Raw genomic sequence first — 72,089 nt, 5'->3', positions numbered from 1 at the left:
TTCATCTCGTTGTAATTAGAAAATTATAAAATTGAGCTTCTTGCGATAAACATTGCACACTTGCAAAAGTGTAGATCTTGTTTGAGTTTAGTGTTAATGTCTTGTGTGATGATGTTACCGTGAACCATGCATGATAACACCTAGCATTTTCCCCGTTACTCCGATTGACTAAGTGATAGGAACTCATGAGATGATCTTAGGCACCGTTGAAAGAGTGTGAACCAATTTGACATATACCTTTTTTGTGACTTACCTTGTGAGTGTGTGAATTTATTTTGAACACCCTTTAGCCTTAACTTTCTTTGAGTGAAACTTGATGAAAACATGACCTCTCTTAATCCTCTACATATAATCTTCTTGATTTGTGGTTGATCGAATAACGGTGTGGGGAAAAGAGAAGGAAAGTCAAAGAGTGAAAGAAAAGTCACCCTTAACCCATGGTGTTGACATAAATGGAAAACCTCCATACAAAAAAAAATATAAAGAGAAAAATAGAAGAAAATAATGTAAAAGATTAAGTCATGGAATAAAGTTATGAAACTACAAAAAGAAATAGTCTTTCGAACAATCCATGGAAAGTGAATAAAGGGATGAATTATGAGCACTAGAGAAAATAATGAAGGAAGGAAAAAGGAAGTGTTATGAGAACCACATCTCATGTAGATAAAAATTCACTGAGTCTAAATGACCATAGCTATACACTCTACCCCATTATAAGCCTAGAAAAGACCCTTTTTTTTTTATCATGAGTGAGCTGAAACGAAGATTGATTGGAAAACTATGGGCAAGCCCATGGGTTAATTCATGCATTGTGTTCATATTTGTGAGTATGAGCGTTGAAATTGATTTCGGAACTTTAAATTGTGTATCAATGTGTGTCAATATGGAGTCATTCTTTATATGAGGGCATTTGATCACTTTTGTGGAGTTTGAACTTGCATTTGAAGAAAGTATTGTGATCTTGAAAATCTTTGATGATGATTTATCACAAATTGAGTGTTTGAGTGCACATTTAATCCTTTCATGAGTGAGTTGAGTTTTGTTGTGTGCATTCATGATTGTGTCTTGTGTATATGTGTTTGAGACATCCTTTTTGAACTATTGAACTTGATTTTTACTTGAGGACAAGAAAAAGTTTAAGTTGAAGGTGTTAATGAATCCACAATTTGGTGTCATTTAGGGCTATATTTTGATAGTTTAGTATCTTCAAATGCCTATTTTGTCTCTAAAGTTGATTAAATCCTTAAGTTTTAGGTATTTTGAAATTAGAGACAACGCATTGATCTATGGAGCAAAAGAGAACAAAAGAAGCTAAAAGAACGAAGAAATTAAGATTTGAGGATTGCCAAAACTGTTCGGTGTGTCGCCAAAAGGTCTCATCCATGTCTTTTGTTCCAGTGAGCTGAGCCCTAAAGGAAAGGATCAAATTGAGGGTGAAAAGGAGAAGTCGGCGTATCACCGAGCATTTTCGTGAAGCAATACTATGTTGCCTAATAATCAAAAGAACGAAGATATTGAAGGCTAACACAAGACAGTGATAAACATACCAAAGGGCGAATCACCGAGTTGATCGGAGATCCCGACAAACTACTCCGAGTAGTCCTTCGTAGCACAACTATTTGATAACTATAAATAATCTTCAGTATGTTTAATTTAGTATTGTTTTTACTTAGAATTTTATCAATTTTTTACACTTAGCTTCTATTTTGAGTTTCTGAGAGCTTTTGGGAAACTTTGCTCTTGTACCTTGGAGATTCGAAGATTCTCATCTTGAAGAAATTCGAAGTGGGTGTTGAAAATTATTCATCCTAGACTTGATTAAAGAAAAAATAAATCATACCAGTTGATGTTACTTTGATTTGGTATCATTTTCTTCCTTTTCTTTATGTCTAGCTAAAGTCCCAATTCTTGGGGTGTGATTTTGAGAATATTAGGTAAATCTATTGTTCGGCGTTGCTTATTGTTGGTATATTTGTTGTTTAAATTTGATTTCATTTAGTAGTTGTGTTTGAATTAAATGAGGTTGTAGTTGCTAATACGATTTCACCTTAGTGTTTTTGGCTTGCTCGAGAGAGAGGTTTAAAACTAAGACTACTAAGTTGATAGTCGGTGGTTATTGGGTTGTCATGAGTTCGGCTCGAGAGACTGAATCTTAGTCCCTCTCCCCCATATTCAGATCGAGAGAATGATTGGGATAAGGCGGAGGCTGTTCTTAAAGGCTGCAACTCGGTGTTTGAGAGAAACCGAGTTGATTCAAGTTAAGTTGCTCGAGAGATAATTTACCCTGCTAAGTATAACCTAGTTACATATATTCAGCGATATACTATCAATAGACCTTCAATGTCTTTCATCTCATATTCCGGTCACATTCCAAGAATCTTGTTTCTTTATTAGTCTCTTTTATTGTTTTACGATTTTTTTTAATCGTCTATTTCCATACAAAACCCCCATTGTCAATTGACACTTTGTGTCAACCCTTTAATTTGTTATGTTTTTATTCGATAATTTGTTGTAGCTATGACTGGAATTACCTGATTTATGCTTGGCTGAAAAATTCTTAGTACCACTTGTTGTGGGAACCATCCCAAACCTTGGTTGGTTATATACTTGTTGACGACTGTCAATACTTAATATTGGATGAAGTATCTTCGATGACGTCATCGATAAATATGTCCACTTATAGTCAGAAGCTACAAAAGGCCAGAGAATATCTAGATATTGTGCAGAAACAGATGGTCTTCCAGCCTCTTGACCAGGTGCTAGTAGATGAGGAACAACGTCAACTAGCAGAAATCAGGAAGTGGAGTAAAGTTGAGGAACAAGCTAAGTTTTGAAACAGAAGTCTAGAGTCAACTGGATAATATGCATGTGGTGATGCAAATACGAAATATTTTCTTCCGTAGATGAACCTGAGAAGTAGCAGAAATGCCATTACTTCAATCCAGGATGCACAAGGAAATAAAATCCAAAACGCTACATTAGTATAAAAGGAGTTTATCTCTTTCTTTACTAAAATTATAGGTACAACAACAGAACAGACGCCATGCCTAAAAATAGAGCTTATTAGAAAAGGCCCTTGTTTAACATATGACCAGAAATGCAGCCTAATTGCTCCAATAACTGAGCAAGAAATAAGGGATGTACTAAGGGGAATGGCAAAAAATAAAATGCTTGGAATAGATGGGTTTCCAATCGAGCTTTTTGTGAAGTATTAGGAGATTGTCAAAGAGGATGTACCGGTTGTTATGACGGAGTTCTTTAATACTGGCTAATTGTTTAAAGAACATAGTTGTACAACCATTACTTTAATCCCTAAAGTGAATACACCTAATCAGGTAAATGATTATAAACCTATATTGCCTGTAGTTACACCATATATAAAATTATTACAAAGGTGCTCACTAACATAATTAAATCATTGATTTGTACACTAGTAAGTCATTCTCAGACTGCCTTTATAGAAGGAAGGAGTATTGTTGATAATATTTTATTTATTCATGAACTTTTGAAGTGGTACACTAGAAAAGGTTTATCTTCTAGGTGTAACATGAAATTTGAATTAAGAAAGTCTTGTGATTAATATTGAGTTGGAATTTTCATTAAAGCTACTTTCTACACTAGGTTTCCCTTTCAATTTTATGAATTGGGTAATGGAGTGCATATCTACAGTTTCATACTCCCTAGTCGTCAATGGAGGGTTAACATCATTATTACATGGAAGAATACAGATCAGGCAAGGAGATACAATGTCATCCTACTTATTTGTTGTAGCAATGGAGTACCTTCAAAAAGAGATGAATGTGCTAAAGGAGATTCTTCAGTTCATGTTTCATCCTAGGTGTAAGCAGCTCGGAGTAATGCATATTTGTTTTGCATATGATCTCTGTTATTTTGCAAGAGAAATACTGATTCTATACAATTAATGCTTTTCAAAGATCTATGGTTTTTTGAATTATATGCAAATACATAGAAAAGTTCCATATATGTCCCTGGATGAAACCTGATCCGAAGCAAAAATATTTAGCTACTTTGGGCTATGTTGAAGGTGAGATACCTTTCAAATATCTAGGGGTACCTACATCCTCTAAGAGACTCATTAACTTACAGAATAAGATGTTGGACAACTAGATTACTCTCTTAGGAAGAGGAAGGTCCAGTTATTGAAATCCATAGTGTTTGGGCTGCAAACTTATTGGGCACAAATTTTTGTATTGCCAAAAAGATTACTGAAATTACTTGAAGGGTTCTGTAAAACCTATCTATGGACATGTTCAAATCTATGTTCTAGGAAAGTGTTAGTGAAAAACTTACAAGACAACAAAAATTCAAGATTACAATTGAAAATGAAAAGAAGAAAATAAATCTCTTCAGGCTAAGGCGCGGATATCTTGTTCTCTTTAATAAGATTCAAGTCCACTGCAGCAAATGTTTTCACCAATCCAGCAGTAGTCCTCTGACTTGTCCCCTCCAGGAAAAAACATCTTTCACAAAATATAACTCAATAACTCTGGACAAGGATTGAGTTCAGAGCTCCACAAAAAAGAACAGCTCCCTTCAACTAATAAGAACTCTCTTTTTGACTAAATATTTTACTCTATATTTCTATTGTGTGTTGTGTATTTTAAACCAAACGAAGATCACCACTATTTATACTACAAGGACTCTTCCTAGTAATGAATATAAAGATAAGTGGTGTAGTAAATAGAGAAGATAATGGCCTTAGGAGTTACATATGTTACAATAGGAGTTACATAGGTTACAAATAATAATGAAGGAATAATTTGGAGAAGTAACCTCAACCTGCATATTAACATACTGCCTAAATCCAAAGCTGACTACAATGTTTCTGCTACAATTATGAGTTAAGACACCAAAATAATGTCTGTTTAGGCAGAGTACTAATGACATATAGAAAACTATAATAATATTAAAAGAATAATAATATTAAAATTCTACAACAATCCCCCACTCATTTTAAGTATTAGACAAGAGAGTATATCAGCTGAAGGAAAACTATCATGCATAATGAAGGTGTCTTCGGCATTGAACCTCAACTTAGTGAAACAGTAACTTTTACTCCAGAGTCCTCGTGGTCTTAGACTAAAACTATGACTGCTTAAGGGAAATAAAATATTATTGTTCACATAAAATAATCAAGGTGTTGACATGAGCTTTAAAGCCAGCACGTTATGGCCATGTGTTATCCCGATTTCATGAGTGCATTTGAGAATAAGTCAATTCTCACAGGAAGCGACCTATTTCCACACATCACATACGTTAAATCTATCGAGAGTGCTTTTGTACGCTTAACACTCCACCCATACGGGCTACAGATATTCATTGAGAGTTTTACCAATTCAACCTTCACAAACTACAGGAAATAATGCACTCACATCATTGGGAGGGAACAAAAAAATAGTGCATTTTTCACAACATGTCATCATATGATTAGGTTTTTCCTTTGAACCTGGTTAAAGGATCTCTAGTCCTCAGGTTGGGTTTCCTCATATATGACTCAAGGATTTATAGGCTTCAATCCCATCCCCTCTATGTGCTCCAGATCTTTTCTCTCGTTAAGGCCTTAGTAAAAGGATCTGCATTATTATCACAAGATTTGACATAATCAAAATTAATGATACAATCTGTCAAATACAATCTTACATTACTGCGTTTCCTCCTTATAGGTCTTGATTTACCGTTGTAGTAACGGTTTTGAACTCTATCAATTGCAGAGGTGCTATCACAATGTATGAAAATAGGAGGAATTGGTTTTTCAATATAAGGTATTTTTGAAATATTAAATCTCTTAACCAATTCGCTTCCTCACTAGCTGAATCTAAAGCAATTAATTCAGCCTACATGGTAGAGTTAGCAATTATAGTTTGCTTTTTTGATCACCAACAAACAGCACCACCACTGTCACATCCGGGGAGCACCCCCTAGAAGTAATATGGCATACTTGACCTCTCAAAAGTCTTCTACAAGCCCATAGTTATCATTTATCGCATTGACACAATAAATTTAGCGGAAAATTTAAAACTTTTCATAGCACATCATATATATATATATATATATATACATATATATATATATATATATCTGCGGCCGTCAAAAGCCTACTCTCTCTCGGATATTGAGTGGGTTGACCGGGGAAGAGATCCGGATGAACCTTCCAACAAGCAGAATAGAAGTTAACCACAAGGCCGTCTCTGTGGGAGGCTGCTACCCATAAGGCCATCTCGGGCATGGGAAAGAAAGGCGGCGGACAACCGACTTAACTGGAGAGCCTAAATGGTATTGGGGATGAGTCCACCGGTCGACACACAGCTTCTACTTACAGGTGCTTTCACTATGGATCGGTCGACTTGTCACGATTGATTGCTCACACACAATTAGGTTAGGCAGGCTTGGGGAGATATATATATATATATATATGTGTGTGTGTGTGTGTGTGTGTGTGTGTGTGTGTATATATATATATATATGTGTGTGTATGTATGTATGTATGTATATATATATATATATAATATCATATTACATACTTAGACTCTAAGTCTCTTTGCCATCTTACACTCAAAAACATTAGATACATTAGGGATACGGCCCTTAAAACATAAGACATAACTACAAAAAATATAATAAACTTTACATTAAGACATGAGTAAGGAATCCTTGGAACTTCAGGACCCCTTTCCTTGAGCTTGGGAATCACATAAAAAGCTCCTAAACTATAGACATCCTTTAAGCATTCATAACGTACAATTTGTGTAAAGTGTAGAGAGAAATTATATTAGTACAAGAATGCACTAAGTATGACAACCATGTGAAAACATGCATTTAAAAGGGACATTTTCTTGAAATCATACTTCATGTCTTTTTGAGTAAATCTTCATAAAAGCTTTATACAATATCATTTATATTATTCACGTACTTCATATAAAAGTATTCAAAGGCCAAAAATTAAATAATATCACATATAGAATTTAATATATTTTAAGACACATTACAGTAAGCTCGTTCACGTTTACAGTGAGAATTATTTCCTTCTATTCGTTAACTTTCCAAGTAACCCTCTAGTAATACTTGGTGTAATGTATCACCTTAAGGTCACAAGAAAGCATACATATAACCTACATAGGTCATCACATATCACCATACAAGTACAACCTATCAAAGACACATTTAGGTTAAGGCCTTAGGAACATTACAGTAAGCTACATCAACTAACACATATATTGACTTCACTTTACATAAATCATTATAAGACCTTGTTAATGACCCCTATCTTAGTCTACTAGTGCAATGCACATGTGAATCCCCATAACCCCATACATGCTTAGTAAACTTTCATGAGACCACAAACTTTAACATTCAATTCATACATCAACAAGTAAGTGGAGGCAAATTCATTCATGTCAAAACAAGACCTTCATCATAATTTTATTTAGACAAACATAGTGCATATAAGGATAAGATCACATCTTATAGATTCACACCATGCACATTTTCATAACAAGTAGTCCAATACTACAAATTCATGCATATGGACACAAACATATTCATACACATTAGGTCACCTTCCTAGGACTTTCTAAGGAGATACTTTTGCAATGTCTAGATGGGTTCTTTACTCCCACTTATCCTAAGTAACCTCCCTTAAGTTCTCCTAGTTAGGATCCTATTCATTTACTTCCATTGTCCATTTTACTTTAGGGAAACTATAGCCTTAACCAACACTAAGACCATGGGTGCTAAACATGGAATTTGGTGTTGTAGAGCCTTACACCAATGGAAGGTGTTCTTACCTAGCCAAGGTAGAACATTAAAACATGCTAGCATACTAAGTGATATCACATTGCTAGATCCTATGTGGCAAGCATAGTTACAGGACTCAGGGGTACATGTGAAAACCCTTTTTATGCTAAGATGGGGCGTTATGATTATTCACTTATGGAAACACCGCTCTAATACCCTTTTGGTTCATGAGGCTATCCACCCCATGAGGTTCATGGTGACATACCTTCCTATCATAGGAAGGGACACACACTCATATTCAAGTTCACTCGGTGCTAAGCTAAGTTCCCTTTATTGAAAAGCCATTATTACATTACTTTTATAAAATATAGGCTTGGGAGAGTCATCCCTTCTTATGCTTAGCTCATAGGTCATGGATGAAAGTTCATCAACCTAAATCATGTGAGAAGATCCTTTCACATGGACATAGCATATGTATTAGCACTATCTAGTTTAGGATACATTTGAACACACCTTTCAAGGCCCCTTTATTGACTAGATCATAATTCATGTGTGTGCATACATATATGTGATCTAACCTTTCACATAACACATTAATGTCACACATGTTCATACATCATATTCATGTATATAAAAACCAAAACTAGAACTATCCTATCAAGGTACAGATGTGCAATACATAGGCAAAGTCCCATACTCTTGCCTATAGTAGTACACCTATCAAGTCATAATAGCTAAGGAAAAACATATCATACTTTCATAAACGTCACTTTAACATGCATAGTAGTAGACACTAGTGAATATGAGAACTAACTTTCATTTAGACACCATGACCTATACTACTTGTAACATGCATGTAAAGTGAGTGTCTACGTACATTGGTCAAGATGATCACATAATTTATATCAACAACACATTGAGGCAGCCACCCTCTTAGACCATAATTCACTTTCAAGCATAAACCACACAACACACAATAGCATAGGAGAAAAGCCAACTTCATATTGATCTTAAGACTCCTAAGTTGTGCTATTCATGCATTCACATAAGGGAGATAAGTAAGGGATTACGAACCATTTTTAACTCATTAATGGAGGCCCCTATACTTTATCCGAACATGGATAAACACATGCTTATACAATAGCCATACAACCTAGATCATAACTAGAATAGGAAAGTAGGCATAAACTTCTCATAGTATAATCATCGACACATCTTCATATGTTCATCAATTTGCCTTCAAGTACATGATCAACACATAAATAATTATAATAAAGTAAACACCGCAACCATTAGTTGACCATACCACACAATTACAAGGCTTTATCAACTACATCAATATAGAATAGTAGAGGAGATAAGCATGAGGAGATAAGCATTCTTACCAATTTATCCCCCTTTGATCATGATCGACCAATAAATCTTGTTAATAAAAAATTCATATATAGGGCAGTATCTAAATGTACCTTAAGCATAGAAGAAACCAAGTACAAGTCGCTACAAGATCATGATACAACTAGTGCAAAACATTACCATTGTTCTACAGAATGGATAGGCATAGATCATCAATCAATTTCCCTAGTCTTGTTTATCAATCAAGATTCATAAATAATGTACATGTAGAGCAGTAGCCAACGAAATCATAACCTAAATGAGACACTACCACAATTGCCAATAAAGTCAAATTCACTGTAAGTATGCTTTATATTAGGAATTCATTGAAGATAAGTTTACATAGGTTAATCCTATTCAATCTATCATGAATTGATCCACATTAGACCCATTACATAAAATTCATAATCACATTGCATTATAGGCAATGGCTGAGGACATTCAACCATGATCAATCACATAGCAACCATCCCAACATCAAGATCACAAGTTACAACTTGATAGCCTAGAAGAAACTAGTTCAATTCATGTAAGCCTTCTTTATTTTGATTATACAAGATTTATAATTACAATCCATTCATAATATCAACTTAAAACAGTACCTATAATCATCATCGTTTATTCGAATTCAAATTAAATCATAAGAAGGCAATGTTACAGTGAATTATGGAAAAACTAAGCTAAACATGTTTAAATCTTCATAAATTAATCCACATGGATTCTTCATCACAAATTCATGTAAACAACACTATACATAACAACTTCAACTTAATAGAATCATAATTCAATCGATAACAAGTCAAGATCACAAAGCCCATGCAAGGACTAAATCGATTTAGGGAGGGAACATGGGTTCATCATGCAATTGGATTAAAATCACATTAAAACCAATACATTTACATCAATTAATAGTGATTAACCATTTAAAACATTTTTAGAAAGAACCCATGGATAGTTTGAAGAAGAAGAACTTGATCATGTTTTTCTCTTTGAAAACTTTGAGATTAACTCTCTAGATGGAAGGATAACTAGATATGAAGAATCACCATAACTTTATCTACATGAAAATCTCAAAAACTTGGTGAAGAAATCATGACAATACAAGCTCCAAGCTGTTCTTGAGCTTCAACAACAATGGAGGTTTCTAGAGAGAAAATTTTTGGAGGGAAGGTTCAATTTGAGCGAATGAGATTGGGAATGGGTTGGTCACATTTCTAATTACTTATATACACCCAAAAATAGGTAATAAGGGCCCGTTTGGATGGGCTTAATAAAAGCAGCTTTAAAAAAGTACTTTTGAAAGTGCTGAAACTTATTTTTAAAATAAGCAGTTATGCGTTTGGATAAAAGTGCTGAAGTTGTTATGTCAAACGTGAAAAAGGAAAAATTGAAGAAAGAGATGTTAGGGTTATATGGGTAATTTGGAGATTGTATAAAAATATTAAGGGCAAAAAGATAAAAATGTGGTCAACTTAAAATAGCTTATAAGCTAAAAAAAAAGCATCCCTACCCCAACTTTTAACTTTTGGCTTAAAATAAGTTCTTTTTAACTTAAAATAAGTTATTTTGAGTAATGCCAAACAGTTAAATAAGTCAAAAACCAGCTTTTAAGTCAGTTTGACCAGCTTTTAAGCTGAGCCAAACAGGCTCTAAGTCAATTAGAGTCAGGTAAGGACGTGGGGTGAATTTCCCATTCATGCGTTAATGAAACAGTGTGCAAGGCACCAGTTGCAAGCAATCATCGACGGACCATAGGTCAATCATCGGGCCGTCTTTGGCTTCCATCAATTGGTCCTTGGCCTTGTCTTTGGTTGACACTTTCCCATTCTAAGTTTCCATCGAAGATACCCTACCAACAGGACATTGGTCAACCAACCGGCCGTCGTTCGTTCCGTCGATTGACACTGCCAAGGCAGTGTCTCGACCAGCCTTGGGTCCTTCTTGCGGGCCCTTCTGCAGGACCCTTTATAGGTTGTACCCGGAGGTTTACAATATAAATAAAACCCTTAACAAATTTTAGACCTCCTATATGATCTTTACTCACAACAAATACTCGCAACTCGTCCTAACAGGCTAGGCTCCATAAAGACACACTTGAGCGTGTTAAAGGCTATCTTTCAAACTTCTTGGACGTTCTTGGATGTTTTACCTCCAAACTTCTCGAAACTCAATGTAATACCATTAAAAATCATTATAACTCATTTAAAGTCTTCATAAGCTCACGACACACAAATATAAGCATGCATAGATACATGAGGCACAAAGGTGACTAATCGTCGAACGTCTTGGTCGTCTCTTAACGTTTGACTTCCAAATCACCTCAAACCTTACAAACTGCATCTACACCATATTATAATTAATTTTAGGACCTTACAACCTGAAGACTAACATGTTAGTCTCTAGACACCCTAACTCATTTTGGGGTCTTACAATATCCCACAGTTGGGAAAATTTGTCCTTGAATGACACTTGCAATACTTTAATCACAACAAGGACTTTAATGAATCACACAGCATTTCATCACATTTATAAAATTATCAAATAACTTCAGCACTCAATGCACACAAGCAAGCAAAACTTCAATTCACTCACTCTTTAATGCATTAAACACAAAGGCTCTTATCATCATGTTCATAGGAGGAACATAGTTCTTCTAATCATAACATGGTCATTATACTTCAATTCATTAAGATCTCATTTTGCAACTGCTCTTTAAGTCACACTTAGGAAGATTTCAACACACTCAAGAAGCAATTAGGAACTCATACTTCAATGCACATAGACCTGAGTTAATTGAATCAACAAAGATCTTTATTACTTATACCTAGTGCCATGAAGGTCATACTCAGCCATACCATGTTTAGTGGTGTCCATAGAGGAATTTCCTTCTCCTCAACACACTTACATGTATCATGAGTTCACACCTAAGCAAAAATACAAGGTCAATTTCTTCTTAACATGGGAAATTCTTAACTTTTAAACCAAGGTATGCTCATGTCTCCTTCCTAGTGATGTCTAAATGGTAAGTCACATTAATTACATCACAACAAATAGGAATTCATCTCACAAAATATCAATTTCTAACATAGCAATAACCTTCACATTAAGAATCATTTTGAAAAGGCAATACAAATCATAGGCACACACATGTATACTTAGTTAAACACTCTTTCACTTGTCAAGAGTGAACCTACAACTATGTATTCATAATCATAAAAGTCACATAATTTTCAAGAGACTCAATATATTTAATTTTAAAAAGACTCAACTTTCCATTATAAGGATAATCATCACACCTCACAAGTGACTATTACCATGTTTCTTATCTTATATCATGAAGTCAAATGCACAATTAACATATGAAGATACAAATCAACATGAGAAAACAAGGATTTTATCAAAAAAAATCCTTCATGCACCTTGGAATATTCATAATATCTTTAAGGTAAAGTCAATTAATACATAACAAACATATAAAGGTCATGCAATTCATACTTTATGCGAAAATCTATTCATAAACAAGTTTACTAAACATTTCATTAGATTCAAGCTCAATTAGAAATAGAAGTACAAGGTAGAAAATATATACAACTTTACTATTCCATCACCACCCCTACTCGGGTAAACCCAATTAAGAGAAACTTAATCCAACCTCAAGAGAATCTTAAGTAAACAACATTCAATTTCAACACTTAAAAGTGATTACAACTTTAAAATGGATTCACAGTAAGTTAACATAGGAACACTAAGGTATTCTAAACTTTAGTACCTAGGAAATTTATCCTCCAATTATCAAGTTAGGTCATACTATTTAACCACCTAACGTTTTCATCGTGATTTAACCATTTAAAATGTTTTTAGAAAGATTCATGAATATATTGAAGAAGAAGAACTTGATCATGTTTTTCTCTTTGTAAACTTTGAGATTACCTCTCTAGATGGAAGGAAAACTAGAGATAAAGAATCATCATATCTTTATAAACATGAAAATCTCTAAAAGTTGGTAAAAAAATCTTGACAATCCAAACTCCCAGCTGTTCTTGAGCTTCAGCAACAATGGAGGTTTTTAGAGAGAATTTTTTTGGAGGAAAGGTTCAATTAGAGTGAATGCGATTAGGAATGGGTTGGTCACATTTTTGATCACTTATATATACCCAAAAATAGGTTAATAAGTCAATTAGAGTCGGGTTAGGACAATGAAAGAGTGCACAACGCAGCAGTTGCAGGCCACCATCGACGACACCATTGACGGACCGTAGGTCAATCAACGGGCCGTCTGTGGCTTCCATCGATTGGTCCTTGGCCTGGTCTTTGGTTGACACTTTCCCATTCTAAGTGTTCATCGATGAGAACCCACCAAAATTCTTTGTAACTGGTCGTCGTTTGGTCCATCGATTCACACTGTCAAGGCAGTGTCTCGACCAGCCTTGGGTCCTTCTTGTGGGCCCTTTTGCGGGGCTCTCTAGAGGTCGCACCGGGACATTTCCAACGTAAATGCAACCCTTATCAAGTTTTAGACCTCCCACATAAGATTCAACCAAAAAAATATACTCGAAGATTGTCCAAAAAGGCTAGGCCCCATCAAGACACACTTGAGCATCTTAAGGGCTATCTTTCGAACGTCTTGGATGTTCTTTGACATCTGACCTCCAAAATTCTCCAAACTCCATATACTAACATTAAACATAATTATAACTCATTTAAAGTCTTCATAAGCTCATTATATACAAATATAATCATGCGTACACACATGAGGCACATAGGTCACTAGTCGTCAAACGTTTTAATCGTCCCTTAATGTTTAACTTACAAATCAACTCAAACTTTACACACTGCATCTAAATAATATTATAATACATGTTAGGCTCTATACACCCTAACTCTTTTGGGGTCTTACAACCACCTAAATTAAAGACATAACCAGTGGTAGAACACGAATCATCTGATAAAGTGTTCCAATCTGCATTACAAAATCCTTCAAGTACATCAGGATATTTTTATAGAACAAACCAAAATTTTTTTTCCAATTAAATATCTCATAACTCTTGTTATAGTGATATAACGTGGTTTCATGCTATTTTTAATTTTTTATCCTTAAATTTAGTGTGTGTCCAAAAGCCTTTTTGTATTGATTTTTATGTAAGTTTATCTTTATTTGCAGGAAATCTGTCTAAAGATGAACGCGGAAAGTTTTGAGCAAGAAATGCAGAAGAGACCACCTACGGAGCTTGTGACGGTCCGTAGGTGGCATCATAGTGAAGCAATTGAAGGAAGATGGGGAAGTCTGACCTAAGTATTGGATTATGGAATTCCATGACGGACCGTCATAGCCACGTTGGTCTGTCTTGCTAGTTCTTCGCAATGATCAGAGAGTAGTCTAGTACCCAAATTCCAAGAAGTTAAAGTATTAAGGAACGGAGACCCTAGATGGACTGTCGTGCTAGGAACACTCCGTCAAACTTGTTCGTCGAGAATAATGAAGAGAGCAGAAGAAGAATTTATGAAGTATGGGACGACGGAGGCCATGACGGCCCATCTTGACCACGACGGTCCATCACGAGGTCCGTCAACCCAACCGCGTTTTAACAGATTTTCGGTAATTAGAATCTTTCTTTTATTAGGTTTTATTTTTATTATAAATAGTTGGAAAAACCTCAATTTTGGAGTTAGAATCTTTGTTAGTTAGACTCTTTGTTAGGAGACTCTTTGTTAGTAGACTCTTTGATTGTTAGAATTTTTGGAGAATCTTTAGTTCTCTTGTTCAAGTATTGAAGGATTAATTTCAGCAATTGTTACACTTTTTTGGAATTGATTATTGGTGATTTTGTTGATTAATGAAGTGAATTTCTGGATTTTATTCTTTCTCATCAAAGTAAGTGCATGAATTCTCATATTAAATATATGAATATTGTGATTATGACAATGGGTAACTAAACTCCATAACTAGGGTTGTGGGAACCATGACTGAATAATGAGGTAAAACCTAACTAAAATAACAATTCCAGAATAGTGTCTTACATGCATTGATAATTCTTTTGTTTAGAAGTCTTTTTAAAGGATGCCCAACGTTAGAACTTGCCATAATTCTACTTGTCGGACCAAGAAGGTAGATAATAGGAAAAAAATTATCACCATAGATTTAGTGTATATTATCTAATAGGCTAGTGTCGACTGGTACGAGGTAACAACTTAGTCAAATATCGAATACGATGCTTAATATGAGGTAAAGGTACGGGTTAGTATAGCAACACACGTAACCGGACCAAGGTGCGGAGTGAAATTTTTTAGATGCCGGACCAAGGATTTAGAAATACATAACTTATCACTTTGCATGCAAGATACTAGGAAAGAATGGTTATAGTTAGAATTATCAAGTTAGGAACCTGTAGGGAACACTTAAATCCTAGTTACTTTTATTAATTGATTAAACTCCAACATTTGAATGTGTTAGTTCATTAATTTAGAAATAAAAAACCCCCCTTTTATTATCTTTGTTTTCTAAGGAAATAATTGACTAAATAATAGTAATAATAGATTAAAGTTAAGTCTGAAATATTTTGCTCGTTGGATCGATCCCAACCTCATTAGTTGAGTTCTTTACTCGATACGGCCGCTTTACTTCTTATTTGAGAAGTAAGTTTGAGTGTATCAAATTTTGGCGCCGCTGCCAGGGAAACTAGCTTTCAGATTAACTTAAACATATTACTAAAGTTTAGTCAATTTTTTTTTAATTTTATTTTTTTATTGTTTTTTATTCTTGCATAACTATCTTCCTTCTATGCCAAATACACAGAGAGGAAGAGAACCTTTGTTTCCCTACCATCACGAATTAGAGCGTACGCTATGCAATATGAATCGAAACTTGGGTATTAACGATGATGATCCAAACCATAACATCCCAGCTCCAGTTGATGTTCATGGTCAGTTATTACTCGATTTTCCTGGTGAAAATCAACAAAGGGGACAAAATCCCGCACCACGTCCTTAAGAATAATACAGAGGCTATGATAATATTGCAGACTCTGATGGGCCACTTGTCTTGACCCCTCTACCACAAGGCCACACCTTTGTTGTAACTAGTAGTCTGTTGCAAATGATCACTGCTAACAGTTTGTTTTTAGGGCTACCTTCTGAGGATCCACATGCCCATATAGCTAAGGTAAGGGCTGTGTGTAAAAGTTGTGTAGGGAGGCCTGATTTGGATTTAGATGTAATAGGGCTAAGAGTATTTCCTCTCTCACTGACGGGAGAGGCTGCTATTTGGTTCACTAGGCTCCCTTATAACTCAATTTTCACTTGGAATCAACTAAGGGACGTTTTCTTAGCACGTTACTACCCGATCTCCAAGAAACTAAACCACAAAGACAGAGTGAACAACTTTGTGGCACTAACAGGAGAGTCAGTTAGTAGTTCTTAGGATAGATTCACTTCATTTTTGAGAACTGTCCCCAATCACCGCATAGATGATGAGTCACTGAAGGAATACTTCTATCGGGGATAGGATGATAATAATAAAGCAGTATTGGATACTATAGCGGGTGGTTCTTATGAGGAGTGTCCTTATGCCAAGATTGCCGAAAAGTTAGAGAAAATCTCCCGGAATAATAAATCTGGGAGTACTAGGAAGTCAGATACTGGGAGAAGTACCTTTGCAGTGCAATCCACTCATAACCCAGCCACAGATGAGATTCGTGAAGAGATGGCTCAGATGAGAACTAAGCTTGGGTTGGTATTAAAACATATCACTGGGGTGCAGAAAAGATAAATGCAGTTAACTACTTTTCTAAACCACCACCACCAAATGATGAATGATATTATGTGGAGAAATTTTATGTGGTAAATGAGCAGACGGGGGGTTTCCGACCGAGTGTCCAAGGATCAAATCAGGAGAATTAGCGCCAAGTTCAAGGAAACCAAGGTCGAATCTATGGTAACTATAATCGTGAGGGTCATTATGTTTGAGATGGAAACTACAACCGCGACAACAACTTCAACAGTGGTAACTATGGTAACAGAAATGATAGGAATGAACCCTATGTCCCTCCTCAAAATCATGAAGTTACTCCTAGGGATGGTGGAGATAGTATGGCGTGAGTTGAGGATATGTTGCACAAAATGATAAGGAGGTTCGATGCTAGTGATGAGCACACTAAAGAGTTAAGGAGTGATTTAGCAAGTACTGGGCAGAAAGTAGATACACATGCAATATCGATTAAGCAGCTTGAGTTGAAAATGGCCCAATTATCTGTGACTATGAACGCACGGCAACCGGGCACTCTTCCTAGCAACACTGTCAAAAATCCAAAAAATGATGGACACTATATGGCAATCACTACTCGTGGTGGTAAGCAAATCATTGACCCACTATGCCTAGACCAACACCACCCTTTCCTCAAAGATTAGTGAAAAAGACCGAGGATAGTAAACATTGGTGTTTTATAACAATGTTGAAGAATCTTTCTATCAATGTCCCTTTGGTAGAAGTTTTAGAACAAATGCCCGATTATGCCAATTTTATGAAAGATCTGGTTAAAAATAAAAGATAGGTCACTTTTGAGGATGATGATAGAATGCAGCATTGTAGTGCTATTGCTACAAGATCTTTAGTACAAAAGAAAGAAGATTCGAGTGCTTTCACTATTCCTTGTACAGTCGGGTCATTACATTTTGCAAAAGCATTATGTGATCTAGGGGCAAGCATAATTATCATGCCCCTCTCGATTTACAAGAAGTTAGGTTTTGGTGATCCAAATTCCACTGCGATGCGGCTATTGATGACCGATCGAACAGTAAAAAGGCCTATAGGGATACTCCACGATGTGTTAGTAAAAGTGGAGTCATTCATATTTCTGGCAGATTTTATTATTCTTGATTGTGAAGTCGATTTTAAAGTGCCTATTATTCTTGGGAGGCCATTCCTTGATACGGGTAGAGCCTTAGTTGATATGGAAAAGGGACAGATTAACTTTCTGTTGAACAATGAAGAAACGACCTTCAACATTTGTAGGTTCATGAGGCAGGGTAGTGAGCTCCAATCGGTATCTACTATATCCTACAAAGAAAAGATGAAAAAGTACCATGACCTAAAAATTGAAAAATAAGAGTTTATGGTTTGGGATTTGGTGCTTTTATTCAATTCTAGGTTGCGCTTATTTGCGGGCAAGCTCAAGTCCAAATGGATAGGCCCTTACTTGGTTACCTAACTATTCCCTCATGGAGCAATTGAGTTGGAAACCAAGGAGGGTGTGCGATTTAAGGTGAATGGACAATGAATAAAAATCTATTTCGGGCATGCTGAATCAGCGAATAAAGTGTTTGAGGCATACCATCTTGATGAAGTCTGAATAATCAAGTGTCCTCAGTCGTGCCGCGATGTTAAATCAGGCGTTAGTTGGGAAGCAACCCAATACTTATAGTTTTCTTTCTAGTAATGGTAGCACTTTCTACTAATGGATTTTAAATTTGCAGGCACATCACCAGGAAATTCTGCAGAAAATCATTCTGTAACATTCACTGACAGATATATCAACGGACCGTCACGCATGCGATGGACCGTCGCATGAATCCATCGTGTCAGGTGTCTCTTTCATTTATTTCCAAAATTAGGGCACACGCGACGGAACGCATGACAAATCGTCGCATCTGCGATGGTCCGTCGTCGGGGACTCATTGTGTCATTAATCAGCATACCCGACCCAACTCGGATGGGGTATTTTAAAAATTGTCAATATTTAAAAAAACCCACCCCTTCATTTCAACAATTTCCTTCCCTGTTTCTCCAATTTCCCTCCCTTTCAAACTTCCAACTTCCTACCTCTCTTCTCTATCAACTGATCACTTCCCCAAATCCCCATATCCAAAAATCTCCTTTCTACTGGTCGGAGTCTGCTGTTGTGGTTTTGCTCTCGATAACCAAGTGCTTCATTTGCTTATTTTTCTCCTCTTCTCAGGTATGTGTCTTTGATCTCTACCCATTTACATTGCATTTTTGTTTTTTTAATTAGTATTAGCCTATTTCTTTTTGGTGGGTCTTCATTATTTGATCCAATTTTGTCTGACCTAGGTTGAGAATCCGCGAATTGCCTTGTTAAAACTCGATAAATTGGTGCTTTAGCATTGCTAGTTTGCTAGGTATTTGGGTTAGAAACATGTAGGTTAACACTAAGTACTCCGTTTGAGTCATAAGGGATGATTGTGACATCCTCAGTTCTGTCACTGAATGACAAAACGAGACCCCGATGACGGACCGTCGTAATGGTAAATACCGGGATTTCATAACAATGTTGAAGCAGCTTTCTATCAATGTCCCTTTGGTAGAAGCTCTAGAACAAATGCCTGGTTATGCCAAATTTATGAAAGATCTGGTCACCAAGAAAAGATCAGTCACTTTCGAGGATGATGATAGACTGCAGCATTGTAGTGCTATTGCTACAAGATCCCTCGTATAAAAGAAAGGAGATCCTGGTGCATTCACTATTCCTTGTACAGTTGGGTCATTACATTTTGCGAAAGCATTATGTGATTTGGGAGCAAGCATAAATCTCATGCCCCTCTCGATTTACAAGAATTTGGGTTTGGGGGATCCAAAACCCATTGCGATGCGGCTACTGATGGCTGATCGGACAGTGAAACGGACCATAGGGATACTCCATGATGTGCTAGTAAAAGTGGAGTCATTCATCTTTTCGGTGGATTTGGTTATTCTTGATTGTGAGGTTGATTTTGAAGTACCTATTATTCTTGGGAGGCCATTCCTTGCCACATGTAGAGCATTAGTTGATATGAAGAAGGGACAGATGACATTTCGGTTGAATAATGAAGAAGCGACCTTCAACATTTGTAGGACCATGAGGCAGAGTGGTGAGCTCCAATCGGTATCTGCTATATCCCACAAAAAAAAGATGAAGAAGGAGGGTGAAAAGAAAAATGCAAGACAAGAGTTTATGGTTGGGGATTTGGTGCTTGTAGACAGTTCTGGGATGCCTTGTCTTCCGGGCAAGCTCAAGTCCAAATGGACTGGCCCTTACTTGATTACCCAAGTATTCCCTCATGGAGCAGTTGAGTTAGAAGACAAGGAGGGAGTGCGGTTTAAGAGGAATAGAGATAGAATAAAACTCTATTTTAAGCATAGAGCATCGGGGAATGAAGTGATAGAGGCATACCATCTTGATGAAGTCTGAGTAATCAAGGGTCCCCAGCCGTGCCGCGACATTAGATCAGGCGCTTGTTGGGAGGAAACCCAATACTTATAGTCTTTTTAGGAATGGTAGCATATTTCTACTAATGGGTTTTTAAATTTGCAGGCACATTACCAGGAAATTCTGTAGAAAATTACTCTGCAGTAGTCACTGACGGACATATCGACGGACCGTTGCGCCTGCGACGGACCGTCGTATGCATCCGTCGTACCAGGTACATTTTTCTATTATTTTAAAACTAGGGCACACACGACAGAACTAATGATGGGTCATCACAACTGCGATGGACCGTCGTCGAGGAACCGTGATTAATGAGTTATACCCGACCCGGCTGGACCTTTTTTCAAAATTAGACCGCTTAAACCCCCCAACCCCTCATTTCACCCCATTCCTTCATTATTCCTCTCATCTCCCCTCTCTTTTCAACTTCCACATTCCCTCCCACCGATCATTGCCCCCTAAAATTCTCCAACGCCCTAAAGTTATCATCTACTAGTCGGAGCTGCTGCTGTGGGTGTCTACTTTGCCAACTGAGTAATTGTTCATTTTCTTTTTCTCCATTTCTAAGGTATGTGTCTCTAAACTCATACTCATTTATCTTGCCTTTTTGTTTACTAGTTAGTATTAAGCTTAGTTCCTCGTCATATGGTGTTTACTTTAGATGATTCTGTCTAACCTAGGTTACAAATGTTCGAAATTGCCATGTTTACCACCCTAGACATAGGTGCTTTTGCATTGCTAGTTTCCTAAGTAGTTGGGTTAGACACATGTAGGTCCAAAACACTATAAGGTTGATGTGGGTTCATCGGGGATGCTTAGGGTACCCTCAGTTCTGTCACTGTAATTCAGAACGAGACCCTAATGACGGATCGTCGTACCCACGACAGACCATCGTAGGGTCCATTGCAAAAGCCCTAGCACCCTGTCCCAACGGACACATGTGACGGATCGTCGTACTCACGACGGTCCGTCCTGCACAACCGTTTTGGTTGTCAGAGACCCTGTTTCTAAGGGTCTCTCATTTTTTCCCAAGAGTTCCCCAATGGACACATATGACGGACCATCGTCTTCACGATGGTACGTCCTGCACAACCGTTCTGGTTGTCAGAGACCCCTTTTCTAAGGGTCTCTCATTTTTTTTCTAAGTGTCCTTCAACGGACACATGTGACGGACCGTCGTACCCACGACAGGCCGTCCTGCATGACCGTCATGACGGTCAGAGACCCCTTTCCTAAGGGTCTCCATATTTTTTCTCAAGTGTCCTACGACGGACCGTCGTACCTGTGACGGTCCGTCCTGCACATACCGTCATGCTAGTCAGAGACTCTCCTTCAGTGTTCTCTATATATACATAGTCCAAGTAAAACACGAAGGTCCTCACGATGGTCCGTCGTAGTCACGAAGAGCCGTCACCAGGCCCGTCATGTATCACTGTTTCTACAGCAATGACATACTATTTTCACTGTTTTATGGTTTCGCTTGTCTTGTTTGTCACTACTCGTACTAATATTGATCCTTTGCAGGTACTATCTACTATGGCACCCAAGCAAGACCGAATCTTTGCACGCGGGCAATCAAAGTCTGTCGCCCCGTCTGCCCGCATGGTCATCGGCTCTGATGATGAGCGTGACCCTGAATATGTGCCCCCATGCACTTCTACCCCTTCCCGTGCTGCATGTGCTCCCAGAGCCACACCCAAAAAGGTGGCGTTCGGCGTAGTCACTGCCTCCCAGTCTGATGAGGAGCGCACACTGAACGGCACACCCTCTGGGTCAGCCACAAATGAGGAAGGAGCATCTGGCTCCTTAGGAGTATCATGGTCCAAGGAAGCCTCTGGCTCTACTGAGGTTCCCATACCCGTCACCGCTGCAGCGTCGACCTCGTCTGATGAGGCTGACAGTTCACACTCTACATCCGGCTCACCAGCTCAGGTCCTCACCCCAGCCACTGACCAGCTCAACTGGTGGTCTATCGACGGGCAGTTTCAAGTCTACTACGACGCCAAGTTCCTGATTGATAAAGAAGTAATGACTCGAACACTCACTTTAGAGCGGCGGGTACTTACAGGGAGTCTCCCGACGATGCTTGAGATCCACAACCTCTTCACCAGGCATCGCTTGGAGTGGACAACACATCCGTTGGGACGTTACAGCGAAAAAATGGTCCGAGAGTTCTACACATCCTACGTAGCGACTCTCCAATCACAGATCGATAGGCGGGCTGCCCGTGCTAAACAGGCCCCACTGGATCAGGTCCGAGTCCGGGGCGTACAGGTTGAAATTTCCCTGCCAGCCATCCGTCCGTTTCTATACGGCGAGAGTGTTAATGCTACTCGGACCCCCTCACTGCCGAGTTTGACTACTGCTGGCAGATAGTTAAGGATGGTCACTTCTTGCGCGAGCCATCACTGAGAGAGACCACCAAGAGGTGGATGGCCCTGCACCTGTCAGTAGATGGAGAGGGTGTCGATTGGGTGACTGAGTCGAAGGGGGCCATCAAGAAGGCCAACCTCACGTTCACAGCAAAGTTCTTGTGGTTGCTTGTCCGTCACTGCCTTTCCCCCACAGCTGCTGATAATATTATTACCTGGGATCGAGCAGTGTTGATGGTGGTGATGATAGCCAAATTCGAGGTGGACTTCGCATGGCTTCTACAAGCAGTCATGCACGAGAGGGCATTCAAGGTCACTACTACCTACCCTTTTCCCGTGCATGATCTTTGCCCTTTGCAGGTCCGCAGGTGTACCCATATGGCACGTAGATCAGCTTAAGACCCAGCAGGGCACTGTTGAATTCGGCCTCATCAGAGACAAGGCCAATGAGTTGGCTCCACGCAGAGGGCCCCATCTAGAGATGCCTCCACTTGCTGATGATCTTGCTGATGCAGTAGCCTAGGCCCGCACAGCTACACAGGCGTCCACTGACACTACCTCGGTCGAGTCTATCCCGGGTAGTAGCACAGCCCGGAGCTCCTCTCGCACAGCCCCTCTACCAGCACTGATCCCGCTTGCAAGGGTCCAAAAACTAGAGGCACAAATGGCCACTCTTCTGCATCATATCCAGCCGTGGATGCGGAAGTCGATTACTGAGTCCGAAGAGCGCCTAGAGAGGAAAATGGTGCAGTTTACAGAGCGGAAGATCATTGATGTTAACCAGCTCCTGAACGCCTTTGAGTTGAGAATGCTAGCCCGACCAGTCCCTCCAGTGGATGTGTCGACTCTTCAGGCTGCAGTCGACAGTCTTCGTGCAGACATCGACATGATCTTAGAGGCTAGGGTGCCGGAGTCTGAGGCCCCTTCTGTCGAGCATGCTGAGGACACCGTGTTGGCGGCCCTTTTTGCTACTTCAGAAATTCCACCACCTCCCCCTCGAAAGAATACCAAGAGGCGTAGGGTTCGAACAGAGGACGAGGTGCGAGCAAGGAAGAAGGAGCGCCAAGAGATGGAGGCTGCGTGGAGAGCCTCACTTGCTGAGGAGGCAGCGCACCAGATGAGAGCATCAGAGTTAGCGGATGGGGCGTCTAGATCCCGCACTGTAGGATTAGCAGGAGGCACTACTGATGGTGCGGTTGTTACTGAGGACACCACTGAGGGTGTCCAGATTGCAGAAGACGTGGGTTCCGGGGAATCGGACCCACCAGCTTGCTGATCGACGGCGCTTTTCGCCACAGGTTTACTTCACCAACCACTCTAGTATTTACATTTTTATGCATTGGGGACAATTGCATGCTTTTTTGTTGGGGGTGGGGTAAATGGATAGTGAGTGTTAGGGTGAAGTCAGAGTAGCCTAATTCACTATCCTCTTTTGGGGTTTTCTTGCCTATGTTCTTTTTCCCCAAAACACTGATTACTTTTTCTGCTGAACCGGCATGTTTATATCTTTTGTATATAGTTTAATTCTCGATCATGATGGATAAAATAATATCCTGATAAACTAAAAAATGATGCATGACTAGGCATAGTAACTGATAATTGTGTGGCTCTAAGCATGACATAGAGTTACACCATTGCATTACCCTAAGTCTTAAATTGGAACTAAGTGTCTGATAATCTGGTATAGTGATGAGATGTCAAGTGAGTGTGAGGAAAATTCGAATAAGTCCACTATTGGTACTGAGCTAGAACTTGCCTGGTTAGTCTTGCTAAAAGTAAGTTGTAATAGAGAATTAGGAAAGGATCATAGGCCCTTATTCAATATAGCCCATTTCTAGCCTAAATAAAAGAAACCAAATGAAATTTATCCTTCTTTGATCCAAATAATCTGAGCTTAAAATTAGACCTTTCTTTTTCACCCCAACTGATCTTTTCTGGGAACAATGTGTTGGCCCTGGTCCCTCCTTGGACATGTGCACCTCAGCTTATGTCAAAAGCATAAGTTGAGGGTGGCTAGTGCAGTAAACAACCTTCATTATGGCCCTGACCCAATTTTGGGTATTGTGTACCTTGACTCATGGCAAAGCCATGAGTTCAGGGTGGCTATTATGAGGAATGCTCTGGAAAGTGGGGTTGAAAGAACAAAGAGAGAGAAAGAACAAAAGTAAAGTGACTCAAGAATTAGTTGAAAATAAGAGTAAAAAAAAGAAAAATACACAAGAAATACAAGCAAGAAAAGAAGAGAGTCACTTACACAAATGAAGAAAGAAGAGAAAATAGCAAGGTGAAAGAATATGAGAAACTGGGCGAGATAAAATGATAGAAAGTGGAAGGTTTAGCTGATATGTCAAGGAGGGCAAAAAGTCACTAAAGTATACCTAAATATACCTTACATGACCCCGAGCCTATGTTATTAGCTAAAAAGGTCCTATCGTGATCCTAAGGGTTGTATAGCGAACTTAAGGCAGTGAAAATAAGGGCAAGCTTATGGCAATAGGTATAAATGAGTGTGACTTTGTTCTGAGAGCGAGTGTTGAAAAGTAATCCTTATACTCAAACTGAAATCGTTGTGTGAAAAAGAAGGATTTTGTTTTAAAGTGAGGACACTAGTTGCAATACCGGAATTGTTAGCACCTCTATGAGAAATTGAAGAGGATAAGTGTTAGTGCATGGTGAGTCTGTGTCATGTTCTGATCCCACATAATTCAAGCCTAATAGTGATAGCATGCATAGATTTGATGAGATTAATCGGGATTGATAGCCAAATGATTGCAAAGGATAAAACATGGATACTATTGTACAAAAATTGTGTAGTGAGTCATAGTGCATCGCTTGAGGACAAACAACGACTTTAAGTTGAGGGTGTTGATATACCGTGGTTTCACGGTATTATTAATACTTTTTCCTTAAGTTTAGTGTGTCCAAAAGCCTTTTTGTGCTAATTTTTATATAAGTTTCTCTTTGTTTTGCAGGAAATATGTCCAAAGTTGAATGCGGAGATTTTGAGCAAAGAAATGCAGAAGAGACCACCTACGAAGCTTATGACGGTCTGTCGTGCTTGTGACGGTCCGTAGGTGGCAGCGTAGTGCAGCTGCTGAAGGAAGCTGGGGAAGTCTGACCAAGTGTGGGATTACGAAGCTTGTGACGGTCCGTCGTGTCTATGACGGTCCGTCCTGCAGGTTCATTGTGAAGTTCAGAGAAATGATCCCAGTACCCAGATTCCAAGAGTTGAAGTGTTTTGGAACAAAGAACCTCGACGGACCGTTGTGCCTATGAAGGTCCGTCATACTTGTCGTCGAGGGGAATGAAGAGAGCAGCAGAAAAAATTGCACAAGTATGGTACGATAGAGTCCATGACGGTCCGTCGCATGGTCCGTCGACCAAGCCGCGTTTTGGCAGATTTCCAGCAAACAGAGTCCTTGTTTAATTAGGTTTTTTATTTTTTATAAATAGTTCGAAAAACCTCATTTTTGAGGTTGGACTCTGTTAAGTTAGACTCTGTATTGTTAGACAGCAGATAGTTAGACTCCATATTGTTAGACTCTTAGATTGTTAAACTCTGTATTGGTAAACATTGTATTGTGAGATTCTTGATAATCATTAGACTTTTTGTGAGATTATTGATTACTTTGAGATTCTTGCAAGTAATTTTTGGAGATTAATCAAGCAAACCTTTGGATTTTACTCTTTCTCATTGAAGTAAGTACATGAATTCTTATCTACTTTATTTGAATATTGTGTTTATGGCTATGAGTAACTAAACTCCGTAACAAGGGTTGTGGGAACCATAGGCAAATAATGAGATAAACCCTAACTAAAATAACAATTATAGAATAGTGTCTTGCATGTATTAATAATTCTTTCACTTAGAAATCTTTTTAACGGATGGCCAACATTAGAACTCGCCTTAATGCTACTTGTCGGACCAAGGAGGTAGATAATAGGAAAAGAATTATTAATATAGATTTAGTGTATACTATCTAATAGGCTAGTATTGATTTGTACGAGGAAATAACTTAGTCAAATATCGAATACGATTCTTAATATGAGGTAAGGATAAGAGTTAGGATAGCAACACACGTAGCCGGACCAAGGTGCGGAGTGAGATTTTCTAGATGCCGGACCAAGGATTTAGAAATACATAACTTATCACTTTGCATGCAAGATACTAGGAAAGAATTGTTATAGTTTGAATAATCAAGTTATGAACCTGTGGGGAACACGTAAACCCTAGTTACTTTGATTAATCGATTAAAATCCAACTGTCAAAGCTGTTAAGTGTTTCTTTCAAGTTCGTTATTTATTTTCACTCATTTAGAAATAGAAACCCCCTTTTATTGTTTTTACTTTCCAAGGAAGTCATTGACCAAACAATACTAATAACAGGTTGAAGTTAAGTCTAGACTATTTTCCTCGTGGGAACGATCCCAACCTCACTAGTTGGGTTATTTACTTGACACGACCGCTTTACTTCTTATTTGAGAAGTAAGTTTGAGTGTATCAATCACTAGGCATAGTAATTAATAAATGTGTGGCTCTAAGCATGACATAGAGATACACCACTGCATGACCCTAAGTCTAAAATTTGAACTAGGTGTCTGATAATCTGGTAGAGCAATGAGATGTCAAGTGAGTGTGAGGAAAATTTGAATAGTCCACTATTTGTACTGAGCTAGAACTTGCCTGGTTAGTCCTGCTAAAAGTAAGTTGTAATATACAATTAGGAAAGGATCATAGGCCCTAGTTCAATATAGCCAAATTTTAGCCTAAAAATGAATGAAATTAATCCCTCTTTGATCCAAATGATTTGAGCTTAAAATATACCTTTCTTTTTCACCCCAATTGATCTTTTCTGGGAAAAATGTGTTGTCCCTGGTCCATCCTTGGACATGTGCACCTCAGATTATGCCAAGAGCATAAGTTAAGGGTGGATAATGCAGTAAACAACCTTTTCGTGGCTCTTACCCAAATTTGGGTATTGTGTACTTTGACTCATGACAAAGCTGGCTATTATGAGGAATGCTCTGGAAAGTGGGGTTGAAAGAACAGAGAGAGACAAAGAACAAAAGTAAAGTGACTCACGAACCAGTTGAAAGAAAAGTGAAATTAAAAAAATTTTTAAAAAAATAATATATATATATATGTGTGTGTGTGTGTGTGTGTGTGTGTGTGTGTGTGTGTGTGTGTGTGTGTGTGTGTGTGTGTATAAAAATACAAGCAATCAAAGAGGGCAAAAATTCACTAAAGTATACCTAAATATACCCTACCTGACCCTGAGCCTATGTTGCAAGCTAAGAAAGTCCTATCGTGTTCCTAAGAGTTGTATGGCGAACTTAAAGCAGTGAAAATAAGGGCAACCTTATGTCAATATGTATGAATGAGTTTTGAATTTGTTCTGAGAGTGAGTGTTGAAAAGTATTCCTTATACTCATAATGAAATCATTGTATGAAAAATGAGGATGTTATTTTGAAGTGATGACACTAGTTGCAATACCGAAAATATTAGCACCTCGGTGAGAAATTGAAGAGGTTAGGTGTCAGCACATGGTGAGTCTGTGTCATGGTCTTATTCCACATTATTCAAGCCTAACAGTGATAACATGCATAAACATGATGAGATTTATCGAGATTGATAGCCAAATAATCGCGAAATCTAAAATATGGATACTATTGTACAAAGATTTTGTAGTGTGTCATAGTGTGTCGCTTAAGGACAAACAACGAATTTAAGTTGAGGGTGCTGATATACCGTGGTTTCACAGTATTTTTAATGTTTTTTCCTTATATTTAGTATGTTTCCAAAAGCCTTTTTGTATTGATTTTTATGTAAGTTTCTCTTTATTTGCAGGAAATTTGTCCAAAGATGAATGCGGAAAGTTTTGCGCGAGAAATGCAGAAGAGACCACCTACGGAGCTTGTGACGGTCCGTCGATCTTGTGACGGTCCGTAGGTGGCATCTAATGAAGCTGCTAAAGGAAGATGAGGAATCTGACCTAAGTGTGAGATTACAGAAGTCCATAACGGAACGTCATATCCATGACGGTCCATCCTGCTGGTTCATCGCAAAGATCAGAGAGTAGTCCCAGTACCCAAATTCCAAAAAGTTAAAGTATTATGGAACGGAGACCCTCGACGAACCATCGTGCTTGAAATGGTCTGTCATACTTGTTCATCGAGGGTAATGAAGAGAGCAGCAGAAGAATCTATGAAGTATAGGATGACGGAGACCATGACGGCCCGTTGTGACCACTACGGTCCGTCACGAGGTCCGTCGACCCAGCCGCGTTTTGACAGATTTTCAGTAATTAGAATCCTTCTTTTATTAGGTTTTATTTTTATTATAAATAGTTCGAAAAATCTCATTTTGGGGGTTAGACTCTTTGTTAGTAAGACTCTTTGTTAGTAAGACTCTTTGTTAGGAGACTCTTTGTTAGTAGACTCTTTGTTAGTAGACTCTTTGTTCGTAAGACTCTTTGTTAGTAAGACTCTTTGTTAGGAGACTCTTTGATTGTTAGAGTTTTGGGAAAATCTTTAGTTCTCTTGTTCAAGTATTGAAGGATTAATTTCAGCAATTGTTACACTTTTTTTGGAATTGATTGTTAGTGATTTTGTTGATTAATGAAGTGAATTTCTGGATTTTATTCTTTCTCATCAAAGTAAGTGGATGAATTCTTATATTAAATATATGAATATTGTGATTATGACTATGGGTAACTAAACTCCATAACTAGGGTTGTGGGAACCGTGGGTTAATAATGAGGTAAACCCTAAGTAAAATAACAATTCAAGAATAGTGTCTTGCATGTATTGATAATTCTTTCGTTTAGAAGTATTTTTAACGGATGGCCAACGTTAGAACTCGCCATAATGCTATTTGCCGGACCAAGAAGGTAGATAATAGGAAAAGAATTATCAACATAGATTTAGTGTATACTATCTAATATGCTAGTATCGATTGGTACGAGGTAATAACTTAGTCAAATACCAAATACAATGCTTAATATGAGGTAAAGGTATGGGTTAGTATAGCAACACACGTAACTGGACCAAGGTGCGGAGTAAAATTTTCTAGATGCCGGACCAAGGATTTAGAAATACATAACTTATCACTTTGCATGCAAGATACTAGGAAAGAATTGTTATAGTTAGAATTATCAAGTAAGGAACTTGTGGGGAACACTTAAACCCTAGTTACTTTTATTAATTGATTAAACTCCAACATTTGAATCTGTTAGTTGTTTACTTTAATTTAGTTATTTATTTTTATTAATTTAGAAATTACCCCCCCCCCTTTTATTGTCTTTGTTTTCTAAGGAAATAATTGACTAAATAATAGTAATAATAGATTAAAGTTAAGTCTGAACTATTTTCCTCGTGGGAACGATCACAGCCTCATTGGTTGGGTTCTTTACTTGATACGACCGCTTTACTTCTTATTTGAGAAGTAAGTTTGAGCGTATCATATAGCATGTCAATGTTCATTACCGGCTTGCTTGTAAACCTGTCAAGTATTCCTACAGCATATGCAATATCAGTCTTAGTGCAATCAGTCACATATCTCAAACTTTCGATTATACTAATATATTTCTTTTGATTTATTACATCATTTTCACTTTCAACGGGAAATAAGTGAACACTTGAATCAATAGGAGTAGCAACATGCTTGTAATCATTAAAGTTATTTTTTTCAAAATTTTCTCAACATAATGTGACTGGTAAAGGAAAATTCCCTCACATGTTCTTGTTATTTTTATTCCAAGAATAGAATTTGTCTCACCAATATCTTTCATATCAAAATGGCTTCTAAGAATATTCCTAGCTTCATCAATAACACTCATCTTAGATCCAAAGATCAACAAATCATCAACATATAGGAAAATAATCACATGCGAATTATTCTAAGACTTATGATATATGCACTTATCAAACTCATTTGTTTTAAAACCATTTTCAATCATGCAGGTTCATGTCATTGCTTTGGTGTCTGTTTCGAGCCATATAAGGATTTAGTAAGTTTACGTACTTTATTTTCTTGGTTGCTTCAATATAACACTCGGCTTGATCCATGTAAATTTCTTCATTTATGTCTCCATTTAGAAAAGCAGTTTTTACATCCATTAGATGAATTTGCAAATAAAAAATTGCAGTCATAGCAATTTAAAATCTTATCGATGTAATTCTTATTATCGGAGAAAAAGTATAAAAAAATTCTAGTCCTTCTAGTTGTTTAAAACCTTTTTCAACTAGCCTACCCTTATGTTTATCAATAGATCCATCTGGTATCAACTTTTTTCGTAAGACTCATTTACAACCAATAGTTTTACAATCCGATGGTAAATCAACTAGTTTCCAAGTTTTATTATAATTTAGTGATTACATTTCATCATTGACAACCTCTTTCCAAAAAATAGAATCATGTGAAGATAATATTTCTCTCAAAGTTAGAGGGTCATCTTCAACATTAAACACATAGAAATCAAGACCAAAATCTTTTCCTATTCTAGATCTTTTACTTCTTAACTCAAAATCATCAACCTCTTTATTTTTCAAAGTAGAGGTAGAAGAAATAGGCAGTGACAAAATATTTTGTCCAATTCTTTGACCCCACTATTTTTAGAATCAAAAGGAAATATATTCACATGAAAAATAACATCACCCGATTCTATTACAATATTATCTTCAAGATTAAAAAATCTATTGGTTGTACTATTTCAAGCATAACCAAAAAAAAAAGCACAAGTAGTAACTTTCTTACCCAACTTTGTAATCTTGGGATCAATTAGCCTCACAAAGGCTAGACAACCTCAAACTCTTAGATATCTCAAAATTGCTTGTAATCTTTCCACAATTCAAAAGGTGTCAACTTAGATTTTTTATGAGGCACACGATTCAACACATAACAAGCATATAAAATAACTTCACCCCAAAAATTTAAAGGTGCATGTGACTCAATAAGCATGACATTAGTCAATTCAATCAAAGTTTTTTTTTCCTTTTCACTACTCTATTAGATGAAGGAGAGTAAGGAGGAGGAGTTTCATGAATTATTCCCAATGATCTTACAAAAGAATTAAACCATTTGACTCATATTCACTGCCTCTACCACTTCTATTTTATTTTCTATCATACTTATTTTCAACCTCATGGAGATAAGTTTTAAAATTCTCAAAAGCATCACTTTTATTTTCATCAAGTAAACATATGTAAATTTAGAAAAATCATCAATGCAAGTAATAAAATATCTATTACCTCTACGAGTTACAATTTTACCAAGTTCATAAATATCAGTATGAACTAATTCTAACAAATCAATTTTTGTTTCAACTTGAAAATGAGGTCTTTAGTGATTTCGGCTTTACTACAAGCCTCACATTTTTTAAAATTCTTTTTAATCGTTGGGATTAATCATAAACTACTCATGATTCAAATATAACAATCATTAATATGACACAAAAAAAAGCATGTCAAACGTTGGTAGAAGAAAACATATAAACAGAAGTATAGTAGAAACTTTATTCATTTCAACATTCGATTTGAACATCCCATCACATGCATATCCCTTCTCCACAAAAATACTCTTCTTCACAATTACATATTGATCAGATTCAATAATCTGTTTAAGCCTGCTTTATTAAGAAGAAAACTAGACATCAATTTTTTTCTCATGGAAGAAGTATAAAGTACATGAGCATCACCAAGTATGATGGTTTTGGACTCCTCAAAATGAGTATATTCTTGAAACAGTCTTTGTCATAACAGACATGACAACTTGCACCAGAATCATCCCTCCATCCATCAACATTCTCAATCATGTTTATGTCGGTAATCACCGCCATAAAAGGTTCTTCAGTAACGTTTGCCTGAGGTTAGGACCACATTTTTGGAATTTGCAAAATCAAGCAATATGCCCACTCTTGGAACAAACAAAACATGGTCCCTTTTCTTGAACTTGGTGATTTTGTGTTTGATTATTTTCACCATTATTTTTCTTGGGAGGTCTACCATTATTTTTCTTGAACTTTTTTCTTCTTAGGCTTCAAAGAAGTATTTTTGTGAGTTTCAAGAGTAGCATATTCAAAGTAATTAAATTTACCTTAGATGTGATGTTGTTCTCTTCTGTTTGTAAAAATGCATCTTGGCCCCTTGCTTCTTGTTCCATGCGGATTTTCATTATCAAGGTTTCAAGAGAGGTTTCCTTTTGTTTGTGGCACATAGTTTTTTGAAATTCCTTCCAAGAAGGTAGAAGTTTATCCACTATGCCACAGACAATAAGGTTATCTCCAACTTTAACCTCTTCAGACCTAAACTCTCCAACAATCATTGTGAAGTGTTGAACTTGATCTACCACTGATTTGTTGTCCACCATTTGGAAAAAATCTACTAGCTGCATTTTTTTTGCTCCAGACTCATTGGTATCATACTTACTCTGCAATGCTTTTTAGATTTTCTTTGCACTAGAGAAAGTTCTATCATAACAATCATAAGATTATCAAATAGATAATTAAGAAGGTAATACCGACACTTATAGGAATCACCATCGTATTTTTCCACGTTCTCTAGATGAGAAATAGTTTCCTAATCATTCATAGAGGTTATGTCTTCTTCATTAGGATTATTCTCAGTTAACACATAAGAAACATTGTATTGAGAAGATTTAAGTAGAAAAGTACTTTACCCTTCCATCTCTTGAAATAATTATCATTGAACTGAAATGACTTGTTAAGGTCTCCCATCATGACATCTGCGGTTTTTTCAATTGTAGCCATGATGAATATCCTTAAAATTGTTAATGACAAACTTACAAGATAACAAAAATACAAGATTACAACTAAAAATGAAATGAAGAAATGTTTTAACCGGTCCAACAGTAGTCCTCTTTGACTTGTCCCCTCCACGATACAACAACCTTCACAAAATATAACTCAACAACTCTGGATAAGGGTTGAGTCCAAAACTCCGCAATAAAGAACACCTCTCTTCAACTAATAAGAACTCTCTTTTGACTAACTCTTTCACTCTATATTTCTCTTGTGTGTTGTCTATTTTTTAAACAAAATGAAAAGCATCACTATTTATACTACAAGGAGTCTTAACAATGAATTGGAAGATAAGTGGTGTAGTAAATAGTGAAGATAATGGCCTTAGAAGATACATAGGTTACATAGTTACAATAGAAGTTACATGAGTTTATAGAGAATAATGAAGGAATAATTTAGAGAAGTAATGATGAGGGCAACAAATGCACCTCAACGTGCATTTAACATGCTGCCTAATTCCAAAGTTCACTACAATGTTTCTGCTACAATTATGAGTGAAGACACTAAAATAATGTTAAGTTAGGCAGAGTACTAATGACATATATAGCAAATTATAATAATATTAAAAGAATAATAATATTAAAATGCTACAACAGAAAGCACCGGTTTCATGCGAGAACTTTGTCTACCAAAATCAGTTGGGGGTCAAAATCTAATCAACTTAGAAGTTTGGAATATTGTTGCCATCCTGAAGTTGTTATGGCAATGCATGAGAAAAAGAATTGTCTTTGGATCAAATTGCTACATAAATACCATTAAAAAGAGGTGGAACACTGCCCTATTCCAACAAGTGACACATGAGTGATACGGAAGATCATGGAGACCAAGAAGACACTCAGGCCTATATTAAATCCTAGTGATTTAGGATCAAAGTTTAAGGGAGAGGTGAAGGCTAATAAATTATCCAACCATCAAATGTACATCAAACTAACACCATAACATCCTAATGTAAGTTGGAAGAGCATTGTTCTGCAGCCAGCAGTCCATCCTAGACATCGATTTATAATTTGGTTAGTAGCATGGAGGAGACTAGCTACAATAGAAAGATTATTGAAGTTCGGCATAATTGTGCCCCTAGAATGCAGATATCATGAAGATTCCATAGAAACCTTTGATTATCTCTATTTCGAGTGTCCTATAACCAAGGACTTATGGTCTAGATTACTAAAATGGATGGGCATAAATAGGCAAATAGGAAGTTGGCAGCAGGGGCTTACATGGGCAAATGGATGGGAAACAAAGCGTAATGAATATGGAGCTATCATCACTTGTGTTTTTGTAATGGTGGTCTATGTAATATGGAGAGAAAGAATTACTACCAGTTTTCAGGACACATCATACCAAAGCGACAGAGTGTGCAAAGAAATTGACTTATGCATTCATATCAGAGGAAAATACTTGAAGAAGTGGCATTGAAGAAGATAGATCATATTTCATGAGTTTTTTGTTTTTAGATTCTTTCCGTGTTATTGTTTTAAGTGAATAATTAGTTATAATAATAGTCTTTAATTCAGGCTAGGAAGTTTTTTTTGTGGTGAGAATTTTGAGAAATAGATGTAAATATCTACTTGGTTTTGTAATTACACTTTTTAGTATCAATACAAGTTGATTGTTTGACCAAAAAAAAAAGTTGTCAGAGTGACCTACGTCCATAGGATTTCATATGACCCGTATAGGTCAACTGTAGAATTAACTTCATAAACCCAATAATTAATCTAACTTTCCACAAGACCATCCCACAATTTATTATTTGCTCTACGGTTCGTAGACCCATCTCGTAGAGCCAAATTCAAGTACAAAATTTTACTGGATCTCGTCTAGTTCAATCCTTACAACTCATGGGCCTTTCTACAATACATCAATTCCTTTTGTAGTCCTGAGGGATTAAATAAAATCTCTGAATCAACTTTACATGCAATATGTACGACCCTATGTGAGCACTTTCTAATTTCTGAGGTGTTAAAAATTTGTATTAGAGGATTCTTATGACTTTAATTTATCTTTAAAACGCTTCCAACACTTGGAGCCTTTTGACATGACTATTAGAAGACCAAAAATACTTATTTTGAGAAGAAAAAATCTCTTTGAAAAATTAAGACGTTGGCAAATCAATAAATTTTCTTTTCAAAGGAAGCTGAAGTAGTTTTACTGCCGTTGAGAAAAATAAAATTGTTTTGCTTCTTAAGAAAAGCGGATATGTTTTTTTCAAGATCAAAATCCCTTCGATATATATATATTTACTAATATATCCCTTATTAATTAATTAATTAATTAATTAACTTGCATGCTTCATAAGTTTGATTAAGTTTCATTAAAGAATTTCATCTTCTACTTATATATAGTGTATTATTTTGCATGATTAGAAGAAAAAAAAGGTAACAAGAAATTCTTATTGGACTAGAAAAAAAGGTAACAACAATATTCTTTTTTCAGGATATCAATATTATGTTTACTTTTAATTTTATGTAAAATGCTGATTAAAATTTGATGTTTTACATTTTAATTTAATAAAAATAAAAATTTAATTATATTTTTTATAATAGTATTTAATATAACTTATCTCTATTAAATAAATTCAATATTAAAAATATATTGATACTTGTCCTTTTTGTAATTTAACTCTTCAAAGTATTTTTTACAAAAAAGATTACATAAATACAATCTTGTTTATCAAAAAGATTATTCAAGCGAATTAGCCAAACATAAAGTAATTTTATTAAAAACTCCATTCTGCAAACCTATTTTTGTACTTCTAAAAATAAGAAAACTTTAGCAGAACCATCAAACAACTTTATCGTAATAATAATTACAATCCTTGTTTGCATTTTTTACCCCTCATTTGCTTAAGTTTATTATTACTGACAATAGTTGGTTTTCCCTTTCATTTTACTCCTAGTAGTTGATAGCTAATATATGCAATAACTTCATCAAGTCTCTGTAAAACTCTTACACCAATATCAGTGATCACTTTACTTGCAATCCTAGATTACACAAATAAATCACAAAAAATATATAACTTAGTACATCAATCCAATCCACTTTTCACTTTTTTCAAAAACCCAAAAGCCTTGTTTTTACTTTTAAATTTTGATTTTCATAAAATAAATTCCTTTATATTATATGCCATGTTTAAATAATATTATATTTATAAAATTTAAAAATACATCTAAATTCTAAATACTGACAGTAAAAACTGTAGCCAAACACAATTTCAATTTTAAAATTTCAAATATTTTTTTTAAAAAAAATTCATTACCAAAATGCTAAAGAAAAAAAGGAAAAGAAAAAAAGAGGAGCTACAAATGTAAAGTAAAGTTGGGCCTAATTAGTCCATTGGAATAGGTCAACTTAATCGAAGTTCAACCCAAGCCCAAATAATTGAACCCAAATTCACTCATCATCTCACTCAAATCCCTATCACTACAAAAAACAATTGGAGAGAAAGAAGAAGAATTATCTTGACAGAAAAAATGGGGAGGAAGAATGGAGTACAGTTCGATGAAGGAGCACCCGATGATTTCGACCAGAATAACCCGTACAAGGATCCGGTAGCTTTCTTAGAGATGCGGGAGCATTTGGTGAGGGAGAAGTGGATCGACATTGAAAAAGCCAAGATCCTCCGTGAAAAGCTCCGTTGGTGCTACCGTATCGAAGGTGTTAACCATCTTCAGAAGTGCCGCCACCTTGTTCAGCAGTATCTTGATGCAACCCGTGGTATTGGGTGGGGCAAGGACCTTCGTCCTCCCTTTATGCATGGTCTCGCCCTTTGCTCATTTATTACTTCTTTGAGATTCAAAGGTTTTTTTTTTGGTTTCTGAATCTTATGTATTCTTTTGATTGCAGGGCCTAAGGTGGTTGAAGCTGTTGAGTCCGAATGATTCTGCTATCTTAGGTATTTCTGATCTTGCTCTTTTATTAGATTGGAATTATCATCAATTTCAGCTTATATGAGTCTATTTGAGACAATTTCATTAATTATAGTCTAACCTAGAAATAGGAACTTCAATGGAGGAATCTGGGGCTCTCCAGAGAGTTTGGTCAAAATCTAGAATCGTGAAATGTGAGGTGGGAGTCCACTTAATAATATGGCCAATCTATAACTAGTCAGACTAGAAGATTCAAAAATATGATTTGCGCTATCTTCAAATCCATGGCCAGTATGAATCTGTAAACTGGAAATATCTTAACTGACTTAAAACACGTGACATGCTATTATTGATACTTTTGGGTTATGTATCATAATAGTTATAATTCACTATGCATACCTCATGAGTCATGGGTGACTCTATTTTACAATCTCTTGTGAACATTGAAGCACAATAGATTAAGGATTACATTTACTATAGTCTGGCACTACCCGCATTGTAGATGCTAACACAACAGTCTGATCCTAACTTGATGATTGAGGTATCTTTTTCCTGTTTGTCCATTCCGAGAGTCTGAAGCCATCTCGATCAGCTAAGAGGGATGCTAGCACGTAATGAATCTAAAGCTACACAAGAACAAGCCATATCTGCTTCTTCTTGTGATATGGTCAACTCTTTTACGGTAGCATATCTCATCTGAGATCTTGCAACCTTCTTCCCAAAAACTCTTCTAGGCTTAGGCATGCAGCTTAATATATAGCATGTGATGTACTTCATAATCTTGTATAAGAATCATACATCAACTGTATTTTACTCAAAGCTAGTCAGTCTTGCTTCAATTTTAAACAGGCTCATCAAAGTACATGTGCACTGTCATAAACACTATAAACTATTAGCATAACTCATGATAGCTGCTCAAGATAAAGTACGCATTTACATAATCTTCACATCTTGCGCTTATATGTGAAGAGCATACATATACCACAACTCTGGAAATATAGAACAATAATTCATTCTAAAACATGCATAACTCAATTTTATATCATGCATTTTGATATAAAATCAGTTACGAGACAGATTATAGCTTAACTTCAATCCCCGTTGGGCTTGACTCTGATTGATTCAACTAGGGGAAATCATCTTTAATGAATGATCTAGGAACCAAAGAATCGAAACTTCAATCAGAGTTGACTCGCCTCCAATTGACTCAACAAGGGAAAATATTTATTGATCTATGATCAAACAAACTGTCAAATTGGTCACCTGTTATAATCCATGCTTTAGCATTTCAATCTATATCTCAAGATTCCTGTATTTACAGTTATGCCAGCTCTAACATTCTTTCAATGGCGAGTAGATGAAATCTACCTCAAAACTCTAAGAATAGCAGTTGACTTACCATAGGGCACATGAAGTCCTTAATTCTTGCCTTTGGGCTTAGGAAATCACCATTAAGTAATGGGTTTCTTAAATCTTCCATTTATAGTGATTGTTCCTTGCCAGTGACACATTGCAATGGCTTAGAATGAATCAGGACATAGCTTTCCACGATATAAAGTATTTAAAAAGATATCAAAATTCCCTTAAAGATTCCATGAATCTGGTGCATCTACCAGTATGCTGTGGATCCTTCAGGCTTTTGACGTTTTCATAGGTTAATTGAGAAAGGATAAACTTAACAGAGTAAAACTTTTTCAAATGCACTAGATTTCTCTTGCTCTCCTTAATCTTTTGGCTCCATCACATTTGTTTTTTCAACTCTTTTGTCATAACTTAAACTCAATATAACAAGTTTAATCCATGCATAAAATCCAAGTCACAACATGTTAAGGAGTCGGGGTATTTTTGTTGATTCTGTTTTTTTCTGTGTTTTTTTTATATACAGCTATTGGAACTCAAAGTTGTTCAAATTTTCATCCGGATTTTTGCAAATAAATCTAAAGAAACTAGCTGGAATACAAGTTTGACCTTGGTCACTTTGATTGTTTACTTATCTGTCCCATGATAGCCCACCTACAATAATTCCCTTGAAATAAAACAAAAATGAGGGGTAAGCAACAACCACAAAAAAGCACAAGAAATACATTTGACAATGTAGGTTAAAATTCCAAAATGCAGTTGAATAGAGGTGAAACTTTCGAGATGAACTCTTTCCCTCCTGAATCTTCCTCTTCTTTTATCTAGGAAAGTTATATTAGTGTACAACTCCACTGTCAGTTGAAATCCTTTTTACCTTCTTGACACCTTTCACACCCCTGGCCAGAAAACATCAAGTTTGGCCTGACGAATTGGAACAGTTGTTTAACTGGCTACACTTCTGATAATTGAGTGATTTTTCACAAAAGCTTTGGGTATTCTCTAGAAAATTGCTGTCATCTCCACAGACTGACTTATACAGATGGTTAGGAGCAAAACTAGAAGGGAGGTAGCACTTCTAAATTTTGATAACAGTTTTTTTCTTTTAATTCACCATATTTTCAGGTTAGTTTGGTCCTTGTATTGTAGTGCATAAAACATTGAACCTTCCGCTTAAGGTGAATTTCATCCATTTAGTGAAGGCAATCAGCCAAATTACATGAGAAGTTCCACATTTGGCTTCCACCTCCATCCTCTTCCTTTGATATGGTCTATGCCATCATATCCCTCTTATACACTCTGATCTTTCCTAAAACACCTAAGAGCAACTGCCTTTCTGGATAGTTCACAGAGAGTTGAGTAGGGATTCATAAAGAAGCGAAGTGACGTATTTGAATGAGATGTAGGTGTTTGAGGATATATGCATGAAAGAGGGACAAAGGACCTTAAAAGATTGAGCTTTCAAGTATCCCATCGAAATTTGTTGATTATACTAGATGAAGGACTAAAATAGCTCCTCTTACAAATTGCAGATCTGATATAGTACATGTAATAACACAGGAATTGAGATTCTGTCAAAGAGGACTTGAGGTGTCACTAAACTTAGAAATATGAATAGAGCCATAAAAGAATTACAATATCTTTCTGATTCCATCAATAGGTTCCTTAAGACTTCATATCACCATTCTGAGTCATTTTAAGAAATAATGTTATACAATTGCAATTGTGATGGCTTCTTTTTGCAACAACAATGCAATAGTAATGGCAAAGCATGATTCACTAGTTATGTACTGCTATTAGGGAGAAAAAGGATGAGCTTTTATTAAATAAAAAAAAAGTAGCAGGGATGAAAGAGGCTTGCTGGAGAGGAAGTAACATTAGAACATACATGGATATTTCATTTGTATAATTACGGAATAAAAAATTAAATAATGTAGTATGTTATGTTTCATGTCCACGTGAATTTTTAAACCTTACTTAAAGTCTGAAACTAGATTTAGAGTGTGTTTGGTATGAACCAATTTTCTCATGTTTGATTGGGACAAAAGTCATGGAAAATATTTTCCATATCAACTCATTTTCCTCAAAATTAAGGAAAATGACTTCCCTTCAAAAATTAAGCAAAACATTTTTCAAAACTCTTCTCCAACTTCAAATTACATTTTTTTTGGCAAAAACATCAATTTTAAAAATATTTTCAATTTCAAAATATATTTTTTTCACCCGATCCCTGACCCCCCATCCCACCCTCCCACCACTGGCCAGCCCCCCACCCCACCCCCACCCCTCCCAGAAAAATTTGAGTTTGTTTTTTAAATATTTTTATTTTAAAACTCCTCCCTCCCCCCGCCAGCCCCCCTACCCACCCCCATACCAGCCCCCCCCCCAAAAAAAAATTTATTTTTAAAAAATATTTTCAACTTTAAAATTTTATTTTTTAACCTAACCCCTTCCCCCCCCCCCCCCCCCCCGCCGCCAGCCCCCCACCACACCCCAAAAAAATTGTTTCTAAAAAATATTTTCAATTTCATAAATTATTTTCTACTCTAGTAAAAATAAAAGATGTTTCTCAAAAAACATTTTCCATTCATAAATCAAACACAAAATCATTTCTAGAAAATATTTTCTACTCACCAACCAAACATGAGAAAATAAGTCCAAAATCTACTTGTTTTCCAGGAAAACATTTTCCTTCATTCCAAATACACCCTTAAAGGAGAAAGTAAATGACAGCAACATGACCATAGGCTTGCATCATTAAGAAACCTGAGGCTTTATGAAGGTTTGATTGAGAGTTCACCAAATTTGACCATGGGTTTTACCAACATTGATTATAAGTTGATTGCCATTAGAGTTTCTAGGATGATTCAAGCATGGTTCCACACACTCTGCCAGCTTCATGACTCATTTGGTCATGTTAGGAATTTTATTATTTTTTAGTAATTTGACTTGGGCTGGAACCCATCATTTAGCTAGTTTTACGTTGAGGTGATGTAAGATTTGCGGAGTTTTTGATGAATCATTGATGGAGAACTCTCTTGAGAGAGAATGCCTTTTCGGGAATATCTTTATCCTCTTCAGTTGAACCTTTTTTGGATTCATCTAGTAAGTGTTCATGTATGAGTTCAATTTTTCTTCTTATTTGGATTGATTTTGTGTAACTGGATTACTAATTAGTAGGTTTAAGTATATATTACTTGGCTTGACTAATTAGCGAATTGCTTCTTTTATTCTATTTTGTCCAATATTTCTTATTCTATATCTATCTTCTCATCTTTTTCTAGTTTTTAATTTCCTTGTGTCAATGTCGTTTGGTAAATATCTTTCTTTCATACTGTATGCTGGTGAGGTGGAGTAAATAGTCTTGTGGAACAAAATCAAGAAGTTGGGCTTCTTCTTTCCTTATTTTATTGAACCAAACATGTTCTCGGATAGAATGGTTTCTCCACAATCTGCTAGTTAATGACTAAAAGTCAGTTGGCAAGTTGATGTGGGCTCTACAAAAAAGAATAAGTCTATTTGTTTGTCCAGTGAAACTATATTTCAAAATTAATCTATGCAAGTTGAATAGTGATAACAAATTGCTTTGAGCTCTCAAAAATGTATAGTTCGGGCAAAGAATTGCAACTAAAAGTTCATATTGTAGGTCTGTTTTTATGTTGTATATTTGAGTGATCCATGTTTTGGTACACAATTCTTATGCAAGTTCTTGACTTTGCAATATATCCTGGGTTTTGTCGTACATATATAATTGTGTTCCCCTAAAGTGCGTCATTTCTCCTTTTTGCAGATTTGTATTTCCAGCTGAAAGTATAAACTTCAGAGGTTGTTGGGCTTAACAACTAGTGAATTTCAATGTATCACTGCTTCTGTTATTCACTGCTTAAGACCTGATTTTTAGTTTCCTGTCGTGTGAAAAACGAAATCGGTTTGCAATGGCTTTAACTTCAGCCTCGTACTTTTTTTTTTCTGAGGGAAACTGTATTTCATAGTGGAAATAAAGAAAAAACTCAGTGTCTTCCTTATTGGTGTCCTAGTCTTTGTTTTATGCTTTCTCTATCTTGCGTGTAGTGTTGGTCATTAGTCATGATTAGAGGCTGGTATTTTTGTATTCTGTGTTGTAATATTGGAAGCTCTTGAGAAAATTAGCACACTTTTTCTGTGTTAATTTTGATCTAACTTGTTTTTTATCGACTGATATTCGCTCGATCAGTTTTCCACTCCTTGGCAGAATTTTCTGAAAAGTTTGCCACTCAGGTGCAATACTAATTTATGGAACGATAGTATGTTTAGGTGTAAGCGCAGCAGCACAATTGTCCAAGTTATACGCTTAGTGCATCATTACAGAAGTTTTAAGTTTATCTATCTAGATTTGTTTGGATCAATTATAAGAATACGGGTGTACATGACTGGATTGGTTCAGGGTTTTCAAATGAGTTTAAATTCTATCCACTGTCAGTGTATAGAAGGGTCAAAAATATTCTCTAACTTTGATTTATTGTTTAAATTTATCCTCGCCATCGAAAGGAAGTTCATTTTATCCCTCGTTACTAATTTCATTAAATTTATCTCTCGTTACTAATTTCATTAAATTTATCCCTTATTAGATGGATTGATTCAAAATGACCTGTTTTTTTTTTAAAAAAAAAAATCTTATTCTTTATTTTAACCCAATAAGCCATCCCATTTAAAGTAATCCTGTAGACAATAAAATTCGTGTTGAGAAAACAATAATCAAGAACGAAAGATTATAGCAACAATCGATTTATTATTTCAAGTGCGAGTGTTACAATCTCTATGATTCCTCTGAATTCGTCTTTTCAAATATAATTCAAGGGCTTTGAAGCTTGATCTTGAACTTGGATTTATCTTTATCTTGATCGTGATTTCTATCTTGCTCTTGGACTTGAACTTGACTTGGACTTGAACTTTATTCTTGATTTTGACTTTCTAGTTGAATTCAAGGGCTTGGAGCTTGGTGTTGAATCTGGTGGTCTTGATCTTGATCGTTCTTAAATTTGATCTTGACTTCTTCAAATGTTGAACTTGAATACTTGAATCTTTTAATTCTTAAACTTGTAGAGAAATTTATGGCTTTTGATCCACGAGTTTTCTCTAAATTCTTGTTTAGAATTCTTGGTCCTCTTTTTCTGAATTATGAGATCCATATTTATAATTTTAGAATAGAGAAGTTGCGATTGGAACAAGACTCCCTTCGGTCAATCAGATTTAAATGAAATATCATAAGGATTTTATGTAGCGGGCTTTAATTAAGTTTATATCTATTAAATTAAATAATTAAATCAATTATATTAATCCATAATATTTATTTGGACTAATATATTCATTAATTTAATAAAATTCAAACAGCTTTATAAATTTATCTTTAATAAATTTTAAGTGACTACAAACCCAACCCCGTTCTCCCAAATACCCCTTAACCCATTTACCCATTCTCCCAAATTTTCTTCATTCTCTCCCGCAGAAGCATAGACTGAAAACTCACAAATCGTCTAGAGGAAGATTGGCTAAGACATCAATTGTTCCTGTAAATTGGTTGTTCCGTAAATACCTTCATACTTCAACATGTAAACTTCACCACTAAAAGACTCAACCAATTGTCTACAAAGATGAAGTAGAAAATTTTATTATCTCACATTTTGTTCATACTAGTCAGTGCCTTGAAGCTTTGAGGAAGATCACCCTTCTGAAGCGTACATATTAATGAATCAAAAACTATGAGACAAAGAATGATTAACTAGTCATTTAGAGGTTTCTAAGACTTGACTAAAGAATATCTCGAAATATATACAACTTAGTTAACTTAACTGGGATAGCCAGATAAGTTTACAAATTACAACAAGGATCAGATACATGATATTGACTTTGTTTTCCCAAAACAACAACTCAGATGGGAGAAGGAAAGGTAATACTAATGAAGTAAGAATGACATGTTTTACTAATAACACCTCACATATGAGTTATGACCACAACATTTATTATTATTAAAACACTCAAGAAATGGCATGAGTGGAAGATAGGGGCTTACAATGTATCAAGAGAAGATAGAGAGTCGAATGCGACAGTCATTTGTTCTTGAATTTGATTATGATTGACATTTCTACAGCCACATAAAAATATTAAAGTCATTGAAAAGCTTAACCTTAAACCAAAAGCTTATTGCTGGAAAGCAAATTGCAGTCAAATTCAAACATTTTACATACAAGTATCGGAGAAAAGTCATCTGCGAAATGGAATATGGAAGGGTACAATTAAAAAGCAACAAGGTTTCTGCATTGCAAGGGAAGGTTTAAGAAAGATAGGTGGAAAATCGCATTGAGGGAGAGAATGAAGGAAATTTGGGAGAATGGGTAAATGAGTTAAGGTTATTTGGGAGAATGGGGTCAGGTTATTTTAAATAGGACGAATTGTTGAGTTAAAATAAGGAATAGGTTTTTTTTTTTTTTAAAAAAAATCGAATCAATTTGGGTCAATTCGTCTAATGAGGGGTAAATTTGGTGAAATTAGTAACGGAATGGGTAAAAGTAACTTCATTTTAACGGCGAGGATAATTTTAACAATAAATCAAAGTTAGAGGGTATTTTTGACCCTTTTCCCTACTTTTTTTTTACACTAACACATACTTTTAAGGCAAGTCCTTTTTTTATGAGTTTAAATTTTATGCTCTGTCGGTGTATACTTTTTTTACACTAACACATACTTTTAAGACAAGTTTCTTTTTTTTATTAATATTTTTCTTTTATAAAATAAAAGTATCAAATATAGTAATATAAGGTAATTAGGATTCTACCTTTATTTTACCCATTTGTTTAAGATTCTCTTTCTTTGCTAAATAAGATTATCAACTTTTATAGAAGTAAATGCGCATAAAGCTTGATATACAGAGCTTCAAGACTCTGGAGAGGAAAGTATCTAGAGTTTGGTTGTTAGTTTTCCTTTCCCTAGAAAATAATTTTAGCTTCTAAAGTACAATTTTTGTTCAAAAGCTTATTTTTAAGTTTACTCCCGGCATAATTATCATTTTAACTCAAGTTTAGAGCTTTAAATTGATTTGTGTTTATTTACTCATATGACTATTGCAATTGTGATCCTCTGTTTCTATTTATCAAATAGATGGCATTATGATTTTTCATCTACATTTGCTAACATAAAATTTTCAAAAGTAAATTTTTTTCCACTTTAATATTTATTAAAAAAAATTCCACTTTAATATTTAATGTAAAAAAAAATTTACTTGTGAAAATTTTATGATAGAAAATGTAGATGAAAAATCATAATATCATCTATTTGATAAAGAAAAACAGAGGATCACAATTGCAAAAATCATATGAGTAAATAAACACGCAAATCAATAATTTAAAGCTCAAAACTTGAGTTGAAATGATAATTGTGTCGGGAGTAAACTTAAAAATAAACTTTTGAACAAAAATTATACTTTAAAGTTAAAATGATTTTCTAGGGAAAAGAAAAGTAACAACCAAACTCTAGATACTTGCCTCTCTATGAGTCTTGAAGCTCTATATGTCAAGCTTAATACTCATTAAATTCTGTAAAAGTTGATAATTTTATTTAGTAAAGAAAGAGAATCTTAAACAAATGGGTAAAATAAAAGTAGAATCCTAATTACCTTATATTACTGTATTTGATACTTTTATTTTATAAAAGAAAATTATTAATAATAAAAAGAAACTTGCCTTAAAAGTATGTATTAGTGTAAAAAAAAATATACACTGACAGAGCATAAAAGTTAAACTCGTTTCAAATATCAAATAAAATTATTTGAGTCAAAATTTTAAATTTATAAATCAAATCAAACTAAATTGAATTACAAACACATAATTTTTTTTCTGAACAGAGATAAACACATAATTAACTTGTCTTCCAAATACTTTTTAGTCCAATCAGAATACAACTATATAAGGTGTTTCTTTAAAAAATAACAAAAAATATGAGATAAGTGATAGACACTAAAATATTCAATAAAGAACAACAGTGAAATCGTATATATAAATCAAATTGATAGGTCATAATGAAAATGATTATAAATTTAAAGTACTAAATAATGCTAAAATAAGTTTATTAAGTACTAATTACATCATTAAGCATTAAAGAAAAATTAAAATTATGCTTAATATTTGAATGTCTGGATTGAAGAGTCAAAAGCTCCACAAAAGAACACCTTCCTTCAATATATAAATATTTTTTTTTGTATATAGTAAATATAGTTGAAGTTCTTTGTCTCAACTCTCTCTTTCACTACAACACTATATTCAATATAAACACTATAAAATACTACTCATCTTTTTCACTTTATATTTTCTTGTACTTCTCGATCTTGTTTTTTCTTCTATCACAATGCAAAGGAAGACCACCCCATTTATAGGTAATGAATTTTTCCTTGCAATGAATAAGAAAATAGTGGATAATAAATTTACCAATCGAATGGCTCAAACGTTACATAAGTCACATGACATAAAGATTGAATAATGGATGAAGTAAAGAGTTGGTGGTTACATAAGTTACTGAAAACTACTGATCACCTTCTTCCACAATTGAAGAGAGCAAAGAGGCACAAATGTAATGCACATCAATAGACATAACATAATTTGTTTAATGTGACATATAATATATTTTTATTAGTTATGTCATCCATATATAGTGGAGTACAAGGATACTTGGACCAGCAAGGTCAGACTGGGTTGCTGCTTCTTCTCACCTAAAATTATAAGTTATTATGTTCTCCCATGTGACCCTCTCTCAAAGTTTTACCTTTGAAAATGTTGTTGAAGATTAAGATTTCGTCCTATCATTTACCAAATATCTCGGATCCAAGATATAGAATCAAAGAAACTTTTGGTAAGAAGTGTTTTGCTCTTGCCGGTAGCCATCATGCAAGTAGAACATTACACAACATGAATTGTGTATAATATCATTAGAGAATGTATATGATTTGAGTAGTTATGACGCTTTTCGAAAAACACTAAGTTACTGTAAAATTACCTGTGTCGGTCCTATTTTTTCAGTTAAGACGTGCCTGAAAAAACAACAAATTCCTCTGGAATGTAAGTTTCATGCATTTTTATTTTAAGTGAATTTTGGTATTGATATATTTTTTTCTTTTGTGAGAGAATATATTTACAATTGAATTCCAAGGTAGTCAATTGATTTGTATTATCTGATTTTGGAATTGATAAATTAATTAATCTTAATTGAATTGGAATTGACAAGTACTGTGGTTCTACTCAAACCATTGAAGGAATGTTCATTTGGTTGGAGAATTCGTGTAACCTTCAACAATGGGTGCCATAATGTGTCTAATGCGTTGTAGAGAGTTTTTGGTAAGATTTCTTGCTTAATTTGATTTATAGTATTAGCTGGCAGTTTAGTGAAACAAGTTAAAAGATCCACTGGCATTGTCACTGTGCATGTTAGAATGTATGCGTTCACTAGTGATTACTGGACCAGGTCCCCCGTCAAAATAATAGTGCGGAATAAATAACTCAAAGTTAATCAAGCATAAGAATTATGTGAAAACCCTCTTGTTCAATGGAGGTTAAAACCATGACATGTACTCACAAGATTTCAAATTCAAACTCTATTTCACTCAAATAGGTCCAAGTTTCTTATGCAAACTCTTGCAACCTAGGAATAAAGACTCTTTAATCCCTTCCCTCTTACTGTAGCAACTCTACTACAAAGAAAACTAAGCAATAACTCTATAACCACTTAACAAACTAACTCTAGCTGATTTAGACTTCAAGAACCCAACTAGGTTAACTCTTAGCCACCAACAAGCATGGTGTTGACAAAATTTGGTGGCGCGTCTAACACAACAATTTCTTCCAAAAAGTTATGTGAAGATGCTTCTTTAGCTAAACTATCCACTACTCCATTGTTTTTCCTGTACGTGTGCCTTAGCTTTGGATTATTCAGTTGGTGAAGCAGCCACCTGTAATCAAACAAGAGATTAGATTCATCAGCATGAGGATTACAAAGTAGATGTACGACTGCCTAAGCATCCATTTCAATTTCTAAGGGCTGTATGTTGTGAAGTTGGGCAATGTGAAGACCGTGAAATCGCGCAAGCATTCAAGTGGCTAAAGCAGATGTGTTTTGTACCGATACCATGAAATCAATAATCCATGATCCCGCAGAATCGCGAATAACTCCACCAAAGCCTCCTTTTCGAGTAGTCTGCGAGCATGCCCCATCAGTGTTAAATTTGAAGCCGTTAAGAGGAGGGGAACCAAGATAAGTCGATGGAAATGGAAATTTGAGGGCGTTTTCTTGGTCCCAAAGAGTGAAACTCAATAACCTTTAGCATAGTCTATCTGTAATCTAGATATTTATTGGTATGGTTGAAAAGGCTAGTGTTTCAATTAATCCAACGAGCCCAAAGACCAACACAAACAAGGGTGGACGAAGGAATGGGATAGATAGGTTTTTTCTCGGATTGTTTGCTTAATGTAGGAATCCAGTCCATAGGAGGTGCAATGGTAAAATCCTAAACAGTAATGAGATGTTCTAGTTGAAGATGAGATTGTGGGTGTTTTCGACTAGTTGACACTCCTAGGCAACTCCACCCAAGAGAACATAATATATATATACACACCAATTTACCCCTATACTAAAAACTTTATTTTTTAATAAATAATATATTATTAGTTATTATATATTAAATATAGATATTATGGGATGCTAAAAGTCTATTTTCTTTTTTAATGAAATAGTAAAATATGTGATGAAAATTTTAAGTCATTTTTATATATTGCATATAAATATTACGGGATACAAGAAATTTACTTTTTCTAATGAAATAGCAAAATGCATGAGGAATTATTATTATTATTGTTATTATTATTATTATTATTATTATTATTATTACTATTACTATTATTATTACTATTATTATTATTATTATTATTGTACTTATTATTATTATTATTGTAATTATTATTATTATTATTATTATTATTATTATTATTATTTATATATAATCCAAATCCGAGCATAATACGAAACTTAAAATACTATAGAATGCAAGAAATATAGCTACTAGAGTGCAAGTGTGAGTTTGTGAAAGGGACACAATGAAAGGAAAGGCATGAAATAGGATTTTTAACTCTGGTGCATGTGACCGTCAGTCTTCTACTTATTTGGCAATATTATCTTATCTCACTTAATGACTCTACGAAATGCCAAGTATCTATTTTTTTGCCAAATATAACATGATTCCTAGCCTCTTGCGAAAGTTCGATCGATGGTATTTGTCGAGATCTCTCGTTAGGTTGGCGAATTGCTGACAATAATTTTCACTCCACTGAGTTTTAAGACTCAACCTTATAGGTGTATAGATTCGATGGCAGGAGATGATTAGTTACATCGAACTTGTCTAAGTTCCACCAAAAGGACATGTCTGCCGTGACTTTGTATCTTTTCAAGCACTTTTCCTTCCTGAATCCTTACAAACAAGACACACGTATTTGATCAAGATATCAAAATGAAAGCAAGTAAATGGTTTTGGGTTGCCTCCCAAATAGTGACTTAGTTAACGTCGTGGCAGGACGCAAGTTGCTTTCTTAGGTCTTGTTTTGGTGGTTTACTACACCACCACTATGTGGTTCTCTACTTCTTTGCGAGTGGAGAAGCATAAACTCTTGGACTATAGTATTTTCAAGCACTTTGTTAGCTCTAGATTGAGACAAAATCACTAGTTTCATCCCTTCAACATCTCTTTTCAATTCATCCAGTGCTTCATCTTGTTTAATGACATTGAGGATAATGGTTGAAAGTAATTTCTCAATGCGTTTTGCCTCACGATCTTTGCAATTTCTTATTTCGTGAGAAGGGATGTACCTATCTTTCTGCTTGTATTGAGCTTCAACCTTTTTCATCTTTTTTGCTATCTCATCCATCTGGGCTATCAGAGTGGCTGGCATGAAGTCTTTCTCTACTTCTAGGTTCATGTTAGTCACGTCGTCAAACAACTGTACTACTATGGAATATGATTGCTTCGCTAGACCACCTAGAGTAAGACTATCGACTAGCCTCTTGGATCTGGGATTGAGATCTCATAGAATAAATCAGTTAGTATCACGTCGAGAAGGCCATGATTCTTACATTGAGTGATCAACCCTTTATATCTGATCCAATATTTGTGAATCCATTCACCCTCCATTTATTTGAAGGTGAAGATTGTATCTCTCCTAATAATTACCTCCGGTGTAGGCCATTCCATTATTTATCAACACCAGCACTCATGCTTCCTGGGAATTTCAAACAACAAATAAAACTAAACTAAACGTTAAATTAGTAGAAACTACACTACAAAGATTTAAAATCAATAAGTAACTACATTTTTACGTGACACCACTCCCTGATAGTGACACATTTTTTATGTTGCAATATGTGTATCTTAGTAAATTTGGTGATAAACAAAACTAACCCATAGTTTGAGTTTCTACAAATCGAACCTAGTAGAGTAACCCAACCAAGGGTTGAGGTCGTGTCCGAAAGTAGTGGTAGTGAAAGTTGTATCTACTTAAATTTAATTCTAAATAGTGGTAGTTTAAGACATATTTGAATATTAAAACAAAGCAATTTTATTTTGTGACACCAAAATGTCAAATATCAAGAAAGGAGTTTTGTCACAAGTAGTAAAATTAGCAAAAATAAAGAAGAAAACAACTATGGGGGAAACTTCTTGGGTGTGAACGCAATATATGTTGACACAAACTAATGGTACATGCTTTTGATAGTAAAATTCACAGGACAATGGTGACTAGGCTAAGCTTTACGTGAAAGTAAGTTCCTTCTCGGGAAACTTAGCCCATATCAAATGGGTTCCTCTCGGACACCCACTCGTCTAAACTAACTAGGCTACGCCTTATCCATACCCTGGTCATTCGATAGAGAGTGATTGGATATGGGACCGGGGCTCACCCTTTCGGGCTGAACCTCATGTCGACCTACTCCTTTTGCCATCAGTCTTGTTGGTCTTGGTTTCACGACCTCCTTCTTGGGAAAGCCAAAACCACATGGGTGGTTTTGTATTTGCAACTACAAACCCATTAAATTAAACCACAACTACTAGGTGAAATCACCATTAAAATGCATCTAATCCTATCAGCAAGCAAGACCCAACAATAATATCAACACATATTTGCTAAATGACACCCCAAGAACGGGGGTTTTAGCCACACATCAAGTAATAATCATATATACTTAAAATGACAAAGGAATCAAGTGGGTATAAGAGATTAAACCTTATAAGTAACAAATGAAGGTAAATGGAGAAGACCTCCTTCCATAATTGGAAGAAGGACTTCTTTTTTCAAGCTTCCTCAAAATCCTCTTCAAACTTGAGAGAAAACTTAAAGAACAAAGTTTCTAAAATAAAATATCAAGTGCTTAATATTTCACTCTCTAAAATTCTTTTTATATATAAAAAAATAATAAAAGAATTCAGTATTTATAGACATTAGATTTAGTGTTGGTGGATCGATTCAACGTTTTTAGTCGTGAATCGCCGTGTGATTCGGTAATTCGCGCTTTTCTGGTTCGTTGTCATTTGTGCCTTTCCTTTATATCCGTGCATGTTGTAAGGTTGGACGGAATAACTCTGCTTCGCAGAACTATTCATCGAAGCGCCGACTGCTTCTTTTCTTCGCCTTTCGATCCACTTCCTTCAGGGCTCACTTGCTGTAACAGAAGGCAGAACTTTGATATACGGAGTGTCGCCAAGTTTGCCTGGCGATGCACATTTTGCATTTTCAACTCTTTTCTTCCATTTTGCTTTCGTTATGCGCATAAGTGTCCATGCTCCTATCAAATCCTCAAATACCTGAAACATAGAAGTTTTTATCATATATCGAGATAAAATACGCAATTGATGACATGATTTGCATTAAAACAAGGCCCTAGATGAGCTCAATTTGAGGACTCATCAATATATCGGGTTTCTTAACCATCTATTAAATTATTTTTATGCTTTATTATTAATTATTCTTGGATTGTTAATAAATCTATCAAGATATACATAGTTTCTTCCTTTATAAATCGGACATAAAATGTTATTCCAATAGACTTTCTTATGAAAATTTTTATTTATTGGTTATTCTTTGTTATTCAAATTAATATATTGTTTTATTTAACATTTTTTATTTTGTGTGCATATGATGAAATGTATATTTTATTATTTTTCAAGTTAATTGGGTTGATATTGCACATGTTTCTATACATCTGTTAGGTCTATATAAAATTTATCATATTATATTACAAGTGGGAAGCTCTAAGATGTAAAGTTGGATTACCATTTTATTCCTATACTAAATAAAAATGTTATATTCACATTTAATTATTTTATTTTTGAAAAATAGAGCAGTAAACTTTTTTTACTTTTAATGAATTGAGAATATTAAAACAGTTACGAAAATTAAATAATCTAAACGTTAAAGAAAATGAAGAGCCAAATGTTAGTTAATGAGAGCAAATAGGAAGAGATTTACGTTAACTCAAATAAAGAAGTAGTTACCTTTACATTTGCTAGAATCTTAAAAGTTGTAGATTTCAATACAATGAATCCCATAATTAATATATTAATATATGTTATTTTCAATGATAAATACATGAAAAGAAGCTAAAGAGACTAATTAATCATTTAAAGTGAAAGTATTATATAAAGCCAAGAATAATTTTCATTTTCCTCAAGTCCCCTCTCCAATTTTATGGGCTCTAAAGAAGAGTATATCAATTCTCTGAGCAGTTTTTTCTCAATCAATGTCAAAGTTAAAGGCTATTAAAATACGCTATGAACGTTGTTGGATTTGTCCAAGAATTTCAGCTGTGGATGTTGTTGGATTCGTCAAAGAAATTTCTTATTGAAGAATACACTCATGAAACATATTATTTAATTTCCTTGCTAGGGCTTAATATGTGCAACACACAATATTAGTTTTATGGTAAAATATTTCTATATGTTATTGGTTTTACACATATTTCATTAACAAAGCACATAACATTTAAATATTGTAGTTGTATACAGTGTTTTGGACGGCGAGAGGCGTCAAGGGCCTGCCTCACCACGAGGCGAGGCGAGCGGCGAGGCGCTCGCCTTTTTGAATCGTGGCGCCAATTTATACCAAAAATTAAAAACATTTAATTACACATATAATGTTCAAAATTTCAATAGCAATTACATATATTACAAATACTATAATAATTACTATAGAAGAATTAATTTTTTTCAAAAAAATAATGGACAACAGTCAGAACACAGTGAAAGAAGAAAACATTTTACAGTAATCCGGGACAAAACAAAGAGTGACGAAAACAGAGGAAAAAATAGAGTAGTGAAGGCAGGGAGCAGTGAAGAACGAAAGAGAAAGAGATGAATGGAGCAGCAACTTGAGGGAAACAGACGAAGAAGAGAGCAGCTACAGAGGAAGAGAAGCAGCAGCAACTCGAGGAAGAAAAGAAGAGGAATACACAAAAGTCTGATGAAAGTTTGAAAATAGAAAAAAAACCTAATATTATCAAGTTAAAACTTTTTTTAAAAAAAAATCAAAATGGTGACGCCATTTACATTGCCATTGGGTCGCCTCGGGTCGCCTATTTGAGGTCGTCTCGCCTCAGTGGATAATGGCGACACAGCCTCGCCATTCGCCACAGGCGCTATGGCGAGCGCCTTTCACAACACTGGTTGTATAGTATTTTGGATTTTAGAAACAAAAAAACATATTGGATACTTATCAATTTTAAGAACATGTAATTTGTATTTTCTATTTTATAACACATAATATAACTTTAAAATATTGATAATATACGATCTTCACAAAAATATTTTTATTTATATGACCACACGCGCGTAGCGTGTACCCAGAAACTAGTATAATAATAAAGGTCAAACGTGCAAAGACACATTTTTTGAACTAGTAATAATAATGATGTTAAGAGGCTTGACTAAAACATAGATTATTCATCTAACTAACTCTAGTTTTTTGACTCTACCTAAAAACTTAGACAAACATCGATTTAATATCCTTTATATCTTAGGAGTCGGTTTGCAATATAAGAACACAAGACATAAATCTCAAAATACAACAAAGACACTTTTGTACTCCATCAGGTCACTTGTTGAATAATGAGCAGTGTTCTTCCTTAAAGATGACTTCTTCTTTGTAAGCTTATAAATTTGCAGTATTTAAAAATCTTGGATTTGTCTTCGGAGAAGAGACTACTATGAAATGGAAATAAATCATGGGACCAAGCCATGTAGAACAATGCCATACTTTATTGATAAAAGGTTGATTAGATATTTTTGTTCTTACAAAATTCCAAATTATTGTTAGAGAATTTATCATTGTCTGTAAGATCCCAAAAACTTGATCCACCTTCTCGGGGTTTCCAATCTCTATTTTACAGATATATGCACAAATATGGCATGATTAAATTATTTCAAGTTTGTTGTTGATGAACATCTTGACTTGCAACTTTAGGCTATATGGTGAAATAAGGGCTTGATCGTCTAAAGGGCCCTTATCGGTCCAATTGTCCCCCTAAGAAGAGCTATTACCTGAATTATCTGGCAAATCATATGTTTCTCTGCATCTTCTCTAACTTGAAGCATGTCTTTTCAGGCATAAAATCACCTAAAGCCCATTTTTTACCTACCACATGAGCTCTGATGTAATACTTCTATTTGGGAAATAAGGCCCAAAGAGAATTTGAGGTTCTCAACCTCCACCATCTCTTCATTGCTAAAGTATTGCTTAAGTCTTTCATACTTGTGAAACCAATACCCCCTCGTCACATGGAACACATATATTTAACCAACAACTCTCGTCACATGGAACACATAAATTTAACCAACAACTCTGAAATTTATTTCGACCTTGTCTACTATCCCAAAAAAAAAACAACTAAATGCTTCTCAATTAACTTTCGAGTACCTTTGAGATGAGTCAAAGCAGAAAGAGTATAAATATGAAGAAATTGGAGAACACTCTTGATCAAAACAGTGAGGCCTTCCCCCCATTCCCACCCATAAGAAAAAAGGCTTATCATGCCAACCATTAAGCTTCAAATGAAATGTGAATAACCCATCCTCTTCTCTTCTATAGAATGCGCGCTTCCGATTTCAGTGCTCGAAACACCTTTTGACAACCTTACTAACCATATAATCAAAATATTATAGCTTCTTTCTATTTACATACAATGGGCGACCTTGATAAGTAAAAAGAAAGTTTTTTCCATGAAATTGGTACATCTCCTTAACGTATTAATCCTTCGAGCTGAAGTTATAGGATCAGGTAAAAATAAGATTGTATCTCTATTAACTAGATGATCAGAACTTGTCTCATATACTTTGATCCAGTTCATGATGAGTCTTACAGAAGGAGTATTGTCACTACAAAAATAACAATGTCATCAACATAATCCAAGTGATTTATATTAGGACAATTATGAGGCATGTAAAAGGGGATGAACCTATTATGACCGTTCACATCATTTAAAGATCCAGAGAGGAACTTTACAGCCAAGATAAAAAGAGGATCACCCTATCTTAATCCTTGAAAAGAAGAGCAAAAATCATATCTAGCGCCATTAATAGCCACAAAGTGCCAATTTTCATATATAAGATTAAAGATCATGGCTGTTCATTGTTTATAGAAGCCAAACTTAGTCAAAAACAGATGTAATGCTAAGACATTTTTTCATATGATTTGTTCATATCAAGTTACAAAACAACAAGACCACCCTTGTTAGTCTTAGAAATATTCTGAATAATTTAATCAGCTCAAAGAACATTCTCTGTGTTTAGTCTCTCTTTTACAAAGCCGCGTTGGTCGGGAGAGACTATATATTTCACATAGGATTTAATCTCAATGAAAATATTTTGGAAATAATTTTTCTGGTAAAGTTTGAAAAAATTATGGGCCTATACTCACCAAAGCAACTAGCGGTGTCAAATTTAGAAATTAACACTAGGAAAGTATGCGAGAAGTACATGGTCAGTTTTTTCCCTCTAAGAAGTCTTGAACATAGGCTATGATATCCTCTTTGATGATATCCCAACAAGTTTGGAAGAATGTTCCATTATATCCATCTATCCTTGCAGCACTTAAAACACTAGGGGTCGTTTGGTAGAGTGTATAAGATTAATCCAAAATAGAGTGTACTAGTAATGCTTTCATTAGTAGTGTTTGCATTAGTAATGCTTGCATTAATTATGAAAGCATTATTTTTTATACATTGTTTGGTTTGATGTATTAGAAATAACAAATCTTGCATAATTTTTATTAAAAATTATATGTTTACAAATATACCCTTTTCACTTTATTTATTTGTACACTTCCTTTGCAACAAAGTTCTTTGCTAAAACATCAAAAAGAATTCTTTACTAAAACATCATTAACTCTTCTTCTTCTTTTTCAAAATTAATATTAAACAGTTGTACTATTGCGTCAGACTATTTTTGTGAAAAATTCACCAATAATTTTTTTATCAAATTTATCGTCATAGTAGTAAGCGTTTTGATTAATTATTTCGAAATTAGTTTTTTTCTGTAAAAATACTTAAGAGGTCATAAAGCCTATTAGGGCACCAAAAAATTAAAAGACATCGGAAAGCAAATTAAAATAAAAAAATATTATGACAACAAAGAAAATGAAAAGGCTTTAGAGGTAGTTTTATAACTATTTAATCTAATGCAAGTGTTAAAATATTGTGTATTACTAATACCTAGAATTTCTTGGTATTAGCAATACACAATAGAGTGTATAGCTAATGCTTGCATTAGTTAGACATGGCATGAAAAAGTGTACAAAACAAGGTACTGCTAATATACACTCTACCAAATGACCCCTAAGACTGAAGACAACCTTTTTAATTTCTTTTTCATCAGGCATAATACACAAACTTTTCCAAAATGATAAAGTTAGGAATACATTGAAGAGTATCACAATTAAGAGGAGGTTGAGGACGATTAGAAAAAGTCTGCAAATGTGTAAATGCTTCCTTCAAGATTTTTTCATCTTTGCTGATATTTTGATTCTTGATAGATTCATCTTTCATCTATTTTCCCTTTTCATGCTATGAGATTAGTTAGAGTTTTTATCACATTCTTCAAACCATTTGCATTGAGATTTTTGAAGAAGTATAAATTCATGAAATTTCATCCAATGAATATACTCAACATGCTATTTATTATTGTCTTGCCTGCTTTTTCAGTATTTACTTGAATATCAATTCCTTCTAAACTTAGAAGCTTTATTTCCTACTTGATGGTATTCTGATGAACATAACCTATTTATTTTCTCGACCATAAATTCAATTTTTCCCCAGTATCTTCATCTTTGAGTGTAAAGTCTGCATAGGGTTGAGGTTAAATATTTACATTTTTACATTGGAAGTTGTGCAACAAAAAAAGTTAAATGTATTGGAGCTGGATGAAATTAAAATTGAATAACATCTGTAGCTTCTATATAAAAAGTCAGAGTTTTATACTTGAAAGAATATTCTACACTTGAGTTCAATAGTATAAATGGAGAATGTTGTGACCATAGGTTATCAAACGTGCAATCAATATGATCTTGGCTGATGTTATCTAGTCGATTTTGCATCACAACCCTGTAATGATAAGTAGGAACACACAACTAGTAGAAACATGGTTGTGCAGAAGACAGTGCTGACAATACTCCGAGGTCATAGATATGCAAAGTCTAGAATCTAAACAGCGAAAACTCTCTAGAGGTAGATACCTTATTGAAGTTTACAAGAAAAGTAGCTTCTTGTTCTTCTCAACACGTGATATACCGTGGTTTCACGGTATTATTAATACTTTTTCCTTAAGTTTAGTGTGTCCAAAAGCCTTTTTGTGCTAACTTTTATGTAAGTTTCTCTTTATTTGAGGAAATCTGTCTAAAAGAGGAATGCAGAGGTTTTTGAGCGAGAAATACACAAAAGTACCACCTGCGGAGCTTGTGACGGTTCGTCGTGCCCATTACGGTACGTACGTGGCATCGTAGTGCAGCTGCTAAAGGAAGATGGGGAAGTCTGTACAAGTGTGGGGTTACAGAGTGTGTGACGGACCTTCGTAGCCACGACGGCCCGTCCTGCTTGTTCATCATGAAGTTCAGAGAAGTAGTCTCAGTACCAAATTCCAAGAGATTAAGTGATTTGGAAAGGATACCCTCGACGGAACGTTGTGCGTGTGACGATCCATCGTACCTGCCGTCGAGGGTAATGGAGGGAGAAATAGAAGAAATTGCAAAAGTATGGGACGACGGAGTCCATTACGGTCCGTCATGACCACGAAAATCTGTCGACCCAGCGCGTTTTGACATATTTTCAGCTAATAGAATCCTTATTTAATTAGGTTTTTATTTTTTATAAATAGTTCGAGAAACCTCGCTTTTGAGGTTAGACCCTTGATCATTGTTAGACTCTTAATTTTTTTAGACCCTTTGTGAGACTCTTGGATATTTTGAGACTCTTATAATGATTGCTGGTGATTTTTGTTGATTTATCAAGCGAACTTTTGGACTTTACTTTTTCTCATTGAGGTAAGTACATGAATTCTTATATCATATATTTGAATATTGTGATTATGACTATGGGTAACTAAACTCCATAACTAGGGTTGTGGGAACCATAGGCGAATAATGAGGTAAAAACTAACTAAAATAACAATTCTAGAATAGTGTCTTGCATGTATTGATAATTCTTTCGCTTAGAAGTCTTTTTAACGGATGACCAATGTTAGAACTCGCCTTAATGCTACTTGCCGGACCAAGGAGGTAGATAATAGGAAAAGAATTATCAACATAGATTTAGTGTATACTATCTAATAGGCTAGTATTGATTGGTATGAGGTAATAACTTAGTCAAATATCGAATATGATGCTTAATATGAGGTAAAGGTAAGGGTTAGCATAACAACACACGTAGCCGGACCAAGGCGCGGAGTGAAATTTTCTAGATGCCGGACCAAGAATTTAGAAATACATAACTTATCACTTTGCATGAAAGATACTAGGAAAGAATTGTTATAGTTAGAATTATCAAGTTACGAACCTGTGGGGAACACGTAAACCCTAGTTACTTTTATTAATTGATTAAACTCCAACATTCAAAGCTGTTAAGTGTCTCCTTTAATTTTCCTAGTTATTTTCATTTATTCAGAAATAGAAAAACCCCCCTTTTATCATTTTTGCTTTCTAAGGACGTAATTGACCGAACAATAGTAATAATAGATTGAAGTTAAGTCTAAACTATTTTCCTCCTGGGAACGATCCCAACCTCACTAGTTGGGTTATTTACTTGACACTACAACTTTACTTCTTATTTGAGAACTAAGTTTGAGCGTATCAAATTTTGGCGCCGCTGCCGTGGAATGTTGATTTTAGATTAACTTAAAGTTATTACTATAGTTTAGTTGATATTTTCTTGATCTTACTTTGTTTTATTGTTTTTGATTCTTGCAGAACTATCTTCCTTGTATGCCAAATACACGGAGAGGAAGAGAACCCTTGTTTCCCTACGATCACGAATTAGAGCGTACACTACGCAACATGAATTGAAACTTGGGAATTAATGATAATGATCCAAACCAGAACATCCCAGCTCCGGTTGATGTTCATGGTCAGTTGTCACCTGGACCGTCGTGTTTCACTTACTATAGGAATTTCATTACATCTTAAATATTTTATTTATTTTGTGTGGTTTTGCTAGTCTTGTCTGCTCCTTTCAGTACTAATATTGATTCTTTACATGTACTATCGATTATGGCACCAAAACAAGATTGAGTCTACGCACACGAGCGATCAAAGTTTGTCACCCCGTTTGCCCGCCTGGTCATTGGCTCTGATAATGAGCGTGACCCTGAGTACGTGCCCTAGGCAATTCTACCCCATCCCGAGTTGCACGTGCTGCCAGAGCCACACCCAAAAAGGTGGCGCCCGACGTAGTCACTGCCTCCCAGTCTGATGAGGAGCGCACACTGACCGACGCACCTTCTGGGTCAGCTACTAATGAAGAAGGAGCGTCAGGCTCCTTAGGAGTTTCTTGGTCGGAGGAAGCCTCCAGATCTGCTGAGGTTCCTGCACCCACCACCATTGCAGAGTATGCCTCGTCTAATGAGGCTGACAATTCGAAATCCACACCTGATTCACCAGCTCGTGCTCTCACCCCATTTAACGACCAACCCAACCTGTGGTGTGTCGACGGGCAGTATCAAGTCTATTGCGATGCAAAGTTCCTGAATGACAAAGGAGTCATGACTCAGACACTTACATTGGAGCGGCAGGTTCTTATGGGAAGTCTCCCGACGATGCCCGAGATCAACAATCTCTTCACCCAACATCGACTGGAGTGGACAGCACGTCAGTTGGGACGTTATAGTGAAGACTTGGTCCGAGAGTTCTACACCTCCTACGTAGCAACTCTCTGATCAAAGATTGATAGGCGGGCTGCCCCCGCCAAACAAGCCCCACTAGAGCAGGTCCGAGAACGTGGCATTCAGGTTGATATCTATCTGCCTGTCATCCACCGATTTCTATACGACGAGAATGTTGATGCTAATTGGACCCCTCTCACTGTCGAGTTTGACTACCGTTGGCAGATTGTCAAAGATGGCCAATTTTTGCGTGAGCCATCGCTGAGAGAGACCACCAAGATATGGATGGCCCTGCACTTATCCGTTGATGGAGAGGGTGCTGACTGGGTGACCGAGCCTAAGGGAGCCATCAAGAAGGCTAACCTAACCTTCACTACAAAGTTTTTGTGGTTGATTGTCCTCCACTTCCTTTCCCCCACAACCGCTAATAATATAGTCACATGGGATCGATCAGTACTGATGGTGGCGATGATAGCCGGGTTTGAGGTGGATTTTCCGTGGATTCTACAGGAGGTCATGCACGAGAGGGATTTTAAGGTCACAACTACTTACCCTTTCCCGTGCATGATATTTTCTCTATGCAGGTCCGCAGGTGTGCCTATATGACACGTTGATCAGCTCAAGACCCTGCTGGGCACTGTTGATATCGGCCTAATCAGGGATGAGGCCAATGAGTCGGCTCCACGCAGAGGGACCCATCTAGAGTTGCCTCCACTTGGTGACTATCTGGCTGATACGGTGGCACAGGCTCGCACGGCTACGCAGGCGGCTTCCACTAACACTACCATGGTCGAGTCTATCCCGGGTAGTAGCACTGCCCCGAGCTCCTCTCGCTCAGCCCCTTTACCCGCTCTTGTCCCGCTATCTAGAGTCTAGAAATTAGAAGCACAAATGGATACACTTCTGTATCATATCGAGCCTTGGATGCAGAGGTCTATTGCTGAGGCAGAAGAGCGCTTGGAGCGGAGAATGGTCCAGCACACAGAGCAGAAGATCGCTGAGGTTCATCAGTGCTTGGACACTTTTGAGTTGAGGGTGTTATCCCGTCCAGCCCCTCTGGTGTATGTGTCGACCCTTCAGGCTGCGGTCGACAGTCTTCGCGCAGATATTGATATGATTTTAGAGGCTAAGGTGCCTAAGTCTGAGGCCCTTTCTGCAGAGCCTGCTGAAGACACAGTGATGACGTCCCTATTCGACACATCATAGATTCCACCACCTCCCCCTCGAGAGCATGCCAAGAGGCGTAGGGGTCGAGAGGAGGATGAGGCGCGAGCACAAAAGAAGGAGTGCCGTGAGATGGAGGCTGCGGGAGGTGGCGCGTCAGTCGAGAGCAGTAGAGTTAGCCGTTGGGGCGTCTAGCTCCAGAAATGTGGAGATAGCGAGAGGCACTGCTGATAGTGCTGTTGATGCTGAGGACACTACTGAGGGTGTCCAAATTACAGAGGTAGTGTGTTCCGGGGAAACGGACCCACAAGCTTGCTGATATTCGGCGCTTTGCGCCTCAGGTTTGGTTCACCTACCACTCTTGTATTTCGATCTTTTTTATGGATTGGGGACAATTGCATGTCTTTTTGTTGGGGGTGGGGTAAATGGAAAGTGAGTGCTAAGGTGAAGTCTGAGTAGCCCAATTCTCTATTCTCTTTTGGGGGTTTCTTGCATGTGTTCTTTTTCCTCAAGAGACTGATTACTTTTTCTGTTGAACCGACATGTCTATATCTTGTGTACATAGTTTAATTCTGAAGCATGATGTCTAAAATGATATCCTGATAAAATGAAAAATGATGCATGACTAAGCATAGTAATTTATAAATGTGTGGCTCTAAGCATGACATAGAGGTACACCACTGCATGACCCTAAGTCTAAAAGTCGAACTAGGTGTCTGATAATCTGGTAGAGTAATGAGATGTCAAGTGAGTGTGAGGAAGATTTGGATAGTCCTCTATTTCTACTGAGCTAGAACTTGCCTGGTTAGTCCTTCTAAAAAGTAAGCTGTAATAGACAATTAGGAAAGGATCATAGACCCTTATTCAATATAGCCCATTGTTTAGCCTAAGTAAAAGAAAACCAAATAAAATTTATCCTTCTTTGATCCAAATGATTTGAGCTTAAACTAGACCTTTCTTTTTCACCCTAACCGATCTATTCTGAGAATAATGTGTTGCCCCTGGTCCCTCCTTGGACATGTGCACCTCAGCTTATGCAAAAAGCATAAGTTGAGGGTGGCTAATGCAGTAAACAACCCTTTTATGGCCCTAACCCAACTTTGGGTATTGTGTACTTTGACTCATGGCAAAGCCATGAGTTGAGGGTGACTATTATGAGGAATGCTCTGGAAAGTGGGGTTGAAAGAACAAAAAGAGACAAAGAACAAAAGTAAAGTGACTCAAGAATTAGTTGAAAGAAAAGTGAAAAAAATAAAATAAAATAAAATATACAAGAAATACAAGCAAGAAAACAAGAGAGTAACTTACACAAATGAAGAAAGAAGGGAAAATAGCAAGGTGAAAGAATATGAGAAACTGGGCAAAATAAAATGATAAAAAATGGTATGTTTAGCCGATATGTCAAGGAGGGCAAAAAGTCACTAAAATATACCTAGATATACCCTACCTGACCATGAGCCTATGTTACAAGCTAAGAAAGTCCTATCGTGATCCTAAGAGTTGTATAGCGAACTTAAAACAGTGAAAATAAGGGCAAGCTTATGACAATATGTATGAATGAGTGTGAATTTGTTCTGAGAGTGTGTGTTGAAAAGTAATCCTTATACTCAAACTGGAATCATTGTGTGAAAAATGAGGATTTTGTTTTTAAGTGAAGACACTAGTTGCAATACCGGAAATATTAGCACCTCGGTGAGAAATTGAAGAGGATAGGTGTTAGTGCATGGTGAGTCTGTGTCATGGTCTGATGCCACATAATTCAAGCCTAATAGTGATAACATGCATAAATATGATGAGATTGATTGGGATTGATAGCCAAATGATTGCGAAATATAAAACATGGTTACTATTGTACAAAGATTTTGTATTGAGTCATAGTGCGTCGCTAGAGGACAAACAACGAATTTAAGTTGAGGGTGTTGTTATACCGTATTTTCACGATATTATAAATACTTTTTCCTTAAGTTTAATGTGTCCAAAAGCCTTTTTGTGCTAATTTTTATGTAAGTTTCTCTTTATTTGCAGGAAATCTGTCTAAAAGAGGAATACAGAGGTTTTTGAGCGAGAAATACAGAAAAGTACCATCTTCAGAGCTTGTGATGGTTCGTCGTGCCCGTGCGGTTCGTAAGTGGCATCGTAGTGCAACTGCTGAAGGAAGATGGGGAAGTCTGACAAAGTGTAGAATTACGGAGTGCGTGACGGACCGTTGTAGCAATGACGGCCCGTCCTGCTGGTTTGTCATGAAGTTCAGAGAGGTAGTCCAGTACCCAAATTACAAGAGTTTAAGTGTTTTGGAACAGAGACCCTCGACGGACCGTTGTGCCTGTGACGATCCATCATACCTGTCGTCGAGGGTAATGGAGAGAGCAGCAGAAGAAATTGCACAAGTATGGGACGACAGAGTCCATTACAATCCGTCATGACTACGACGATCCGTCGCGAGGTTCGTCGACTCAGCCGCGTTTTGACAGATTTTCAGCTAATAGAGTCCTTATTTAATTAGGTTTTTATTTTTTATAAATAGTTTTAAAAATCTCATTTTTGAGGTTAGACCCTTGATTTTTGTTAGACTCTTGATTGTTTTTTAGACCCTTTGTGCGACTCTTGGATATTTTGAGACTCTTGTAATTGATTGTTGGTGATTTTTGTTGATTAATCAAGCGAACTTTCGGATTTTACTCTTTCTTATTGAAGTAAGTACATGAATTGTTATATCATATATTTGAATAGGGAAAAGGGTCTGATATACCCCTCAACTTTGTAAACAAATGGCTCATATATACCCTTATTTGTAAACAAATGACTCACATATACCCTTTTCCTCTAACGGAAATGAAAAAAAATAATTTTAATCTAAAATTTTTATTATTTTTTTATAAAGAAAAAAGTCCCACATGAGTAAATTTAATCCTTGTCAAACATATTTTTTTGATATTTTTTTGTTTTAATGACTAATTTATAATTTTTTATTTTGATAATCAAATTTATTTATGTTTCTCTAATATTCTTGTAAAATTTATCATAGATGACCAAAGTTTTTCTTCGAATACGAAATTAAATTATAATACACACAAAAAAATAGTTTAAATTTTTTTTCTTTAAACTAAGGAATAATAGAAAAAAACAAAATAAGAATAAGAAACTCAAATAATTATAATAAAAGAAGACAAAAAATAATTTATGTATGAAAAAAATTAAATATACCTTGAACTTTGATAGAAGAATCATATATACCCACCCCTAAATATTTTTTTTAAATTACAAGTCATAAATATAAATTTAAAACTACTTTTTTAACTTTCGTTAAATGAAGGGTATATGTGAGCCATTTTATAACGGCAGGGGTATATGTGAGCCGTTTGTATAACGGTAAGGGCATATATGAGCCACTTTTATGACGAGGGGTATATCACCTCTAAGTGACAAAGTTGAGGGGTATATCAGACCCTTTTCCATTTGAATATTGTGATTATGACTATGGGTAACTAAACTCCATAACTAGGGTTGTGGGAACCATAGGCGAATAATGAGGTAAAAACTAACTAAAATAACAATTCTAGAATAGTGTCTTGCATGTATTGATAATTCTTTCGCTTAGAAGTCTTTTTAACAGATGACAAATGTTAGAACTCGCCTTAATGCTACTTGCCGGACCAAGGAGGTAGATAATAGGAAAAGAATTATCAACATAGATTTAGTGTATACTATCTAATAAGCTAGTATTGATTGGTACGAGATAATAATTTAGTCAAATATCGAATATGATACTTAATATGAGGTAAAGGTAAGGGTTAGTATAAGAACCCGCGTAGTCGGACCAAGGTGCGGTGTAAAATTTTCTAGATGTCGGATCAAGGATTTAGAAATACATAACTTATCACTTTGCATGTAAGATACTAGGAAAGAATTGTTATAGTTAGAATTATCAAGTTATGAACATGCGGGGAACACGTAAACCCTAGTTACTTTTATTTTAATTGATTAAACTCCAAAATTTGAAGCTGTTAAGTGTCTCCTTTAATTTTGCTAGTTATTTTCATTTATTCAGAAATAGAAAACCCCCCTTTTATCATTTTTGCTTTTCAAGGAAGTAATTGACTGAACAATAGTAATAATAGATTGAAGTTAAGTCTAAACTATTTTCCTCGTGGGAATGATTACAACCTCACTAGCTGGGTTATTTACTTGACACGAACGCTTTACTTCTTATTTGAGAAGTAAGTTTGAGCGTATCAACACGCATACACTCAATTATCTACACGCAAAGAAAAAAAGAAATTAAATATGTGTTAAACAGAGCAGGTTAAAATGTGATGTTTAAATACTACGACGATATATGAATACCTTCCGAAACCAAGATATGTGATGATTATTTTCTTCGTATCAAGGTTAATCTGTATGTGCTTTCCAATCTTCGACAGAAATAGCACTTCCACTCCCATCAAGTATTTCATCAAGATAACTCTAAAACAAGGAAGTGTTGATACTTGAGATAGTTCTATTAGTAAAATCTTGAGAAAAATGAGCTATTCAAACACCACAAGAAAAATAATCTTTAGCGAAAGGAAATCCAGTTGTTAAAAGTCTATAGCGATCGGACAAAATTGATCGTCACCTGTCGTTAAAAGATCCATCGCTAAAGGTTAACGACCGGATTGCACATCCGGTCGTTAAATATCATTTAGTGACAACAATATATCCAGTCGTTACACTTTCTTACAACGACCAAAAGCCCCTTTGTTAATGCTTTGTTGGTCGTTATAACTTGAACTAAAACAAAAAGTTACAGTCGTTCTAATTAGTTTTAGCGCCCATGATTCCTTTCGTTTAGCGACTCAAATTTCCTTTGGCAGAGAGTATCATTTCATTTTCTTTTCACATGTAATAAAATATTTTATATAAAATTGTATTGTTAACAAAGAACTTAATCATCACATTAATAACTTAGCTTTCTTAAAAACAAACATTTTTTACACAATATCTAAAACTATGCATGTTCGACATAGTATCAAAAAAACATACATGTTCGACATTTATCAAATCTTAAAATTTGGAGAAAATTAAACTGTGGCATAGGTACAAACAAATGTCTTTGCACTAACAATAAAATAATAATAATAAAAAATCCTCTTGATCTAGCTCCACAATTCTTCAACATCATGTTCTTAAATCTTCAAGCTCTTCATCTGTTAAAAGAACAATTCCATGCCAATTGATTAGTAATAGAATGCCGGATAGCTAGTAACTTAGTTTTGGAACCAAAAAAAAAAAATCTAATCATTGAAGTAGCAAAATGTGATTTGCTTCACTTGTAAAGCACTCTATGAAGCATGTTTGACGCAAGATAATCTCAATAGAAGGAAAAATATAAATATTAAAGAGATGCTATATGTCCAAATAATATGTAGAAACGTACAGTCTCCTACAAAATGCTCGTTGCTACAAATATCTAGAAGAGACTTGAATACCAATCTCTCCAGTTACATAATCCCTAGTAGGTTAATCTCTTGGTAGGAAAGATCAACCTACTATGACTATAAAAATAAATTAGGAAGAGCTTGTCAACATAAAAGAATTTGAAATATATCAAATGTGAACATGAACTATCTTAGAAAAATATTTTTTTGTAAGAATTTATATCAATCCATGCCATCAATTATTTCCATGACATGGAAATTAACTGATTGACTACAAACAATCCTTATATATTGTATTAACAATTAATATATGGTTGAAGGAAAAAATCATTGTTAATACAATTTTCATTCGGTGCACATCTTCAAAATATTATTATTTTGAGTAAAGAAAATCTGTTGTATTTTGACTATATGAAAGTTATGAGGTCCCTCCTTTTGACAAGGTATACTCATGATCAACTAAACAATTGTTTGAGTGGTAGCCACTAACGAAGTTCACCGTACTGATTTAAACCAGACAAGCAATATTTACAAGGTCTGAATTGTGCATAGGCTAATATGTCAAAGTGTATTCCCTATTGTCAAGACTTCGTGACTAGTGTATAAGTTTTCTTCTATAAAACTACATAAAGACCAATATCTAGGCTAGTGAATGGCTATTAAATATGATTTCGGTCGAAGTCAAAGGCTACACAAAATTGGATTAAGCTTAGAACCCTTAAATTTATTTAAATGATTTACCTAAAATCTACAACTTTATAAACCATCCACTCATACTTAAAAATATCTAGCATTCTTCGAGAATTAGGAACTCTACAATATGATTCTTTCAAAATTTAAGCAAAACAGCCAAGTGACAATTAAAGCTTAACCAAGAATCTATATATGAAACCACTTTGAGCAAACAAATTACCTTCAATAATTCTGGAGTTGACAAAGCTATTCAGACTGAGAACAAAGACGAAGATACAATTGAAAAGCTACTCAAAGCCATTATTAGACTTTGTACTGAAGTGGATAGTATGAACAATGAGATACAAAAGCTAAAGACTAATGAAGATAACCTGAAGTCTAAAACTAATATAATTCAGCAGCATGACTATAAAAATGTGGAGCTACGTCTATCGGAAGACGGTAAAATTCCAGAGATAAAAGGAGACGATGGGAAACTCCCTTAAACCCATAATGTTCAAAACAGTTTTAGAAGAGAGAATCCTTGTCGTAGGAAAAATGTTGATACAAAAGAGATGTTGATATAAAACTTATATCAACAACCACAAAGAAGGAAATGAAGTGTATACTATAAATGTAAGCTAGGAGCTTGTTTCCAATTCTTTACCTTTCAGTTGTTGCTGGAGTTTTGAACGGGATTGCCACACCATTTTCTGCTTCATCAATAAGGATCATTGGAACTCAACTATTTTCTTTAACTATAATGCTTTCCTCTAGCGTTGACTCACTTGATCTTCTTGCATGTTGACACACAAGAACCTTCACTTTTGCTTTAGTTCTAGTCAAAAAACTATCTAAGCAATAACTAGTGGAAAACAAAGGGAAAAGTACTTCAATATAGTTTTGAATGCATATGTATCTACTACATCCAACAAAAAGCGAATACCGTCTACTTCACCTGAATTGATAGGGAATGAAATATTCAGTATAACCTTCAAAACAAACTATGATTCTTGAAGAAGTATTCATTGTATGTAAGCAAAGACTTCCACCCTCCCAAAAATGAAAACATATTGAGGATATATATATTATTGAATATTACCTAAACATGTAAACTAATTAAAAGTGGGATTACCATGAGTCGAACTCTATTTTGTAGTATAATATCAGATGTAAAACTATCGGTGGAACTAGTTGCAACAGTGATCATTCAAGGAGATAAATTTGTGGTTGTCTGACTGAACCAGAGGTTACTTCATTTCCAATTGAGTGCAGAAAAAGTATCCCACAATTAACATCATGAAATGACCCCAAATAAATAGCATCACTTAAATAATCTCCTTGGGGAGCATCAGGGTCCAATGATACAGAAATGACATGAACTCCATCTCTAATTGCATCATCAAATGCAGCCAACATATCAAAATAATAGCAACCAGAACTCCAAAAAGTTTCGTACAATACTATCGTAGCCATTGGGGCACAACCTCTAGTTCTTGCTCATGCCAAACCTATAGAAATTATATTAGCGACATAACTCCCAACATCAGTTGAAGTTGTATTACTTGCATTACTAGTAGTGTCCCTAGAAAACTTGAAAATTAAGCCCTTTTTATCACTGGGCCAAAGGTCACACTTGCGTTAGTGGGGTCAAAAATTAATATATAGATATAAACCCACTTGACCCACTGTGGGCCGCCCCAGGTCAGCTACATAACCACTCATTCACAAGGATTTCAAAAAATGCAAAGAAGAAATTGGAAGGTTGAAAAACTGAATAAACTTGAATTAGAGATATTTTAAGCAAACATATCTGATTATTCGCAAAAGATTGAGACAATAATTGATTGATGAGCGATTAAACTTACCCTACACTTGATGAAAAGTAATAGAATAATAAAGAAACTATTTTCCCCAAATTCAACCATATGCATCTTAATGACAAACATAGAACGTTTTCAAAGTAATGTTATTTTAGTCTTTTAAATACAAATAACCTGAAATGAGAGCCTTTACGTGACAATAAATTAAGGGGCCGACTTGGTTTTGTCCCATCGATCACCTAAATTAATGATCATATCTTTCACCCACATGGAAAATGTTGGTTGCAATTAAGATAGCTTGATCTGAATGCAAAAAGAAATTATCAAATGTATCAATTAAATCAATGGTTACATTATATTGTATTTGGTGGGAAAATCTGGGATTTCTATTGTTTCATCACCAATGAACCCTATACAATCCCGTGAATAAGTTGTATTCGGGTTTTTCTTATTATTGAGATATCCAGATACCACTGCAGGCATTTCTGTTTTGTTTCCACACTAAAGACAAACAAAAAATAATTAGTGTTTCAGTGGACATGTAAAGTAATTAAGATATACAAACTGAATTATTACCAGGAAGACGAAATTGATTTCTATGTAGCTTCATGTATGAAACTTATTTGATCAGTAGCAATCAAAAATATGAACGACCGACCATATACCATACTATTATTGTTAATGATTGGCAATAAAGACAATTATTAATTAAAGCCTGAGAACGAGTTCCGGCATAATATAGGAAATAAGGTTCTACCTGAGACAACTTCTCTGGCTACTTTTGCATGTTGCATTACCAATATTTTCTTCTCTTGGTTGTTCACAAGAGCTTATGATAATTTAGCTGATAGTTTCTTGAAAGTTTCACTAAGTTCTACATCATTGGGAACTGTTTTAGATATGACTTCAAGTGATTGAATGTTCTGATTCAGAAGAACCTTTAGTAGAAAATCGAGATCATAAATAAAATGGGGACTGCACTACACCAATATTTCATTAACTTTTGTACCGTATATCTCCCACTTCCTATTATCAGCAAATACAGGTGTTTCGGGGGAAAGTTACAGGTTAAAATTATAGGAAAGTAAGAAATAAGTTGAAAGAGAAGAAACCTGATCATCAGGGAAATGGGATGAAATGGATCCAGCAGTGCTTTCAGCTTCACCACTCAGACTATTCTCTGATGACTTCTGTTAAAATTTGTGCGCCCACTATCAGTCAATGGATAAGGTCCCTTAGCAAACTCGAAGTAGAATGAAGAGTCAGTAAAGATAGAAAACAACAAAAACAGTTTACTTGGAAACCTCCGTGCTTAAGGGAGTAAAACCACGACCTATCACACATGATTTACAACCGTTGTCACTTATCTTCACAAGCAAAAGTAAAATCCGATTACAACAACATGAGAAAAAGCTAATAATCTCACAATCAAGCAATAATTCTATTGCTTGAAGAGCCTAAGCAGAAGTCACTTTGCCCACTAAGCTATCACTACTAGATAACTTAGGATTCACTAAGCAACACGCAGGTTGCCCACTACATCACCATGCTCTGAAGGACCTACAATTTGACTAAGCAACAGACAAGGTTGCCCACTAAATCAGTTAGACTCAACTAACTTAGACTTTTCAACAAACTAAAAGATCATAGTCCTGTATATATCTAGGAATAGATTTACAATATACGTTGAGAAGAAATACTCCTACGATAACTAAGATTCCTGTCTGATTTGAGTTAGTCTTTGGAATGCTTCTTCACTTTTTTTTCTCAGCCTTTTGCAAGAGTTCTTGAGATGTTTTTCAAGTTTCAAAAACTGAGATTGTGACTTTTGGATGATATG

The 72,089-nt window shown here is 35.6% G+C and overlaps 1 protein-coding gene and 1 pseudogene across 1 annotated transcript; one reads left to right on the top strand and one right to left on the bottom strand.

Annotated features, from left to right (window-relative positions):
- Positions 1–36,867: 36,867 nt before the first annotated feature.
- Positions 36,868–42,935, top strand: LOC101259414 (NADH dehydrogenase [ubiquinone] 1 beta subcomplex subunit 10-A). The gene is made up of 3 exons (XM_004252190.5): positions 36,868–37,290; positions 37,378–37,426; positions 42,547–42,935. Exons 1-2 carry the CDS (start codon positions 37,005–37,007, stop codon positions 37,410–37,412), a joined length of 321 nt encoding a protein of 106 aa, XP_004252238.1. The 5' UTR covers positions 36,868–37,004; the 3' UTR covers positions 37,413–37,426; positions 42,547–42,935.
- Positions 42,936–68,954: 26,019 nt separating this feature from the next.
- The window catches only part of LOC138340404 (subtilisin-like serine-protease S), a 4,706-nt pseudogene continuing 1,571 nt past the window's right edge, over positions 68,955–72,089 (bottom strand).

This window comes from Solanum lycopersicum, chromosome 12 (genome assembly GCF_036512215.1).
Source record: "Solanum lycopersicum chromosome 12, SLM_r2.1".
In the NCBI taxonomy this organism is placed as follows: Eukaryota; Viridiplantae; Streptophyta; class Magnoliopsida; order Solanales; family Solanaceae; genus Solanum; species Solanum lycopersicum.
The sequence above is the reverse complement of the archived record's forward strand: the minus strand, read 5'-3'. Positions and strand labels throughout refer to the sequence as shown.

Bases quoted from the DNA above. Each gene is read 5' to 3' on its own strand.
- LOC101259414 (XM_004252190.5), top strand. From the start codon at position 37,005: ATGGGGAGGAAGAATGGAGTACAGTTCGATGAAGGAGCACCCGATGAT. The intron at 37,291-37,377 runs GTCTCGCCCTTT...TTTTGATTGCAG, and splicing joins TCGTCCTCCCTTTATGCATG to GGCCTAAGGTGGTTGAAGCT.